Below are 72,089 nucleotides of genomic sequence, written 5' to 3'. Positions count from 1 at the left end.
AGGGGTCTCACTCCCAGAAGGAACAATAGCAGACATAGAGGACAGTTACAAGCACCTAGGTATACCACATTTTGCCCTGATTGGCAGAAAGCCATCAATTACAGCAAACTACATCTGCATGACTTTCTCTTGTATAGTTAAGATTCCTTGTAACCAGAGATTCATTTTCCATCATCAGATTATCTGACTGATCTAATACACTTTGTTGACTAATTTCCCTTGCAAACACAGCACAACACAGAAAATAGAGGGAGCAGTGGCTGCTCAGTTTCTCACTATTCTGCTCCAGGTGACTTCCTGAATTCCTCTAATGAGATCTGTGTGAGTATGTGAGGAAGGTGGAGGAAAGGTCATGTCCCCCTTAAGGCCCGCAGAGTAATCAGACTGTTTCCAACAGATAAGAAGCCAATGGCAGTACAGAGGCAGGAACTGCCAGCCAACATGGACTGAAAACCTGGGAGCTTATCCATGATTGGTGCTTTCAACTGCACAGGTCTGAGCTTCAGTTTGACATTCTTTTAGAAATTGTTTGCTTCCTTCTAACAGTTATATTGTTTTTTTTTTTTTTTATCTAATTCAGAGCAGTTTTCAGAGGAGTTTATGAGACTTCATGGTTGCTAAAAGTTTTTATGTGTGTGCGTGTCTGAGTGTGTTGCCTGCAGGAGGAAAAAGTGATTCGGTTTTATCGTTTAAGGTTAATCATAATAATAAGTCAGATTTTTTTTCTGTCATGTTAATAATTAAATGTGACCAACAATCAGACTTCTGTTTGAAAGGTTTCTGATCCCGTTGTGTCCAACATGGAGGTGAAGAATGTAGACAGCACAAAACAGCGCTCTATTTGTGTAAGTAGTAACGGTCACCACCATCCATGGATACTTATTAAAGTTATTCAGTGGAGTCACTAGTATCATCACAAGGTCGCAACAAGACAAAGGGAGCTGATAAAAAAGGAAGCAGAGCTAACAGCAACAGTCTTTAGTGGAACATTGACTGCAGCTTCTGGAGAGAAGTCAGTATGGATGTGGAGTCAGCTCAGAGTGTTGGAACTGGGATCTGATGTCATTTTAAATGTTTTCTTTAGCTCTTGGCAGAAAATTGTCACAATTAAGTGAAATCAATGTGTTAAAACCTCTTTATATTGTGTTTTACTTGGTGATAAAGTTATTACAATTTACAATATTTTCAATATAACTTATTGAATTGGTCTGTCTTTATATTTGTCAGGAGCTCTAATTTCTTTGTTTTGTTAATTTGCTTGCTAAATCATTATATAAATAAACTCAATTTGACTGCATTGAACAAAAGCCATAAAAATGCATGTGGAAAAACTTGACATCTGATTTTATTGTTTTAATCATTTCAGTGAGCTCGGGGCTGAACTACACATTAGAAATGCTGTTTATGGAATGAATTAACTTATTCAGGAGATTCAGTGAATGCTACTTAATGTTGTCTTTAATGACCTCTGAAGGTGATCTGAGTCAAGCTGTCCTTAGCCCATTTATACTGTCTTCACACACGTATGTTTAATATTAGCAGAAAGCGATCAGATCACCTAGGAGTGATTGTGAGACAATGTAGAGATTAGTCAGTTGTTCCCTTTGGAGTAAATCTGTAGAGATCACCAGCTGTTTGCTTTCAGGACAGTCTGCTGGTACAACAGAACCAAATGGGTGTGGCTTCTACCTCTGTAGGATTCCACTGAGCAACAACAGCACAATGCTGTGTGCTGTCCGATCCATTACAGTCAATATACTGCAATTTAAATCAGAATCTGTCAAGTATTTCTTTGATGAAACAGAAATGGGTGTATAATATTATTATGCTAATAATATTAATATTATTATAAGCATAATAATACTAATAGTAGTATTATTATTCAAATAATACTATTTGAATATTAACGTTTAATGTTTTGTTCCACTTTAGAAATGATAAAAAAAAACCTTTCTGATTCCACAGACTTTTCCATGAAGCATTTAGAATCTCTAGACTTTACTGCTGTTCATCAAAATCACAAAAACACAATGTCAATGTGGAGTTGATGGTAAAATTACTCTCACTGCCACATTGTCATTTTACTTATTTATTTCTTTAAATAAATAAATGAAATGACAATAAAATGATACAAAAACCTCACTCAAATGTAAAGACTAAATTATTTATTAAAGTAACTGTATCGTTTTGTGCACTGAAGCACAGGAAATGCCTGTTATCTGCCGGGTCAGATTAACTCCAGAAAGGTCAGGTTTGCAAATTTTTAATGTGTACAAAAATAGCTGTGGAAATAGTCGAACAATGTCAGCTTTGGGTCTGCTGGAGAACATCGCCATTGGAAGGATTCAGAGGGAGTGTGTGTTCAGAGATCACATTGATCTGCTTGGAGTGATAATCTTGGATCTCTGCTCAGAAAAAGCCCGAGCTTGAAATAAGGAGCTGGCTGTTAAAGGTGCGGCTGGAGATGCTGACAGACGTCCCTCAGTCCAGTCATGCCACTCCAGGTGTGAATGTGTCTTTATGAATAGAGAGTGAATCTGTTGAGTAAATGTGGAACTTATAAAAGTGCTTATTGATGGCATAGTGGCATGTTGGCCAAGTACAACAAGTGATTACTCCATGTGGAATAAATATCCACATTTCCCACTCACCACATGCTGTCTGTCTTTAAATCACATCTCTGCTGTTCAACAAGCATGTCCACTTATTCAACACTCTCTTTCTTATTTTCTTTAAAATGATTGTTTCTTTTTGTTTTGAGGTGACCTTGTAATCCTTGAAGGGCACCTTTTAAATAAGAAATATAAAGTATTACAATAACAAATACTTAAATTACTACAAGCAGGGACCCTTTTCATGGTTATCGGGACGCTTGGTGGTAGCCTTCCAAGTATGCTAATGTAGATATGTATTTATTGGTGCTGACAGAGCGGACCAGCAGTTGTGCTCTATTTCACGCAGATTGGGCTTTATAAAGGAAAGCTGTGCAGCCACACGCCTGCACACGGTTTTATACATCTAAATTTTTAGTAAGATTTTATTTGACAAGGTGTGCATACGACTGACATAAAACCCATCATGAAGATGAAGAAGTTTTTATGAATGTTTATGACTGCTGTCATGAAGTGTCATTTGGTAAATAATGACACTTTCAATGCAACGTTGGATAAAAACTTCTATTAAAAGTCCATTAAAATTGTGAATTTTGCATCATAAGTGTATGAATGATACTTAATCACAACAGTGGCAATCGCTCATAAACACTCCTTCATCTTCATAATAGGTGTTATGTGATGTTTATGACAGTGTCAGGTCAGTCTTATGGACACCCTGACAAATAAAGTGTTACTAATTTTTTTGTGTGTGCCACAACTTTCTAAATTTGTTAGTACACCAACTTTTAGTGTGAAAGAAGACATTGCTTAGCTGTAATTGTGTATAAGCTGAGGGAGCGCTGGGTGGCATGTTGAGCTTCATTGATTGCAAAAACAAACAGAGCTTTTCATAATATCACTCACATTTTCTTAATTATTCTCACTGTTTTAATAACATGTTTGAAATAAATTAGTGTGAGAATTTTTTAGTTTTTCTATGTTTGTGTTAAAATGAAAAGCCAATAAAAACATGTCATACATTTTAAAGGCTTATATTAGCCGAGGCCATAACACAACCAGGCCTTGTTAAGTGCAGTAGCAACCAATCTAATTAGAGTCTTTCACAACTTCACAGTTTTGGCCTTCACTGTATTCAGTGAGACTGTTCATTCATGTTATTATAACTTGTTTGCTTTAATCTTTCAGACACTAAAGAAATTCAGGAATCATTTTGGAGAGTAGAATATGATACCTGACTAAGTCAAGGAAAAATGCTTTCATGTTTCAGGCGAAGGCGTCTGCGCCCCTGTACATATTGAACTGTGACCCCGTCTTTGTAAATGTTAAATAAAAATCCCAGAGTGTGAAAAATAGTCTTTTATCAGTAGAGCTCAGTGCCTCTCTTGGGGTCCCAGCTGTTCCACTTCAGTAAAACTACAGCTGTGTGGAGCTTCTCTGTTTAATCTATGACAAAGTCAGTGTAGTCAGTCATCAAATTTATGCTAAGCCACATGAGAAGGCTGCATTAACCAACTGTCCAGTGTCTGCCAATGAATTAAACACTCACACACACACTAACTCTGCACACTGACACAATCATTTCTGAACTCATCTAAAGCAGTCTCCCTCTTTTGTAGAAAATACCATCAATCTCTGTCTGTGATGGTTTAATAAACAAACTGAATGAGTTTGTGAAGCCATTTATCAGCAAAGAAAAAGATATTGAATATTGCTGAAGTTATTGACAATCAATGTCCAGATGTCAAATTGGACCGAGCTAGCATCTTGCTGCCATTAGTCAGCAAATGTGAATATCAGGTGATAGCATTATTGGGCCATGAACCAACATTAGCAACACTGACATCACCCATTATGAACGATAGATGACCTCTGATGCAGAGTTTAGTAAATTTATGTACAAGAAAATTGACAAGTTTATAGAACTTAATCAAACTCAAGGAATATAATATTGCCTAATTTTGGAATTATTGAAAGACTTTCTCAGCCTCAATCAAATCATAAAGTCCCCATGCAAAAACAGCTGGCAAGAGTGATTTAAGAAGATTGAAAGTAATATTTTACAACTTGATGGAGAGCTTTCATGCTCTACATCATCTGATTTAAGGAATAACTATCTCTTCAGACGGATTTGAAATTATTTACAAAAATGATTGAGAAATTATTGAATACGAGAAAAGCAACAGTTTATGGAAATTTGATTTATTGAATAAATCCACACACAAGACACATGAACATAGTAAAACCAATATGGAAAATCTTGGCCTACCAAGATTTTCCATATTACAACAAATTAGTTCCTCAGAAATTACTGATGGATTTGACCAAAAATAAACTGGACCCCAGTGTATTTTATTTATTTATTTTTTTGGTTTATTTCACAACAAAATCTTTTTGGAACATACATTGGTGTACAGAGTTCTAATGTTTGTTTAGTTCCATGGAAATAGAGAAAAAAAAACTGACCATATGTTGGTCTTTTCTTTTACTTCCTGACTGTATCATCTGAAGCCTTTAGTACCAACGTCTTATTTTATTCTCCCTTTGGATTTTGACAAACGTTATAAGCAGCCCTCCTGTGGACCACCGTCCTCCTACATCACACACTCTATAAAACTTTAACACACATTTTCCCAACTGTGCAACGATCCAACATGTGTGAAAAGATCAAAACATTCAAAACAGACAGAAAAGAAGCCCATCTGATAGTCTGCAGAACTCAATGCAGAGTCCAAAATCTGAAACTACCAAATTTTTTACATATTTATAAATCTGAGCTCTAGCATTATGAAGGTGAAACATAATTTCTGCTTCCTCCTGATTTGGTCCAGTGCAGTAACAATAATTTGTGGTTCACCAATGTAGCATGCACAATAAGAGCTTCAATAATATTATGTGGGACATAGGTACATTGAATCTCTGGCTGGTTAGATAAGAAGTTTGTTTACATGAAGTACTGGTTACAGTAAGAAGTAGAAAAGAAATGGAGAGCTGAAGTTAGAGCAAAAGCCTCAAACAGACATGAAGTGTGACATATATACAGTGTGGCAGTGAGGTAATATAGCCAATAAATCACTTCCTCCCCAAATACATCTTGTGTTTCTGTCTCTCCTTCCTCTCAGCTGATATTTATTGATGTCATGTGCTCCAGACACTTACCGTTAAAATGCATAGAATGAAAAATTCTATTATGCTATCAGGAGTTTTATTGCTTTAGAGAAAATGAAACAATAAATTAACTTAAATTGTCTTTAAATAATCAACAAGTACATTTTAGTATTATTGACACAAATCCATCCATTTCTTTTCTTGATAAAATCTCTTGGCTCCTCACTGAGGAACCCAAAGCATTCCTCACACCCTTGTGCTCTGCTACAAGCACATAATCACTATCAGCCACAGTGCAGCAGCAGGGGATTGATTTTACTTCTTTAAACCATATACTTACGAAGTCTAAAGTTTTTGCTGCCAAACTCAAATAACTGCTCTTGGACATCTTCAGTATATGTGCCTGGATCATTAAGTTGCCAAATGGAAACTCTGACTGTGAACTGTTCAGCAAAGCATTATTCTTATACTGAACACACATAGTGCAATGGAAGTGATAGCATAACGAGGTAATAAGCCCCAGAATTGCATTTAATGGCACAAACATAGAAAGTGACTCAACACGAAACTCAATGGCATTTTAGTGACAGCAGAGATGTGCAAAATTAATCAAGTTCAATAACCAATTAATGAACAATATTATATACATAAACTACATATACCCTTTGATATGCTACCTTTGATATATTCAGAAGATATTTTGAAAAGTGAATGACAATAATCCTAAAATATGAGTAAAAATCCTGTACAGAAAGCAGCACATGTTTTTTTCACAGCCTGGGTCATGGCCATGCTGCTGCCTCTGCTCTAATGTCTCTTTTCCACGTTTCTATTGTTTCTATTGTTGTTCATGTTGTCTTTTAAATATGAGAAAAACAACAGTGTATGAAAATTAGAGAGGACTGACTTTATTCCTGGCATAAAACAATGTCACATAGGTAACAACATTACTCGTCTTATTAACTGCTTTGATATGATATACTGGCATGGATTAACTAGTCATTGTTTAGCTACATTATTTGCATGCAGCAACATTTTTAAGCTTACACGGTTTGTTTGAAAGAAAACGCTACAAAGTTTGTTTATTTTCTTTATTTGCCTTTTGGGTCTGGCTAATTGCTGAATATGACGCTGACCATGCAGCCCGACTTAGCAGCAGCTCATCAAATCCACAGGTGTGATCAGCATCAGTTTGGATGTGGTCATGGACCATTCAGAGACTGCAGGGAAAATCACATTACCGCATCTTAACAACAGAATAAACAGTTGGAATGGCAGCTGTAAGGGTCACAGCTTATGTCCCATGATTACTGTTGTAACTCTAATATTACACCGACAAGACTGAATGTCCATCAGTGTTTGGATACTGCTGCTTCCGCCTCTGTGATAGAGCTGATGATAAAGATGGAGGTGTTCTGATTTGCTGCCCTTAGCTACGCCCGCCATTGTTTGTGTAAACATGCAGGTAGTGTCCCTCACTGGACACAGTTTTATTGGCTTGCACACAGTCCATGTTATTATACCTTGGTTCCAGCTCAAAGAAGACACACACACACACACGCACGCATGCAGTGACACTGACACACACCTCTTCCTCATGCTCATTCAAAACCTGAGAGTTTGTGAAGGAAAACTAATGTGTTTTGTTAATGTGTCTATTGTATGGGTTAGTTTTTCTGCCATAATCAAAGAGCACACATTTTCAGTTTAAACGCAGGATTTCATGTCTTTTGCTCTGAAAACGTTTTATACTTTTGCTTTCATTTTTATTTTGAAAGCAGAATTTTGTCTTTCAACTCAAAACTTTAATGATTCTACTCAAAACTTCTCACACTCATATGAAGGCCCTGTTTACATGACAATGACTCAACAAAAACTGGAATTTCTGTTCCATTTCTGCTAACACATTTAATGAAGATATTCTAATTACAATCTTTGTTTACAGTAATGCAGGGGTGGGCAATCCTGTTCCTCGTGGGCCGGTGTCCTGCAACTCTTGGATGTCTCCCTGGTCCAACACAGCTGAACCAAATAGCTGAGTCACCTACAAAGTGCATTCAAGTTTTCCAGAGTTCTGCTAATGACCTCATTATTTGACTCAGGTATGTTGAAGTAGAAACACATTTAAAAGTTGCAGGAGACCGGCTCTCAAGGCCTGGAGTTGCCCACCCTTGCATTAATGGTACACATCGAAACTAAGTGCACATGTATTCCAATTGAAGGCACATGGATTCGCATTTCCCCATCAGATACTGTTCCGTTCAGATACCATTCCATTACAGTTCCTTTACCGTTTCATTACCGTTCAATGTTTGGACCGTTCCCCCAATATTTTGGGTATCTATGTGTGTCTGACTCGGGGGCATTTGGTGAAATGGCACAGTCGCCTGGCAACCTCTCAGCCAATAGAATGAAAATGTTGTGCGGGGTGCGTTAGTTTCCTTCTAGTGGGTGTTCCTGTGTGGCTACTATTGATTGTAGCAACCTGCGCCACCCTCTGGATGTAGGGAGAAACAATGGTGTCAGCTTCCTTTTCTGTGTCACACTAAACACCTACCAGCTGTGCTACTGATAACTAACAGTAGATTTTGACAAAAGCCATAACAAAAAGGAATCGAGGAAGTAAATGAGGAGTGTACCACACTATGTCATCAGAACCTATATAAACAACACATGTGTGTCCTGTGCGTCCACAAATCAGCTTTTAGAGCAGCATGTTCAAGCCATGTATATATAAATTTATAGACAATTGTATTGTTTTAAATCAGAAAGTCTGCCATGTATGTATCATCAAGCCAAATCGTTCTTAAGAGAATCCACTTCTTTCTAAAGGGGTAAGTATTACATTTGATACATTTTCTAAATAATGCAAATTATCCATTAGAATGTTTTAATGGTAAATCAAATGTTAAAAAAGACAATTGTTTTTAAGTATAAAAAGAATGAAATAAAATGACCAAACATTAATTTAATCTTTTAGATCTGTGTTGTTGTTTTTTTTAACATTTTGAGCCCATCTTGACAGAGTAACTCAGTGAGTCATTCCTGATTAAACTTGTTTTGTTAGATCAGTTCAATTTCTTCCAAAGTACATAAATGAACCTCAGTTATGGCTCCAGTGTGCAGTGGTATTCTCACTGGTGACATTTACGCTGGTCTTTACTGTAATGACTGCAGCCCAGCAGTCAAGATGGTAAAATGTTCACTTATGGAAAGTACAGCTTTGTGGAATATCTTCATCCAGTAAGTTTTTGTTTTACTTGTGTCAGATAAGAATATGTTACATTTTCACAAGACTGGATGTAGTTAATGCTTTCCAGGACTTTGTGAAGCTGCCTGTTGCCTGGCAAAAAAGAGTTTTTTGTACAAAGACCTTCTAACTGGGCTCTCAATTGGCTACATCAGTCCCATAAAGGGACTTCACTGTTGCCATAGTGTTTTTTTTTCTCTCATGCAGACAAGAGAGGATGCAGGGGACACAGAACCTGTGCGAGAAGTAAGAGAGGGATGAACAGAAAGATGGTGAATAAGAGAACAAATTACTTGCTTAGGCAGCGTCAAGCTGTTCATGAAGTCTGACATAAAATTGAGCATCTCAATTTCAGCACTAAGTAAAACGAAGGTGGAGGAATTTTCAGGGATGTGACAAAGGTCAAATTAATGCAAGAGAAATCTCTTAGATACAACCACAGGTAAGAAGATTCAACATAAAGATTATGCTTTTTTTTACTGTAACTAATTAGTAGAAGAATAACACAAAATCAGCCCGCTCTTGATTGGTTTCTAGCATTACAATCATCCTAGAATAAATTCATCTTGATTATTAAAATCATTTTTCTTTCACATCACTTCTTTTAATCACTAAAAAGAAAAACAGAGGAGCTTGTGGTGCCGATCTCCAGAGGTAATTAGAAATTTACCTCTGTCAAAAGACAGGTAAATTCACAAAGTCAAAAGTATAAACAAAAACAATCTAAAACACAATATTAATGCAGTTAAATACCAAAATTTCCAAACTATAAGCAGCTACTTTTTTCACACGGTGCAAACATTGCACGGTGGCTTTTTGCCAACACTTTTCGAAATGTTGGACTGTTAAGCTCAAACAAATTTGAGCTTGCAAACAAGCTCAAACAAATTTGCCTCAAGATGTGACAATGAAAGAAAGTCTGAAAAAGTGTCTGAAGCTTCTTGACACACTTATTCAGTTTTGTGTTGTAAATGCATGATGTGTTTACAACACGAAAGAAGAAACTTTAGTGCTTTTAGCGTGCAGGAAGATCAAGGACTTTTCCTTTTTTTCTCCCCCTCCAGGGAGATTTTGTGGGCTCTAGAGGTCCTTATATGAAAGTAGTTTGACAGAAAGGAGAGAAAGGAGAGGCGGAAGAGATGTGGCAAATGTTGTTTTTCTGGGAGTAGAACCTGTGATGGCCGCATTGAGGACTTGTGGCCTCCAAACACGGGTCACCTTATCCCCTACGCCACTACAGCACGCCCCCTTTCCTTTTTTAAAGCAGTCATGTTACAGACACTGTTAGCAAAAAACAATTATAGCACATATTTTTATGCAACTGATATTTCATTTAAAGTTAAACATCTGTATAAATTTTCTAATGTCACATTGTAGCTCATAGACAAATGTGGCCTATACATGTATTTTTTTTAAGTTGGGGTGAGGCTTATATTCAGGTGCAGTCAGTCATCTGAAACTGACTGACGACAGTGTTTGTTCCTTTTGACCTTGATAGACTCCGGCGGTAATGTTGGTAGGACATGGTTTAAGGTTGGTCATGATAAAATGAATAATTTCAAATCATTTAACCATTTTTAACATAAAATGATTCATTTTTAGTTTATTATAGTTAACTATGATACCTGTTATCATAGGTCATATAGAAACATAGATAACTAGGGTTAATTATAATTGGAAAATATAATCATAATTTTTTTAAAGGTGGAAAACCTCATCCTTTCTGACAAATATAATGTTCAATTGCTGGTATTAGCATCATGTTAAGGAGGTGCTGAGTAATGTTCTGCTGTTTCAGAGGGAAAGCTTTGGCCCTGCCTTTGTTTGAGAAATACATTTGAAAGAACAAAATCAGTTTAATTCAGTTCAAGTAGCAGAGAAAATCAATATTACCTCCTCTAACACATAAAGATTTAGAAATAACTCAGGAAATTATCTGATATCTTTCTTGTACCATAAATGTATGTCACCATGACAACGACAGGTGGAAATATGAGCTAACTGTTGGAGCTGACAGGAGGCAATGCGCCCTGCCTTTCATTCAGAATATTGCGTGGGGAATTTGTGGCATGAATAATGAACGATGTGAGGATGTTTTCTCAGCTAACATCACTTTCACTTTGTGGCCTGTTGCTTGTTCAAAGGGTGATCTGCTGCACCACTACATAACACACCGAGCGATCTAGTTTCATTTGGTTCGATTCCTTTTCGAGACAAATGCACTGCTGGGGAATCATCAGGCGTGTTATAAAGTTTTGATGTGATCCACTGATTTCAATATGCACCAGATGACTTTTGTCGCTTTTCTCTCCTGAACGCCACTGAGCAAAGCAAGCTCTCATCTTAGTTTAATTCCTTCCAAAATTAAAGCACACACAGACAAAAAGATGAGGTTGACAAAGGTTTGAGGAACATTGTTTCTGATCCTGGGTATGTGGCTTTTTCAGACCTTTTTTGCTGGTAAATAAGAAATAAAGAAGCTCCCAGAGTTATGTTTTATTTTTTGAGAAATCTACAAAGGTGCTGATGGGATTTCTTTGAGCCGGAGGACTTTTAATAAATTAACAAAGGAAGAAAAAAACTGCAGTCTTATTTTTGGGGATTCTCCTCCCACTGTTCATTAGATCTGCCATCACAAAACAGCATTATTCTGCCATTTGTGAATAATGAGCACCTTTAATGTTCTCAATGTATATTACACCCATCTCTTATTCTGAATAATGACCTGCAGCACATTTTATGTGCATTATAGTTGAGATCACACACAAGTTTCTGGCACACACCATTCAGTCTCATGGTGCAGCTCAAACATCAGACAAACTGTTGTTTGAACAATGGTTCCCATAAGGCAGCACAAGAGCTGATGAGCCTGAACCGGGAAAAGAAAACACATCATTGTAGCTTTGCTTACCCGAGGCTAGAAGACGATGTCCTGCTGTCCTTAGCCGATAACAGCACCATTCCATTTACGTTGAAAACCAAAGCATGAAAGCCAACGGGTTATAAATGATATTTTCAGGACTACTTTCAAAATGTTCTTTATTCATATTCCCTTTGTGACTTTTCAATGCAGCACAATCAAAATGATGGATGTTAGTATTCTAGTGTCCAGAGCCTGTGATCTTGAAAAGGATTAAGATTTGTCAGGGCAAGGCTGTTATAAACACAGGTGAACTGCGAGAGAACTGTGGGGAAAACTGTCACCTCAAAAGACTTGCTATTGATTTCTAAGTGAAACAGAACAAAAGGTTTCCTTCAACTTTCTGTCTGTGTAGATGCAATGAATTGATGATCCAATTACATGGGAAATAAAACCATAAACCCATTAAACAACCGATGTGTTCAGATGTCTTTAGGTTCCTGCAATTAGGTCAAGTCTCATGTCTCTGAGAGGCAAATCCAAGAGCTCGGTGAAGTTGCCACTCCCCCACTTTTATAAAATCAGACAAAATTGGTATCAGATGTTTGCACCAACCAGCACAAGCGTAGTCGAATAAATTGACACCCTTTTTGTCTGATTTGAAGAAGGTGGGGGGCTAATTGACCTTTGATGACCTCTAGAAAAAATTCTTTATATCTTTAAAATGATAGCGGTGCAAACAAAAAATGTTGCTGCACAAACCACACAAACATTTGAGATCAATTTTGTCTGATTTCATAAAAGTGGGGGGCTGGTTGACCTTTTGACCTTCAACCTTTCATTCATATCTTCAAAGCCAAAGCACCACAAATGAAAACTTTTTCTGCACAAACCAGCACAAATGTAGCACAAATGTTTGACACCAATTTTGACTGATTTGAAGAAGATGGGAGGCCCACCTTCACTCAAGTAATTCCAAGTCCTGACTGATGAATTCCAATGTCTTAAGTTTCTAATAAATACAAATGTTTCCAACAAACCCATGATTCTATTCCTTCTAAATCAGCAATAAAATTAAAATTCAGTTCAGATTCAAAAATATTTTATGGATCCTAAAGGATTCCAAACCTGTCAACAGAAGAATACAATAGAATAAGTTCAAAGTTTAAAATCAGGAGTTTAAAAATAAAACTCCTGATAAGTTTTATTTTTAATTCAAATTAGTTTGTGGTATGTTTTCTTTAAGTTGTTAGTCTCATGAGGCTAAAATTATACAGTGTGAGTTGAAATGCAACTCGCACAATTGACCTTCTGACTTGCAGTAAATTTGAGGAAATAACTTTATTTCATTGTCTGACACATCTGACACCAACCTAGAAGCAACTATAAGATGCACTGATCAAAACTTGGACAAACAATACGAAAGCATAGATCCATCCATCCTGTGTTGTACCAACATTTCAGACCACTAGAGGTGTCATGGTCAGTGTTGTATAAAGTACTGAAATCTTGGAGTCAAGTAAAAGTATAGGTACCTCTCCAAAATATGACTTTGGTAAAAGTCCAAGTCACTGACTGAAATGTTACTTGAGTTAAAGTATTAAAGTACCTGAGAAGTCTTGTACTTAAGTATGGAAATTACTGTAAAAATGGATGTACTCAAGTAATGTAATGAAAAGTACAAGTAAAAAGTAAAACAAGGCAAATGCAGTTTGAATGACATTTTTATATTTTGGTAAACTTGTCAAATACACTTAAAGTAAAGTACACAAGCAAGTGCAGGCAAAATTAAACCTGCTAATAGATATACCTGCAGGCATCATTTAGTTAAGAAAATTAGGTGCTTAACCTAAACCACAAGGTTAACTTAACCTGCTTTAGGTTAACTTAACCTGCTTTACAACTGAACCAGCTTCTTAGTAAACCCTCCAGGACAGAAAATTTCAAGTTTTTGTAAGCCTTAAGTTTTTCCTTTCAGTAAGGTCAGTGCTAAAAATGAGAAAAATAAATAGTGGCCAAAATGCGGCCAACATGAAGTAAAAAAGCCGTTACGATAGGTGCACACAACTGGTCATCATGCAAAAGAAAAAAAGAATTGGGAGGGAAATGCAACTTATTTGGTATCTGAAGAGGGAGAGCTTTTTTGTTAACTTGGTGTTTAATGGGAGCAGCAAAACAGACCTCCGTGAAGCTGACACCCCACCTACTCAAATAATCCAGCAAATAGTCTGATTGGTTTGTGCTCTGTTTGTGCCGTTAAAATGTTCGTTTGTGTAGCTTTGGTTTCCAAGATATTAAAAATTATTTTTTATGCCATCCAAAATATATACTTTTTAAGATTACAATTACTGAAAATATTGAGTATGACTAAAAATTCACTAGAGAACAGTGTGTCTCGTGTAACAGCATGAATTTTGTGTCAGTTGGTCAGAAGGCAAGAAATCTATTTCCATTAGTTTCTCAGGAGAGTTTGGATGTAAAATTTGTTGACTCTCTCTGAGTGAAACTCCGACACCTTGAGGAAGGGGGAGACCTAGAGAACGGCTGGCCGAAATTAGCGTTCATGAATCGGATCAACCTTGAGCTAGACGCCGCTCACAAAGGATATTGGAATAGCCAAAATCCAAATTGAAAACAACTTTCTTTTAATATGAACCAGAGTCTCTCAGGGAAGTTGCTGACATCTTGTCAAATCTGCACCACAAATAAAGGCAAAAAGCTCCCAAACCATAACAGGGCGTGTGAGCAACAATGTGATAAAATAGAATAGAATAGCATTTATTGTCATTGAACAGGATTCAACGAAATGATGTTTCACAAAATGTGCTTAAGTTTTTCACACTTCAATCATTTTAAACACGCTTATATATGTGGCAAATCTCAATTTCTAATGTCTCTCTCGTCCCTAAAACGTCTCTCACAGGCAGCTCAAATGATTCCCCCTCCTGCCGTTCCAGGGAAAATTGGATTTTGGGTGCTGAGTAGTAAACCCTTATTTCTAAAACTACAGAAGAATAAATGTAAGGTTTCCCCTGTGGTAGTAAAATTGGGGCAAAGAAGACTTTATTCTCTTTAGGGAAGATGATTTTCCATCACAGTTTAATTTGGGTACCAGTGAATGTTCTCACTGTCAGCCAAGCAAACCTGTCCCTCCAACCCGCAGTTTTCATCAATACTTTTTTGCATTAATAAAATTCAGGGACACAATACTGTATACACATGCACGCACATCCACACTTGTATGTTTAAATGCCTCCAGAGCTGAGCTGTGGTCAGATTGAATTAGTTACTGTCTCATCAACTATCCTCTCTACCTTACTCCCATTCAGGGTATTACTCACTAAACCTGAGTCACACAAACTCTGTGAGCACTGTGTGTGTGAGTGCGTGTGTGACTGTGTGTGTGTACATACATCAGTCACCTTCTCTGACAGCTATAGCCTCAGGCCACTCAGCCTCCTCTGCAACACATTTACATGCAGGAACAAACAGAATCCGAAGCTCTTCAGAATGCAGCGAGTCCCTGATTTAAAGAAAACAACACAGAGGCACACGCACTCTTGTCATTTCCATTTAGGACAAGAGTAGCCCTGTAGCCAGACGCCTCTTACCTGGGGGAAGTCGGTTCGCTCCCCGCTCCTTACCGGTTACTGGGACAACCGTTTGTCTTCAAGGTCCACCACACACACACACACACACAAATACACACGCACACCATTAGTCACACTTCGCTGCAGGAACACTCCCAAAACACACACACACCCTCCACCCTTTCCCCCCAAACTCAGTTGAGTCATAGTTCCAGTGTAACAAAGGGAAAAATATGTATATGAATACAATAACTCTTTATTCTTAGAACGTCTTTGCTGTTCATAACTTACGGCTGAATAGGAACATTTTGTTTTCCATCAATCAATCAATCAATCAATCAAATTTTATTTGTATAGCACATTTCAGCAAGGCATTTCAAAGTGCTTTACATCATAAACATAAGAACACAAAGTCATGCAACATATAATAGACAATACATTGTTACATATTAGATTTAAAAAACAATTCTAAACAGGTGTGCTTTTAATTGCGATTTAAAAGAAGTCAGGGTTTCCGCTGTTTTACAGTTTTCTGGAAGTTTGTTCCAAATTTTGGGTGCATAGATGCTGAAAGCTGCTTCTCCTCTCTCAGTTCTGGTTCTGGGGATGCAGAGCAGACCAGAACCAGAAGACCTGAGAGGTCGGGAAGGTTGATACAACAGCAGATCTTTGATGTATTGTGGTGCCAAACCGTTCAGTGATTTATAAACTAACAACAGTATTTTAAAATCTATTCTTTGAGCTACAGGGAGCCAGTGGAGGGACTTTAAAACTGCTGTTATGTGCTCTATCTTCCTGGTTCTAGTGAGAACGCGAGCTGCAGCATTCTGGATCAGCTGCAGCTGTTTGATTGATTTGTTGGACAGGCCTGTGAAGACGCTGTTGCAATAATCAATGCGACTACAGATAAACGTATGGATGAGTTTCTCTAGATCTGGCTGAGACATTAGTCCTCTAATCCTGGAGATGTTCTTCAGGTGATAGAAGGCCGACTTTGTAATTGTCTTTATGTGGCTTGCAAGGTTCAAGTCCGAGTCCATCACTACTCCCAGGTTTCGGGCTTGATCGCTAGTTTTTAGTTGTAATAACTGAAGCTGTGCATTGACTTTAGATCGTTCCTCTTTAGGTCCAAAAATAATGACTTCAGTTTTGTTTTTGTTCAGCTGGAGAAAGTTTTGGCACATCCACACATTTATCTGTTCTAAGCATTTATTCAGTGATTGGATGGGTTCAGAGTGACCAGGTGACATCGTAATGTAGAGCTGAGTATCATCTGCATAGTTATGGTAGCTAATATTATTTTCTGTTATAACCATAAATGTTATTCCTATGAAAGGAACTTTTCTGAGACAACCTAAGTAAGTGATTAACAAAAATAAAGTCAAGATGTGGTTTTGTGAAGCGGTAAGTTGGTGTGAGCCAGACTATAAATGCCTCCTGACGAGAGAATGAATACCTTTTACTAATACAATAGAAAACACTCACACATGTAAAGACTAGTTGGATGAAAGACATTGACTGTGATTCAAAATAGAGGAGGTTCAAAAATATTTCCCACAGCACTGAAAACTCCATAGACTCTTCTTGTTGAGGTTTTCATCCATTACTGAACCTTGAGGAGTTCAGTAATGGATGGATTAGTTTTACAGGCACAACAGTCACCAAATGTTTCCTTTAAGTTCAAGCTTACGGCATTGTGTACCAAGTTTCTAACATCATAACTTTATGAAACCAGGTCTCAAAGTGGAAGTTTCTGGAAGTGTCACAGAGGTGTGAAGTACACCATAGGTGTGAAAACACACATGCTAAGAACACACAGCTGAAGGTTGGTTGAAGGCAGATAATAACAAAAACAATGGTGGACAGCATTGTACTGCGTGCTACTTAACCTGCTCAGTTTAACAACCTCTGTTATGGAGCATATGAGTTCCATGAGCACCTGGTTCTTCAGAGACATGTTACTGATTTCTGAATGAGGTGAAGCCAAAGGTCAAAGAGCATTCACGTTTCAATGGTGTTTTAAAATCAGAGTGCCATCTAGTGCCCTGGCATGACAACTACAGCAGAGTAAGATATCTTATCTCAAGCAAACATGAAACGTTTCCTCATCAACACCCGAAAATATCAGCATTTGCCATTTCCATGAGAGTCACCCTCTGCAAGTTACTTTGATCTCTGAGCGGTGCACCTGTTAGAATCTATCTAACTGGTTTTAGATAGATTCTTGGACAGAATTCTCTATGATTTGACACCATGTTTCTTTTGAACATGATGAATTGATAACTATGATTCAAGGGGCGCCATGTGCCGAGAATGTGGTCTTATTTGTGGATGTCTTGGGCTCATTTCCCAGTATCAGACTTTATGTTGCATGTTTATGTTGCATCTCTCGTCAACCTATTTGCTGATCAATAAAAGCCAGTAGTGTTCAAAACTCCTTTAAAATGTCTCTGATTCTATGGGCTGCAGAGTAATTTGACATGCAGCTGGATGTTGAGAACCCACATAACCACTGATGGCTGTAGCAAGACGTTAAGGGCCATTAATGGGGTTTAGTCAAGTGGGAAGGAGGTTTCACAGTCTCTGTGACAATGTGCAATCAGGAGCTGAGAAAATGAAAGCCTCTTACATTGTTATCCTTCCTATGTTATGTGCTTGATATAAGAAGAATCCTTGTGTGTTTCTAGTCTACTGGAAACATGAAAGCACCAGCAACTTCTGACAGATTAAATGCCTGCTCTGCTTAATCTATAATTTACTGGGATGTTGTCTGATGGAGTAAAGTTCCCTGCCAACAGGGCAACATATTTTCAAAGTGTTACGAGTCACTGATTTTCTGCAAGGTAACCTCTCATTGTAAGATGTGTTTTTCATCATTTCTACCTCCCCATTGATCTGTGCAATAAAAGCTGCCTTCAAGTTCTCCCTTTTCCCTTCAAATCATTTAATGTAACTCAATAATGTCTGTGTGATCCTCCATGCATTGTTGGAGTGTTTGTGGCAGTTTCTCTCATTGTTTCTAACTAGCCTGAACTTCAGACCATCGTGAGAGGGGATAAAACACCCAGCATTTAGGAAGCTCAGCAGCATCCCCATGTGTCCGTACTGCAAACTGCACATGAACGGGTCGCCTCATAAAAATGTGAAATACCGTTTGAGCGAGAGTCTTGCTCTGGTCGTTGTTTTCAGATAACACAGTGAAAGGTCAGACATGCCTGGGGATTGAGGTCCATCCTAAGACAACTGCAGGAGAAAATAATAGAATGGATGATGAGAAAGAAGAATAGATGGAGCAGGGAAGGAGGCTGGAATGTAGGATGGAGGTTAGGAAAAGGGAAATGAGAAGAGGTGATGTGGAGAGGAGATATTATGAACCCATCCAAGCTGTCAGAGTAAATTAATAAAGCCACTGTAATCTGGGCTGCTTTGTCAGCCAGTGACTCAGCAGCTTCCAATAGCTGTAGACACAGTTAAGCAATCATTTATTTAATATTTTATTAATCCTGAATGGAAACGGAACATAGATACATGAAAACAACGACAGATTTTACCTTCAGTGTGTTGATCAGTGAGTTTCAAGTCAATAAATCTTGTCTTGATTGTAAGAGAAAAGTATCTCCTATGTTCCTCCAGTCCAGACCCTCAGTCAGGGTAAGATGACAAGCAACATCTTTCATCTGTTCTTTAATTTACAAATCTGTGCAGGAGTCATCAAATCCTTAAAATACAAACTCTTACTGCAAACAAAGTTCAGATATTGAGATAAATATTTAATGGTTTCGTAGGCATTGCATTTTCTGGTGGCTTTCCCTCGCGAGCACACTCTGGTGTCTAGCAGCATGTTGTGCTTTATAACCACAACATGCTGGAAATCAGATGCTTCTTTTTTCTATCCATATATTCTGCCCTACACTTGCAACAGAAAAAATATTCAGACTCAAAAAATAGAATACATAATTAAAAAATACATATATGACTGAGTGTATGACTCCCACACAGCCAAGCTGTTTTGACAATAATGACAGACTTTTCCCTCATTAACTGCCATATACTTGGCTGTTAGTCTTTTCCATGGGTTGGAAACAATCAGATTATGACTTCCAGACTCAGTAAGAGTCCAGATAAGTCCAAAATAGTACCCAAGGCACCGAGAGCAGAGAGATTCTCTGAAGAAGATCCAGAAACTAAAAAAAATATACTGAAAACAGGCAGGAGGGCTGGTTACACCAAAACATGAATCTAACAAATGAACTGTGGGTCCTGATTTTTATATTATCACAAAGCTGACAGGATGTCACTGATGGTACATAAAAAACACTCATGAAGCAAATAAAACCTTAGATTTGAAATCAGTTAACTGATCACTTCATAGTCAATGTTGACACTTTCATATATTAAAGTGAAATGGGGTGGATCTGTGTATATTCCAGAGCAGTTAGCCAGACTGTGAACAGACAGCACATGATGACTGTCCACGCCTGTAACAGTCTAGTCATTCCACTCCTCACATACTTCACATCACAAAAGTCTCCGTTCACATCAGCAGATAATATGTGCAACAATTTCAAAAACAAAATATGTGCAACAATTTCAATTTCCAACAGACATTTTGTACAAGCCCTGTTTGTATGGTTTCAGTTCACTCTGGCTCAGTATCACACAGAACACACAGAACTACATGGAATCACATGACTGTCTACCATATGAAAAGTGTTTTCATGCTCACTGTGAGCCTCCAACTGGCCAGAGCAGAAAACTGGATCCATCTGTGTGTGAGTAAGAAGAGGGACTGGAACATCACCTGTTTGTTCTGAGCCAAGTCCTTGCATTTTCTTTTTATTGTGTTCCAATATATATGAGTATGCATACATGTATGTGTGTGTTTTATCTTTTAGCCACCAGCACACTGTTTCATTTTTTCCTACAATATAAGCTCTTAATAATCTTCTTGATATTACTGCACCAGCTGACACTAATCAGACACACAGCAAATATTGGTGTAATGTACTTCCAGAGGTTCCTTCTTTGTTTTCAGTGTAAGCAGACAAAAGTTACTGTCTTCATAACATAGACCAAGAATTAATCTGAAGCTGAAATATCACTGTGTATATTAATCAGCTTCTTCATTAAGATGTATTTTTGACATTGTACTTTTTTTTCTTCTAATGTCTGGTTTAATACACTGGTACATAATGTACCAGTCGCTATGACAACAGAAGACTACCTAACAAAAGAGTCCCCTTTAAATTTCCCAGAATTTATTGGTATTTGTACACATACAGACAAAGAAAGCATGAGGTGACCTTGGATGTGGATTGATAGTGTTTGGGGAATGCGGACAAATGTTCAAAACAACAAGTGAAGTCTAATCACACAAAGAAGCCTGATAATTGCCTCGGAGAGCAATTCTCCAGCATGACAGGATTTCACAAGCACAAGTTGCACAAACTTGCCACCAAACCACCATCTTCCCCCAAATTTCTGGGAATCCAAGGGACACAACGCCATCCATAGATCTCCAACTGCACCAATACAGACTCAGCTGTGTCAAACATACTGGAGTATGTCTCTCAGTTGGCCTGGGAATGTCTTCAAATTCCCATGGAGCAGGGTGTCAAACTCCAGTCCTCAAGGGCAAATGTCCTCCAGTTTTTAGATAAGCCGGAGGTACAAAACACAGGAATAAAATGGCTCAATTATCTCATTCTTGTGTAGATCAGTTCTCCAGAGCCTTGCTAACAACCTAATTAATCTATTCAGCCGGTGCAGCGGAGGCTCATCTAAAAGTTGCAGGGCAGTGGCCCTCCAGGAGAGTTTGACACCTTTGCCCTGGAGGATCTGAACTAGTGACTGGGAAAATCAGACTAATATTGAACCCAGTTTATCTTCTGAAGGAGCTAAAATCTACTCCATAACAACTCTGTTATATATTTGAACATGTGAATGTCTTCTTAAGAATATCTGGTATTATTTTGTTTTTAATGATGAAATGATCCAGTCCTTTTATAGAAGTCTTTTGAGGTTTTAGTAAAAGTAAAATGCTCCTGTTAGAGCCTGTGTGCATGATTTTAAGACATTATTCTTTCAGGTTATTGTGCTGAAATGTCCTTTTAACGAACATTATATTCAACAAAATTTACTAGCTCAGATCATCTTATAGGATGTTTTAATAAAAGTCTGATGATTTATAGTACTGAAAAATATAAATTAGTCTTCAATGGCTAATTTATAGACACATTTTTGAATGTTGAAGGTTTTATAATTTGTTCAAAAGGGTCTCACTAACTACAACGGAGTATTAGAGCCATGCTAAGAACTCCAAGTTGGAGTTTACTGAAATGTTTTTTTCAGTAACATAGACATCTTTACTTGATTATCTTCTAGTAGCAAATGCCCCATAATCTCATGAGGCCACATGTGACATAATTTGGTTTAACTAAGAAATACATAATTTTATACTTTAATGTTTTATTAATTAAAACACTTCCTGCTCACTCAGCAAATTTTAACACCCAGAAGAATATTCCTCCGGCAACCGGAAGGTTGTGGGGTTTTCTTCCAGTTTCTCCGACCACATTTTAAAGTCTTCTTGGTAAACACCTGGAACTCCAAGTTGCATTGCAATATTGAGCAGTGAAGTGTGGATGTGTGAATGTGATTTGAAGACTAAAAACACTGACTGATTGTTAAGATTAGAAAGTGTCATTTCACATTCAGTCAGACTAATCCAGTAAAAAGGTTGGTGTATGATTCTTAAAAGAGCTGAAATGTCAGCTGCTGTGTTGGACGGTTCCAAATATCTCACTGTGACAAGGTTTGAAACTATTTCTGTGGTAGGTTTGCCCTTCATTATTGAAACTGATTCAACTGACTTTTAGTAAAATGTTACTTTGCCATTTAAAAGTCCAGCACTGGCAGTCCATGAAGCATGGGCGCTCTGGTGAATCTTCATTTGCCTGCAGCGCGTCCAGCAAACTGCATGCTTCCCACCCAAAGCCTGATCCTGGTTGGGTTTACGCCAAATTTTCTGTGGCCCAGCACTCAAGTAAAAGCTCCTGGACATTTTGTCTCCAGCCTGCCACCCTGTCATCAACAGTAAAAGCCCTCCATTTACAGGACACAGAGCAGAGAGGGAATTCAGTGTGCCATGGGGCAGCAGTTACACAGATAGATTACCTGCAAATCCCGCCCAGGGGGAAACTGAGAGCAGAGACATCAACAGACTACACTCACCACACAAGCATCCTACACAAATACACACACATAGTTCTCTGGAGGGAGAGCATACGCACAGCAGAGCACATCGGGCCAAAACGCTTCATTCCTGATTCAGGAAGAGGATGATGGTGCAGATGCAATCTGACTGGCAAATGTGAAATGTGATGGGAGAAAGGGAACATAAGGTCAGGGTGGTGATGGAAAGTCATGATAATGATTGAGTCAAATGGCAAAGGTCCTAATGGTGGAGCTGGACCATCTGCATGCTAACACAGATGAATAACAGACAGAGACATAGCGCCTTTCATATACAAGCTGAACCTGAAAACTTTGAAACTAAGTCAGTGTGATGTGAACATGGTGAAGGAAGTCAGTCCCAGTGATGTGGTTTCAAAATGAAACATTTCTTAAGTTACCATATTTTATGCATTATACATCTCTCCGTAGAATAAGTTGCATCAGTCAAAAAATGCTTCATGAAGAGAATAAACCATAAACATTTATGTGTAACTTGTCCAAGATGAGGTGGACTTTGTTCATGCTGAACATATGATCCAGTGACATGCTGTGTTCAGTCACCTACTTTTTAGCAAACTCACAGAAAATGTCAACTTTGGCTTGGAATCTGTTGGAAGTTTCCAATGGACTGATGTCCGTGGTCTAATAGAAAAGAGTTTGGATTGCAAGAAGTAGGTAACACCAAGAATGCCCACCTTCGAAGTTATTAATTTTCATCTCCTTGGCAACGAGGCAGTTGTGGAGACACAGCTGCCCTGTCTCTCCCAGCAGCATGTTCTTCAAGTACCCATCTAGGACTTGTTCATGCAGCTCTAGCCAACTTAGCTTTCCTTGTGAAAGCAGACAGTAATGTTTCTTCCTTGCTTCATGTCAATCAGTATAAATTCATGTTTCATTCATTAATCAAAAAAGTGCATCATGACATGAAAAAAAATACATATATAATTCACTCCTGACTTTAAGTTGCAGGAGCAGCCAAACTATGAAAGAGTGCAAGGCAAGTGCAAGAATCATGTTAAACAAATATTAACAGTGTCACAGACACACAACTACACATAGACACAAGTTTCAAACTTGTGAACAAAGTTTACAGTAATGACAGAGAAAATTATCCATGTTCATGCAATTTTATTGGGAGTAATGATGACCAATTGCTTGGAGAAAATCATGTTAAGACATTTATTTTCTGATAAATTGTCAATAAAACAAATAAAAATATGAGTATGTGGTTATTTAGACTTCCAATTTGTATTGCTGATTTCTGAGATAAGTCAGTGCTCAATAAGTACAGTAAAAAATAAACCCATAAGCAATTATTGTGTTTCAGTTCATGAAAGGTCTTATAATATCACATGATTACTGACAACTTTCTTACTCTCAACTAAAATATAATACAAAATACAAAATGATAAACGTAAAAACAAACATCTATAGAAAGATCTCAACTCATATCTGACATTAGACGTGTGTTTCATCCTTCCCCTGCTAAAATGAAACTGTCCGTTTTACTGGTCAGCAGGTACTACCTCCAGGATGATCTGCATCATTCTGTTGAAAGAATCTGTTGGTACACAAAAAAAACAGCTTACAAATAACTCATTCCATTTCACGACCAAGCAGTGATGTTCCGTTCACATTCGTAGACAAAACTAATTCGGCAGAACTCATCAAAGCAATCTATACTTTATCTAACATTTTTGCCAGTTGACATTAATGAATTCTATCAATGCATGATGTGGAAATATCTTGGTAGCAAGTGACAAAGAACAAAAATATCAAAGTTTAACAGGGGAGAGATTATTAATGGTGTCTGTAAAGTTTTGAAGGATTGTTGTCCCAAACATTAACATCTCTCAGGTCATACAGCCCTTGCTTTAGTTCTATAAAGACCAGATAGTTAATGAGAGCATTCGTGACCCTACATAGTCCCTCAACTCTCACTGCAAAATGCCTCAAGATCTACAAGATCCAAGAATCAAATGTGAGCCACATAATCAAACTCCCATGATTCCTCAGCCATTCCATGAGGCTAAAGATCTGCTTCACTGTGCAAAATTATCAGAGGATTTATTATTATTATTATTATTATTATTATTATTATTATTATTATTATTATTATTATTTACTACTCTGTCAGCTATTGAGACACTTGTTAAATTAAAAAACTTTAACATTTAAAAATGTGTCTACAAATTACCATTTGAAGACTAATTTATATTTGTCAGAACAATATAAATTGTTTTTACAAAGAAGCCATCATATGAAATGTATGTTTGTGTTGAGTTACCCAAAGCTTTTTGAAGCCACCGTGGTCTGCTGAATTTAATAAAAATGTAGTAGGTAGGGATGCCAGTAAGGGACATGGCGAATCCAATCCCTGTGTTAACCGGGTCTGAGTACAGTGACAGGAAGACCATAAAGAAACATGTCAAACAGAACACCACTGGGATGAAGAGCGGCACCTGTGGACGAGACAAGATGGGACTGAAGTAATATGATGTATGTTTACACTGATGTGTGGTTTCAGAGTTCCCACAATCTGTATTTGCAGATCAGAACATTTCTTAGAAAATGAACAAACCTACCACAGAAGAGGAACTAGATAAAATTTTGGCACTGACCATGGTTTTAAATGACTCAAAAAGAGCCTACAGTTCGAAAATGTTCTAGTTATTTACCATTAGAGTAATACCATTAACCTCTGCTACAAAATCCAAACATTCAAAGGCATATGGACTGATTTCAACTAAGGGATCTTTAAAAATGTAGGACTTGGAGATTTAAACTCTTAGCAGTCACCAAAAGGTATACATAGAAAAATGTATGAAACTTCATCATGTATGAAACTTTGTACAACTGCAGTTGGTTAAATATACTGAGACACTTACCTTAAAGGGTCGGGGTAGATCTGGTTTGGTATATCGGAGGTAGATTAAACCCAGAACCACCACACCAATAAACAGCCACCGCAGAAAGCTCATGAAGTTAAGAAGGCTGTAAATGTCCCCCACAAACAGCTGGAGTATGGTCATGGGATACTGCAAATTCAGATACGTACAACTTGTTATTAAAACATGAGATGACATACAGGAGATAAAGTTGTCAGTATTGTCTGTTGACTGAAAGCGCACTGACCAGTATAAGGACAGCAGCCAGTGGAGTGTGTCTGCGGACATGGATCATAGACAGGACCTCAGGAAGCTGTCCTTCACGTGAAGCTACATAGAACATTCTAGATAGCATAAACACCAACTCATATAAACAGAGAGAAATGGGAACAGTTTGACAGTAAAGTAAAGGGAATACTTCACTCTGCAGAGGTCTGCGTGTACTCAAATGTATTCAAAGAGGACTAAATGCGAACTGAAAGTGGACACATCGTCAGATAACACGTTTACATCGAACTGATAAGTTTGAGAGTCGATGCAATCAATCGAAAGCACCAGCACCACTGTGCCACCACATGATAACACCAACTACTCATCAGGTACGGGGACAGAACAACTCTTCTAAATCTTTGAGGCCTGTTTTGTCTTGTTTGCAGAGTGTCAAGATTGAAATGATAATTTCTTTCTAGTTGTTTATTTATTATTAATATTTCTATGTGTTTGACATTCTTAGAAAGCTTAGAACCCACACTTTAAGAATCTTTATATAACTCAAAGTGGACATTTATTCCCTCTCAGTCACAAATGTTTAGAGATGGTTTTATATTGTAGTTTGAACTCAGATGAGAACCAGGTTGAAATAAATAGAGAGAATTTTACCTTGACAAAGCAAAGTGGCCTCCATTCATGGAACCAAAACAGGACAAGGCCACAAAAACAGGGACAACAACCGAGAAGTTTCCTAATAGCCTCTCTGCAAATGTCTGAAGAATATAAATGAGAAAAGGGTTACAAATAAGACAGTCAAATATGTGCTGCTTCAGAGTTGAGGCAGTGATTAAAGTGTAGATAATAACATTAGGTCAAGTGGTTGATGACTTAATTAAAACATATTTCTTATTGTGCTGAACTATGTTAAAAGGTTGTAAGTGTTAAAGTGAAACTACTAATCCTTCCACCTTGTCATGCTCAGGGTAGAAAAACTGATCATCTAAAAGTTTTTTAGTATAATTCAAAGACTTTTCCAGGTACATAAATGTTGTGCTTTGAGTCCTCAGTCATTTTAGATATATTCAAAACATCAATATATCTAAAATGACTTGATATGTGCTTAACTAAAGAACAATTAAAATACAGTCCTTGGGTTCCAAAGGTCACATCAGATTTGTGTGAATTTATGGTCATTAATGTAAACTGTTACTTTTTTTAGTCTTATCTTATTAAATGTGGTTAATTAGACTGAATTTAGAGGACTGAAAGGACTGCTGGCAGTAATTGTCATAAATGGGTCATGCAAAAGTGGGAGACAAAGCTAATTGTTATTCATGAAGCTATTACATTTATATTAGCCACAGACATTGCTGACATGGGTGAATATAGTCAGTAAAGGGAAAAAATCTGAATTAACTAAATACATGTACAGTTGTCATTTTAAACAAAAGTAATGATTAATTTTAAATGGAAAAAAGAGAAATGTTAAACAGTTTGAACACATGACTGAGAAATCTAAACCAACATGATGTTCATATCTTCAAAAATTGTATCACTTTCCAGTCTTGATCAGTTCCATCTTCATCTTGGTGCCTGTTGCTCTGTCCACCATGTTTTCAGAATCTCTGGTGACTGGTTTATTAAAAGTGACCAGAGACAAATCTAGTTACTTTTCCTGAGGTCAGATTTTTGTGGCTCAAACTCTGGTGATACAGCATAAGCTGCAGCTGACTAATATAATATTTCTAATTGTGAATACTGACATTGGATTAAAACCCCAAATCAACTAAACTTAAAACTAATAAGCTTCCATCATTTTAAATGCAAAAGTTTTTTTCCAGATCCACACAGAATAGGGTTATATTATATTCACTCAGTCATTATTCCTTCCATACCATCTGTTAGACTTCCTTTCATTTACCATGTTTTCTTTTTTTGAAAAAAAGAAATTTACCAATAAACATTTGTGCTAATTATCTGACAATGACAATCAGTGACACCTTGTGACTTATTAAAGTTTTGAAAAATTTTGTTAATAAAACCAGAGAACCACAAAATATAGATCATTCAAGGACAGAAAGTGCTCTGTTTAAATATTATTCCATCTAGTGTAATGTTTTGATTATGAATAGTATAAATATGAAACTTAATTCCTAATGGGTACTTAATGCTTAATTGCGTAAGATGCAAAATTAAAAAAAAACTTTAAATAATCCATGTCCTCTCTCTCTTCATTGCTTTCCACATCATATCATACGAGCATACATCCTGTTAAGGTCATCTAAAATTACTCATTAGGCAATGCTGCAAGCTTCTTTTACATAAGTCTGAGACATGAGTTAAATCTTAAATTAAGTTTTCAATGTAAACTTCTGCCCACTGTCTAATGGAGGAAGAACAGACTGCAATCCTTTTATCATATCAACCTTCTAAGAACACAGAAATGCTTTTAACACCTTTCTTAAGGCGCTCTTAACACTCATTGTGCACAAGGTAATAAAGCTAACCACATTACAAAAGAGCAGGGATCTCTTAGTGGATCTGCAAGCCCTTAAAGCTGAGGAAGACTCAATCACTGATAGCATCCTGCAGCCTAATAAGGAACTGTGGCTGTTATTGGGGAATGTCTGAGATGTGATTAGCATTACCAGGGTTGGGCTGAAGCAATTGCATTAGTGGGGAAGCAAAGTCGTCAGAAATGCTTCATTAATAATGAGATGCTAAGTGCAGGAACTGCAGCATATAGGTTCAGACCTCACTGTCTGCTAGGAGAACAAAGGATTTTCTGCCTACATCTATATCATATTCTATTGTTTTAAAAGACTTCAGTTCATTTCTTGAACTCTTAATATTGTATATTTCATTACAATATTATAGCAAATTGTCCAAACCTACTTTTTTTTGTCAGTATTTGTGATCCCATACCACAAAATCATGTATAACTTTCAGATATATTACCATTCTCTGAGATTCTGGTAAATCTCCACCGGGTTAAATTAGTTTTCATTATTTAAGCCCAAATATCTTCAAATCCTCTTCAGAATCTTCCCAAACAGTTCTCTACAGGAATTATGCTCTGTGCTGACTCCAAAGGTCGAGCTGGCTGCATATGATGTTCATTAATCTATGTTTTATTTTTAGCATACATGTGCAGTTGATTTGAAGTGATATCTTTCCTTTGATCTCCAGGTAGACATTGATTTGGACAGATTTTGATCATAATCTGGCAGGTAAACACTGATTGGATTTAATTAGCTGTTCTGCAGAGATCTTTCATATTCCCACATAGATTGGGTTACCAACAGGGCATCCATCGGCCCTGTCATTGAAGTCTGAGATCTTTGCAGGCTCTGAATCCCTTGGCTAAATTAACATTATTTTTTGGTCAATAATTCAATAATTGCAGATTCTTCAGAAAGATATTCCTCTGACTTTATGCTGAAAACTTTCATCACAAAGCCCTGAATCTCAGCTTAGTCTCCTGGATTACCTTGTTCTTTGGGAAGCTACTTTTTATTTACTTTTATTTACTTTCATTTACTGTTTATTTTAAAAATAGTGAACAGTTTTTACTATTTTTACTTTTATAAAATTTATTTTTCATAAACGTAAATTGCATTTTACTTATATAAAAGTAAAATGCAATATTTTATAGCTGAATATTTAACAGACTTTTTAACTATTATTGTTAATTATGGGATTATCTTATAATTCACATTTCTACAACAACTTTTCTGGGGTCATTTAGTGGCCTTCAAAAATTCTGAAGGAGTTGCATCAGAGTCCTATCTGTGTTTTCACTTCATGTTTCTTTTATTTTGTTTTCTTATCACTACATTGGGTGAGTCCATATTTTCCCCTCCTTAATCTGACAAAAATATGTCAGATAATGTCACAACCTTATTAAATAAAATACTACATGTTTGGTAATCCATAACGGAAATGTTAATTTAACTTCTTAATGTAATGGATGGATGGATGGATGGATGGATGGATGGATGGATGGATGGATGGATGGATGGATGGATGGATGGATGGATGGATGGATGGATGGATGGATGGATGGATGGATGGATGGTCTTACTACAGCAACAGCCTCTGAGGATAGGAGTTCCTCTGCTGACATCACAGTGTAGTAAGCGATGTTGGTCAACACATAGCAGGAGGTCACAATTGCCATGGAGATACAAATGGCCAATGGAACGGTCCTGAAAGCAGAGAGATGATTATGATGAACATCTCTTTGACCTGCTCCTCTCTCCTGTCTCTGTTTTTAGTAATTACCTGGTAACACAAAGTCTAAAGGGGCTTTATCATGTAAATTAGACATTTTCTGTCTAATATTAGAGTTTTACATCTTGTTATTATATCCGCAATTATAAATGCAATCAAGCATTTCCAGTCTATTTTAATTAAGTATGTATAAGTACATTTCAATAAAAAAAATGTGATGGTTCAGGAAGATTTCAGTTGTTTTGGCTCCTGTTTAAGAAATTAGAAAATATACTCAGATCCATTAATTTAACATACGTTTTATTGACTAAAATTGCACAAGTTGCTGTTAACTAATCAGTGAATTCATTAAAAACTTCATTTTTTGAGGCAATGAGTTTGAATTTTTGAAGTAAGGAGAACTAATTTGATGACACTTTTTTAAGTGCCAGTTTAAGAGCTGTGACTCAATGGTTTAGATAAATATGACCAGCTGGGTCAGACTGGACAGGACTTCATCAGATAACGGGTCCTTTTACCGGCCTTTGGCTCCAGTCACCAGCAGGGCACAGATAAGTTTCCTCCCTTTGAGCTGATTGAGGCATACTGACAATGAAGTCAATGGAGTATTTAAAACACCCACCAATTATGTCATATTATGGGTTATGTGTATCTATTAAGTGAAGGAAGTAACTATAGAACTAACGAACCATGCCTATCTTGTTTGACTTCATTCTAAGGTAACTCAGACCTGATTAAAACATTATTTTGTTTGAGCATGTAGTCCAGACAGGACTAGTAAAGGATGGACCATAATATTTTGCAGCACACTAATGTGATTTGTCTTAAATTTGGTTCTATTTTTTTAATCTTTTGCCAAGGCTGTGTTTAGTTGGAAATATAAAACTGATATGTAAAAATGAATTAAACATAAAAATGAACTTTCTTTGTCTACTTTAGACCACAGTGACTGATTTGATCACCTCATTAGTGTAGTTATGTCATCTTTACCATCTACCATGCTTCATTTTATTTTTCCATTCTTCTTATAAAGATAACAGTGGACAGAATGAGAGCAGTGCTTCACAGGGGTGTACAGTATGGAGAACATGCAGGTAGTTCGATGACAGTGCTCACTGTGTCCAGACGTCACTTTTCAGTGAACTTAATGTTTGATGAAAAATACACAGACACAGTTTCACTAAAATGGAAAACACCCTATGCAGTCCCTTCAGTGGTTAACAGTCTGTCTTCAGGTTTTCTGTGTGTTTATTGTATCTCTCTTCTTTCACGTTGCTCTATTGCTGTTGAGTTTGTATTCAGTGGTGAGTCTTTTATCTTTGTTTTTATTCAATGGTGAGTCTTTTATCTTTATTTTCTCTTTGCAAGGTAATGAAGCAGAAGCAAATATGTTCAGCATGTTGTATCTGTCAGTGCTTTCTAACTTCAGTTATTAGTTGATGCACAAAAGTGTTTTGTGGTTTTCTGACTGTTCTGTTTTATTTTCGAGTTTGATAAGATTACATTTGAATTCTTTCACATGACTTTTTCCTTTTCTCATCCCAATGAGGCCTGCACCTCTGTGGTCAGTGGCTTCTCTCTGTCTGTATTTTATTGATCACAGATAGTTTATCTCAGCTCCTTCACTGAGCACAGCCTGCTATAGCAGCTGTTGCAGGAAAATGCAACAGCTGCCTTTAGGTTCATGCAGAAACTGAACTAAAGGTGGCTAAAGTTCGAATGCACCAAATTCTGAGGGCGAAGTGCAGAGAGTATTAGACACTAGTTCTTCACGTTTTATTAATCTGAAATAGCTACATTTATTTCAGCTCTGAGATTTTTAATATTTAGGTGTTTTGATGATAATGTGAATCTTTCAAATGAATTTGAGAAGGTGTTGGTCTTGTTTCACATTTTATTGAGTCATGTTGGTCCTGTTTCGGTCTCAATACACTCTGGTCTTGATCTTGACTTGGTCTTGGTCACTATTATCCCTTTATAGTTCATCACATTAACCTGAGTGTCATCACAGAGCAGCCAGCATATGGAACTTACTTCTCTGGGTTGTCAACCTCCTCTGTCACAAAGTTGAGATAAAACCTGGAAAAACACAGAGAAGAAACAGATTTGAAGGAGAAAACAAGCAGCAACTGACACAAGATCCAAGAACTTCCTGTTCTGATATGTAATAATCAAATAATTCCAATACATGCATTTACAATGGTTTTAGTTCATCAGTCATATTTTTATGTTGATCATTTAAATGAAGCATGAATTATGCCATTTAAAAATGATACATTCCAGGGAAATAATTTAATATCATATCTATACATGACGATTTGATTCTCCGCTACATCTCTGTTTGTAGACCTGATATAAATCTTAAGATAAAATATTTAAACCACATTGATGTAAAGAGTGATAGTTATTTTAATTACATGATATAATTCTACACAAATTGCTGAAAAATGGAAAGAAGCACAAACTAAAGCATGTAAATATGCAAAATTACAAGTGGTCCCTAGCAAAATCTGTGATTCTTAGTCTGACTATTAGAGAGCAAACAGTAAATATGAAGATATTTGTCTAGTTCTTTTAGCAGAAAACAACATGTAGTTCAATCTAACATGTCATTAGAACATGGAAGTGTACAGGCTGTTCCAGTACAACAAGATGCCTTCTGGAAATCATGTTAATGTTTAAACAGTGTTAAAAGCTAATTTATAAAAGCCAAATTGAAACGGTTCAACATGAATTATAATTCTTACGCAGAACTGCCCACACATCACTGCTCTGGCACTTATAACAAGATCGATCCGTCCGACCCTGAACACCATTTAATTATTCTTGCCAATCTTGGCTGTTAATAAAAGTCTATTAGATGTCAACTATCTTTGGCAGAACTGCTAAAGATCTGTAAAACCTTCAAATGAATTCAACATTTATTTGGAGGTTTTAAAGGCCAACTAATCACATGCTGGAAAATTCTGAAAAAATGGAGACATATTTTGTTCTTTAGAAATACATGTTTTTAACAGACTCAAGGGTGGTAAAAATTGAACTTATTTTTATTTTTTTCATTTATTACATTCTTTTCGTTTTTCATGTATTATCAGACTGTTAGGGAGCAATAGTATAGAGAGGTGTTTTGGGTCACCAAGTCTCCATGGCAACCATTAGATACAATCTACAAGTCAATCATGTATAAAAATGAAAAAAACTAATCTTTTTGTCCTACCATTACAAAAGTAAGCAAGTGGAGTTCCCTTGCTGGGACTGCACCTGAAGTGGTGTGTGTTGAGGTGACCAGGTGAAGTTTGAACTGTTCAGCCTCACTTTCAGATGGGCTTAGAATCAAACAGAGGATGGACATGTGCTGTAGATATGACTGGTCCAACCCAGCTGAACCAAATGGCTGAATCGCTCTGTGAACGTGAGCCGACCTCGACCCGACTCAGTGACTTCCTTACCTTAGCAGGTTTTGCATTGCGATGTGACATGTGACTGAGAAACTAAGCTAATAAACAATGCACATTTTTTCCATAAAGCCTCATGCAGCTTTCAAGACATCTCAAAATATTTTTAACACATCTTCACAAGTCGTGCTAAAAATTCTGGCTGTCACTCGAGATGAGTGTTTGTTGAGCATCTGTTCACTGGAGTATCAAGTCGCTCAAGCAGTATTAGTAATTCTTTCATGTTAGGCAAAAATGTAATAATTGCAAATTGTACCTGCTGATTGATAGGTTTTAAAATTGTCATTTGCTATTGATAAAATGCTGATTGTCTATCTTTGTTTTGTGGATTTTTTCAGATTTTTTCAGAATCCACAGCCTCTGTGTTTGTGTGGACCATACATACCAACCAGCATATGCATACATCCCAGAGTAGAAAGCCAGGGGCATTCCAGACAGCTGCACCTTGCTCAAATCAAAGGCATTCTCAAAATTTTTGGTCTCACCTGTAAACACACATTCGAAAAGAACATACATTACCTTCTTTAGGTGTTTTGAAACATCATTGTTTTAAAGTGAAGAGTGAATGCTGCAGTCACATAATGATACATGTAAAAATTTGAAAGCAGAAGTTTACATATATCAAATAAAAAAACACAAACATGTTTTCTCACTGACTGAAGTTAAGTATGTCTAAATTATTTAGTTTTAAGTCAGTTAAAATTACAAAAAATTATGACTATTAACTAAATCCCAGAAAACTGAGAAGATTTTTTTAGAATTGTATGTAACTTTCTTCAAAATCAAAAGTTTACATACATTTAGCTACGTGACACTGGCCAAACCTTTTTGGTTTCCTTCCACAAGCGTCCTCATAATAATTTGTGGAGTTCTGGTCTGTTCATCCTGACAAAACTGGTGGAACTGAGTCAGGTCTGCATGCCGTCTCACTCACACACACATTTCAGATCTACTCACAACTTCTCCATAGGACTGAGGTCAGGGATTTGACCTGACCTCTGATAACACAGAGTGTGTTTTCTATGAGTCACTCTGTAACCACTGCGGTTGAATGCTGAGGGTTATTGTTCATTAAAAAACAATCTATGCCCAAGATTTTATTTGCTAAATGTATGCTACATAATATTCTTTCCCAATGTTACTATCAATTTTATGGAGTGCACCAGTTCCTCCTGCACCAAAACAGTCCCACAACATGATGCTGCCACCACCATATAAGACAGGATGGCACAACCGCCCCAAATGTACTGATGGTCATTATGTCCAAACAGCTCCACTTCATTTTCGTCAAACCACATTACGTTTCCCATAGTCTGATGAAAAATTGCGAACTGTCATGATTCTTCTGAGCCAATGGCTTTTTCCTCACTGAATGGCCTTTCAGTGAGGAAAAGCCATCCTGTCAGTACAGGACAGTTTCACTGGGGATATTGACTGTCTTACCAGCTTCAGATGCATCTTCTCCAGGTCTCTGCCTTTTGTTTTGGACACAAACTAGCTTTAACCAGAACCCGTCTCCTTCCTGAGTGCTATGATAGCTGGGCATTCCTATCATGTATATATTTATGCGTAACTATTTGAACAGATACCTGCAGCACCTTCAAGCATCTTTACATTGTTTCTCATAATGACCCAGACTGGATCTGCTCTATGATTCTCCTTCCTGATGTCTTGGCTGATTTATGCTGACTTTCCCATTATGTCAAACAATGAGGTTGTGTGTTCCTGGTGAGCTTCCAATTAACTCATTTGTGACAGTTAACCTATCAGAGATTTATGGAAGGAAACCCAAATTGTTTTACTCAAGTCACACAATTTAATGACAGTTTTTCCTCATACTAACAAAATTAATATAAACTTCTGAATTAAAAGAAAAAAAAAATTCTCACGACGGTTTCTGGGATTTTACAAATAGAAATCATTTTGGTCATTTTAACTGACCTGAAAAAGAGAGGTTTGTGTCTTTTTATTCAGTGTATGGCTTTCCACATTGACTGACATTAGACCAAACACATGTCCAGCTTTTATTACTTGAGTTCAAACATTCAGAATTATCAAGTTAAAATGGTTCCGTTAAACTGTGTTCATTTCTCTAGTATGTGCACAGTGCCGCAGGTTTAACAGATACACTCTGGTATTTAAAGGAGTAATTAATCAACTTAAAATAATTAATTTATTTTGATTAATAACTTGTTCACAGTTGGATAGTGTGCTGTGATAAATAGCTAAAACTCCAAGGAGGGCTGCTACTCTTTAATTAATTGGAAGGCCAGGAAATCCTAGCTAATGGGGAAAGAAATCAGATGGTTTTGTTTATGAACTCTATAAAATCTAACATGATCATTAGCCAGGTTTAGGTAGATATTAGGTTTTTGTGTCATTATAGTAAAGAAGAACTAAATTCCTGCTGCATATCTGGTCTTACATGTTTTGGAAGGATGTTATTTTTGTGCATTTAACCTTCTAATACATTAAGGCTAGAAGACACTTTCCTCTCAAAGGTACTCCTTGACTCTGGATTTGAGCAGTGCCAGAAATACTTGGTGAAAACACACAGACTCTCCTGTTTTTCCAACCATTAATGCTGGGTAATGGGTGCATCAACCAAAATATGAAGGTTGGTTTTTGTTATGCACTTGCCACTTGCTTAAAAAAGTTTCTTTAAAAACAGAGAGAAACATGAAAAGAGAAAACAGACCTGAATAAAAACATGAATAAAAACAACTAAGATTTGTCAACAGTCGACAACCAAAGCTTCAACACAAATGTCAAACTTTGTTTAACTAAACCTTACAAAATATCTAAGTAAATCAGAACTTTAGAATTTGTCCCACACCATTAATTTAGGGGAAGCTAGAGTGTTCATCAGATTTAGCAAAAAAAAAAAAAAAAAAAAAAAAAAACACATAGTTTATTGTTATCATGTTAATTAGATATAAATTAATATTAATCCTCCAACAGATAGCATTCACAAGTTATTTTACTTGGGAATGTACTTATGTCGCATTTTTGTAGGTTCTTATGTGAAATAGTCAACGTTTCAATCCACTTAACAATTCTTAACAAGTTCAAATAAACTGCAGTTAAAATGTATGCATTCTAGTTTGACATGCAGGAAAACCATAAAAACTGCTGCTAAGCTCTTTATGCACAGAAGATATTTGGCCTGAATGATGCATTACTCCAGGCCAAAAGCAGATTAATGTACTGAGGTTATTTAGTTAAGAGTCAGTCAGTCAGAATTGATGTAAAAGTTATTGTTTTGTTTTCTTTTAATTGTGAAAACAAAGCAACTTTGTGTCATATCCAGTAAATGATTGTATTAATCATCTAAAGTAAATGATAACAATATTTAAAATGGAGATCAGTAGCTTGGAGAGAGCAGCAGCTCCTCTGAACACCTGTTTCCAGGACATTGTGAAATCTTGTGCTTGAAGCTTGATGCTTGCTGTGTACAGCTGTGCATCACAGCCTGCAAGTCTGTAAGCTTATATTTACAGTGCATGCTTGAATGTGAAACTAAGGAAGCTTTGATGATTGTTGTGGCTGAGTGCTCAGTGTGAGCCCCTGGTTTTTCAACAACACTTAATGGAAGCAGATGGAGTACTGCAAGTGTTCTGCACTTAAAAAATAACTCATTCAACTTACTTTAACCATTTATTTCAATAATTTCAATAAAATTGACTTATGTTCAGTATATAAATAGAGCCTAACTGTACTTTGTAAAACCAATCAAAAATACTTAGCAGCTCCTACTTAATGACTCTTAGTTAGAGTGCAATCACTGGATTTTGCTCTACTAAGCTAGTTTTAATTTCCTACAACAGTTTAATTTTAGTTTAGCTTACAAAAAGATAAACAATTTCCACAATAAGTAAACTTTTGTTTTGTTGAACAAACATTCATTGCCAATAAAACATCCATCCATAATCATACATGCTTATCCGTAGTGATGGTGAAAGGTGCTGCTGCCTGTCTCCAGCGGTCAATGGGTGAGAGCCGGGGTCACAGTGGACAGGTCACCACTCCATCATCGGGCAACATGACAGTCATTCACACACATATTCACCTCATGAGAATTTAGGGAGACCAATCAACCTGACAGTTATGTTTTTGGACTGTGGGAGGAGAGAACCCTCCATGCACAGGGAGAACATGCAAACCCCATGCAAAGAGACCTGCAGGATTTGAACCCAGGACCTTCTTGCTCCAAGGCAACAGTGCTACCAACTGCACTACTATGCATGTGCAGTGTCTTCTTCATGCAATTTTTTGCAATATGCTATGTTTGAAATTCCAACTAATTTATATTATTTAATTTGGACATAGTTCAATTTATTTAGTTCAAAAGTTTGCTGAGTTTGTTTTGTGTTTTTCTTTTGAGCGTGGCTTTAGGAAGTCTCTTTGTTTGCAGACATTTATATAACTCATTATGTCTTACCTTTGAAGAGCTGGATCATCCCAGGGACTATGATGGTGGTGATTGCCACTAACTTGCTGATGGTCAGGAGGATCTGGATCCTGGCTGTCCAGGTGACGCTCATACTGTTCAGATAAACAACAGAAGCTGCAGGGAAACAGAGGAGTCAGTGGCCACTTACCTTCTCATACTGACATAGTACTATCATTTATTAAATCATTTACAAAAGCATTATCCTAGGAACATAAGATTGGCCCAAAACATTCAGTCATTACAAACACATAACACAAACACAATATATTTCTCACAGAAGGCTGAGAAATGTGTCATTATAGTAATAATATTTCTGCTGAGAAATATTATATTTGTTAGATATTTTTTAGTATTATCATTTTGTTGTTACTTTAGTTTATATTCAGTCTAAAGTATTATTGTGATTTTAGTATAAACTGACCTGGAGGTTACGACTGTCTTCATGTGAGGTAGTAAAACTTTATGGTTCTCAGACCTTAAAGTCTTCTCTGGTGTTTATCTACCCAGTTTTAGGTGACAGTTTGACCTAGAGCTGAACTGGGCTCAGATTGTAAATTAGATATCACACCTGGAACTGAGTTGTTGGTCTGTTTGTGTTAAATGTTTTACGACCTCTGTTGTTTCCTGACTGCACCATCTTTGACAATAAAGAGGGAGCTCATGTGAAAGCAGATCAGAACTCTCTATGAACAACTTGAAGAAAGTTGTTGGTGGAGACTTCTCCTTCTGCAGAAGCTAGACCATATTTAATTCATATACGTTGTCTGTGGTTATTTTATTGTAGGTTCGAGGAAAAAACCTAACAATATTGAGGCCTTATTTTATGGTTTATACTATATAGGCATATTTCCCACTGGAGTAACAATTACTAATCATTATTTTAGATTATTTTTAAATGTAAAATGGTGGGGTCTTCACACCATAGCATGCTTAAAAACCTTTCTGATATTGTCATGGAAACAATATGTAAATCCTGTTAGATTTTACATGTCTGGACTTAAATATGATCTGGTCTTAATCAGTTGTTCTAACGGTTTCCCTCTAACCCATAAGAGGTCAAAGTCAAGCCACAGATTCTACCATATCATTATTTTATCATCACATTTGGTGTGGTGGCTCTTTGGACAGTTCAGCTTCATAAACCACAAGGATTCATTTCTGTTTCCTGTATTCTAAGTTGACATTTGACAAATCAACACATTATCTCCTCCTAGCTCCCTGCAGTGAAACCTCAGTGCATGTTGAAGAGGTCCATGTGATGGTGATGAAGATGATGGTGATTTGTTTTGTAGGCTAACAGTGTTATTTTCGGCTTCAGTGTGCTGTGGAAAATCAAATCTCTGTATAAAGTGGAGCAGATTGAACCACATTCATCAACAGCACCACGAGGCTGATAAAGTCCAAAGTTATTTCTGATAAATCTGGTTCTACAGTCGTCCAGCACATCATCTCTGTTCCATTATAGGTAACTATAATAAAGTGGAATGCTTTGTGAACTTCAGGTTAGAAATAATTTTAGAACCTGATAAACAACAGATCATTTCTATATCAAGACACTCAAAATATTATGCTTCAAACTGTGCTTTTGATTTGTTTTACATTATGAATGCCTACAAATTTTATACAAATATAATAAAAAGATTCAATATGCAAAATTTTAAACCATTAACTTTTCAAAGTGAATATTATATTTTTTCATCCATTTAAAATCCCCTATAGATATTTAAGAGAATCTTTCAATTAATCATGTTTCCTAGTTTATGTATTAAAAACTAGATTAAAGAATGATGTGAGTGTCTGCTTTAAGCCTGAGGACAACTATGATAACAACCAATGGCTATGTTGTGTTGTAGTAGTAGAAGAACAATCCTTTTCCTGTCATTGCAGTCATCCACAAGGAAATCATTTCTGGCTTCCTCACAGGATGCAGCTGGTGTGTTTGAAATTATGGTTAAACAGGATTAAATGTGGGTACATTTTCCTTAAACACTAACTTTCCAAAGATTCTAAATGTCCAATAGACATTTAACGACATCTATCAGGAGCATGTCTCTTGTCTTCTCTTATGAAGACAAGAGAAATCTGTCCAGATGCATTTGAATTTTGCTTGGCTTTCTGGCCTTCAGGAATGATTTATTGACTATGAGCTTCTCACAAATTTCCTCTGGTCTTAATTGGGTTTACAGATAAGATACTAAAGGCTTAACTATTTTAGCTACTGGCAATCTAAAATTTGATGGAAATATTTACATCCAGTTTAAGTGAAGGCTGCAAGTGGCCTCCAAAGTGGGACTTTGTGCATTGATCAGTGGGATGAAATATGTGAGACTGTACAGTCAATGTTTACAGAGAAGGCCACAACTGGCCAAAAAGATTATGTAATAATCTGACACAGAGTCAGCAAAAGGCAAAAAAGCAATAGCTGTCTTATTTACTAATGCCGATGGCTGTGGCCAGTTTCACAGCCATGGGGGGGATACTGCAGGGCATGAAGAGCGGCTCCAGGATGTATCGCCCAAAGGCCAGAGAAATGACCGCCAGCGCTGCAGGCCTGTAGGACACAACACATCCACATCACATTACACTATGAGACTAAATTCATTTTACAGCTGATAAACCCTCAGACTTTCCACTATCTGTGTTTGGACGTTGATAACCTCTCTGTCTGTTTGGGTTGTTATACAGATCCAACACGTTGACTGACAGTGACATTGACTCAGCTCAGTTTGTACTTTTGGTACCGTCCACATTCACATGCTTTCAGCTTCACATACTTACATCTAAATAGCCACATGTACCGAATAGATTTGATTTTCCCCAAATAGCCTTCCATTCCATTGATTCCAACATATAGATTTGCTATAAATCTGTTGATAAGAATGAGACAAGAACAGAAACATTAACCTTTGTCTGGATTTGAATGATGGTCACTCAGTGACCTCTCTGACAACCTGACATTAAGAGAGTTTGATCCTCAATGGCCTTGTAAAAGGTTATCACACCCAGGAAATGTTCAAATTTTTTTCACTGTGATGTTATGTAACACACACAAATATTTGGACTATTGTAAAGCGCAAGAAAAAATAATGCAGAATTTCTTGGAATTGTTTAAAGATTTTTGTGTAAACACCTCTAAATAAAATACAGCACAATCTAATTCATAAACATGTTGTATTTTAAATCCAGCAGTTCTGTAAAAGCTTCAATAGATTAGAGAACATTAGTGAACAAACAGCATCATGAAGACCAAGGAAGCAGCAGACAGGACGACCTTTTCATCACTGTAGACTAAGAGAAGCTGATCAGAGTAAATGCAAAAGTCATTATGGGATTAAATACTGGAAAAAACTGGAAGAAAACTTGTTAGAGTTTTAAGACTTAGACTTAGACTTAGACTTCCTTTATTGTCATTGTACAAAAAAAAACACAAGGTGAATCTTGACAACGAAATGTCGTTACTTGGCTACCAGTGTAACAGAGCTAAAACCTTATACTACACAATAAATAAATACAATACAAGTGCCATAGAATCCACAGGTTCAGTGTTGTGAACAAAACTAAACTAAAGTGCATGTATTGACCATGTCCATGGGGGGGTAATTTGGTTTGTGAGTGTGTGTGAAGGGGTGTTATGTGGCATTAAGCGGTCTGATGGCCCGGGGGAAGAAACTGTTCAGTAGTCTGGTTGTTCTGCACAAGATGCTGCGGAACCTTCTTCCAGACGCCAGGGGGGAAAACAGTCCATGGTTGGGGTGGGTGGGTTCAGAGAGGATCTGGTGAGCGCGGGATAGGCAGCGCCTCTCTGCGATGTCCTTGATGCAGGGGAGCAGAGCCCCCGTGATCTTCTCCCCTGTCCTCACCACACTCTGTAGAGACTTCCAGTCAGAGGCCCTTCAGCTCCCAGACCAGATGGAGATGTAGCTGGTCAGTAGGCTCTCAATGGTCCCTCTGTAGAAGGTCTGAAGGATGGGGGACGGGAGGGATGCTCTCTTCATCCGACGCAGGAAGTGCATGCGCTGCTGGCCCTTCTTCACCAGTGAGGAGATGTGGGGAGACCAGCTGAGGTTTTTGTTGATGTGCACCCCCAGGAACTTGGTGCTGCTGACGACCTCCACAGCTGAGTCATTGATGAGGAGTGGTGTGAGGGTGGGTCTGGATTTCCTGAAGTCTACAATGATCTCCTTGGTCTTGTTAACATTCAGGATCAGGTTGTTTCCACTGCACCAGTCCACCAGATGTCGCACCTCCTCCCTATAGGCCGTCTCGTTGTTGTCCCGGATGAGGCCCACCACTGTGGTGTCATCCGCGTACTTCAGGATGTGGTTGGATCTGAAGTGTGGACGGCAGTCGTGGGTTATCAGGGTGAACAGCAGGGGGCTCAGGACACAGCCCTGAGGGGTGCCGGTGTCCAGGGTGATGACATCGGAGGTGTTTGTTCTCCATTCTGACAGCCTGGGTTCTGTCAGTGAGGAAGTCCAGTAGCCAGTTGCAGAGGGGGGTGTTAATTCCTAAGGGGCCCAGTTTGCCCACCAGGTCTTGGGGGATGATCGTGTTGAACGCTGAGCTGAAGTCCAGGAACAGCATCCGCACGTGGGTGTTCTTCTCCTCCAGATGCTCCAGGCTCAGGTGGAGAGCAGTGGAGACTGCATCCTCAGCACTGCGCTTGGACTGGTATGCAAACTGGAAAGGGTCGTGTGATGGGGGGAGCGTGGAGATGATGTGGTCCTTAACAAGTCTTTCAAAGCACTTCATGATGGTGGATGTCAGTGCGACGGGGCGGAAGTCGTTAAGGCATGTGATGGTGGTTGACTTCGGGACCGGAACGACAGTGGCAGACTTGAAGCACTGTGGGACGACAGCCTGATCCAGGGACGTGTTGAAGATGTCCGTGAGCACGTGGGCCAGCTGGTCCGAGCATTCCTTGATTAGCAGACCTGGAATGTTGTCCGGACCTGCAGCTTTCCGCACGTTGACCTTCCTCAGAACCTTCCGCACTGCTGATGTTTCTAGTCTGAGCGCCTGTTCATCGGGGTGTGGCGTCGCTTTCCTCGCAGGGTTGTTGTTCAGCTCCTCAAATCTTCCGAAGAAGTTGTTGAGCTCGTTGAGGAAGCCAGTGTCGTTCTGGCAGGATGGGGGTGTGGGTTTGTAGTCTGTGATAGACTGGATGTCCTGCCACAGTTTCCTGGTGTTGTTGGAGTCCTGGAAGAGACCCTGGATTTTCCGGCTGTGGGCTCGCTTAGCGTCTCTGATGGCCCGGTTCAGGTTGACCCTCGCAGATCTGAGAGCCACAGCATCACCAGATCTGAAAGCAGCATTGCGTTCTCTCAGCTTCGTTCCCACCTCCTTGGTCATCCAAGATTTCTGGTTTGCCCGAGTGACTATTGTTTTTGTTACTGTCTCTTTTTCCATGCACCAACTGTTAAAGTCGAATACAGATGCAGCGTACTCCTCCACGTTGGTGCGGTGGTTGTCTGTTGCTGCGTCCTTGAAGATGCCCCATTCAGTGCACTCAAAACAGTCCTGCAGTGCAGACATGGCGCCCCCAGGCCATACTCTCACCTTCTTCACTGCAGGTCTCTCTCTGATGAGCCGGGGCTGGTATGCAGGAATTAGCATGACAGAGAGATGGTCTGAGGAGCCCAGGTGGGGGTGGGGGGGTGCTCTGTAGGCCTTCTTTATGTTGGTGTAGACAAGGTCCAGAGTGTTCTCCCCTCTGATAGCAAAGTCCACATGTTGGTGAAAGTTTGGAAGCTTCATGTTGGCCTGGTTGAAGTCGCCAGCAACAATAAAAACACCTTCCGTTTGTGTGGCTTGCATGTCCGGATCTGACATGCAAGCCACACCTTGAATCTAAAGGACCTTGGATCCGAACAGAAGTTAATCTTCCAGCAGGACAATGACTCTTGACAGCCATACATACAGAGGACACACAACTATGCAAGCATACCGCAAAATAAAGGACACTGGAAAAGGACCATTTAACCTGGAAATCATGTTTTTGGACTGTAAGAGGAAGCCAATGAATCCAGAGAGAATCCCTCCATCAGAGAGACCATATGCAGAGAGATATAAAATCTACCAAACGACCACCATGCAGCCTTATTAAGTCAAACTCCAGACCAAAAGGAAACCTGTGATAACAATGAAGAATCATGTGTGTTTGAGTTTGAGTTGAACTGAAAAGAACTAACAACAAATTCAGTCTACATACGTTCAAGACAGGAAGAAAAATGCCCCAAAGCTTCCAGCACTCTCTCTGGCAGTGCTGGAGAGAGTGGCTGTCCACGGGGAGCAATGGACAGCCAAGCTTTTCTGCTATTTGGGGTGAATAGAACACACAGTGTGTGATACCAGTCAGTGACAGTGTCAAAACTGTAATGTTTTTCAGCTTTGTTTTGTTGCTAACCTGTGTATGCATGTCTGCATGTTTGAGCTCAAAATTTCAATTTTAAGTAAAGCCACCTTTACATACTGAACACCTCAGCAAACAAACCAAATTTTCCAGGGAACTATAGCTGGTGTGAATGCATCTTAAATCACCCATTCATTTAATCAGGTGTGGAATATAAGGGTAACAGCTAAAACATGCAGGACAGAGAGGGCCCAGAGGGGCCAGGACTGGGGGCCTCTGCTATAGAACAATCTATCTTTGTAAAGTCATGTATGTAGCAAAAGGAAAGAGTGATGACCTTTAACTATTAGTTGCCTTATGATCAATATAACATAAAACAAATATAAATGTGATAAAGTGAAGACAGTTTTAACTCCTGGGACCTCTGCTGAGTTAAGCTCAGGGTTTTGTTGGGTTTTATTGGGTCAGTGTGTGACCCAATAAAACTTCCTTTGTTTCCAGAACCCTGGGGTCACAGAGTGAAGCGTGTGCTCAAATTCAGGAGCATGAGTTCCTGAGTTTGGCTGCTTCCACAGACTGATCCGAGGCTCAGCAGAACACCCTGTTCATTCCCCAGAGTAGCCGCTGAGGCGCTGCAGCTGACAAAATCTCCTTTTGTTCTTTCTGTTCTTATTGTGACTCTCTGCCTCTGTCCCTTGTATCTTCCCATGTTTTTTGTGGATTCCCACTTGCCGGGGGGACAGCATTAAACTGGTCAGGCCAGGCTTACCGCTAGACTGTTTTCACAGCTTTGTCGTGGCAGTGTACACATTTAGGGCTTCTCTCTCCTCTCTGCTCTTATCTGGGTATCCCAAAGGTTGCAGGCAGACAGATCCTCAGAGTTCCTCACATTATCTGCTGGGTTCTAGATCTGTATTATTTGATCACTGCTTTGGCCGGGATTTCTGCCATCACTGAAAAGGAGCTCTGTTTTATTGAGTTGGTCAAAAAATAGGTTTGTCAATTCAATGAGATCAAGTTTCTACTGGCCAGTGTGGAGAGCAGACTGCAAAGCTGCATGAAATGATGACACAGAGAAACAGAAGAATATCTGTGTTTAAGAAACAAGATGGAGGATTAACAACACAATGATAGATGTTATACTGGTAGTTCTTCTTGATCCTGACCACCAGCTGCTTCTCTCTCAGAATATTTATGCTTTAATAGTTTAATCTGTGTCCTGTCTGTGTCAGTGTTGGCCTGCGACAGACTGGCGACCTGTCCAGGGTGACCACGCCTCTTTCCCGAGACGTTTGCTGGAGAAATGATCCGGGCGAGCACCTCCTGACCCCACGAGAGACAAAGGTGCACAGAAGATGGGTGGATGGATGGACGGACGGACGGACGGACGGATGGATTTTCTACTGTCGCTATGCATTTGCCCAGGAGTGGATACTGCATCTCAATGACTTGGTGAATCTGTTGGGATTCTTGAAGAAACTTTTTAAACTAATGTAAAGAACAAATTGATAATTTTTATAATCAGTAGCAGAAAATGTTCCATAGCATTAATAAGCTATAGGTATAGATTTGGGCCACTTTTCATTTAAGGTCACACTTCTTCAGAAGTGTGCTTGGGCTTTAGTCCTGTTTCAAAGACCAAAGTCCATTAAACGAAACCAGAAGATGAACCCAGAATTAAAAAGTCAAATTTAGCATGGTTAAATAAAGTAAAAAAATGAAAACTTCCATGTGGCACAAATTTATTGAAATAACTTTTTGAAGAGACGTTAAAATATCAAGGTTAAATTAAAATGCTTATGAAAGGCTGAACATAAATACATTCCAATAGAATGGCATTTTATATGTTCTGAGCAGATAGTTTCAATTTGATCATAGATGCATTTTTTAATTTGCTGAAAATAAGGCTTATAGGGCATATTCTTGTATGAACCGTTGGCTTGAATCCTGTTTTCCATTGTTAGCTCTAAACCTACCAGCAGCTGGGGAAAGCTTAAAGAATAATTCAAAATAAACATTTAGGATGTAAATTACTGAAGGGGCTGTGATGTAGAGACCGACGTGCTGAAACCACACAGCACTGCATGTTGACTGTTTGGCTTTGGGTGAAATGTGTGGGAACTTTGAGCATGAGAGAAGGACCAAGCACCATTTGTCACTTAGTGTTAAACCAATGGTCACTCATTGGGCTGAAAAGATTTGCAATACATCACCTTATTGCAATGAGATCAGCCCAAAGTCTGATAAAAGCCATCTGAGGTCCAAATGCTTCCATTATATATGTGTAATGTCCTCCAGACTTCTTAATGCAAGTCCCCAGCTCAGCATAGCACAGTGCTCCTGCAGTGACAAAGGTAACATAATAGTTTTGTTTGAATATCAAGAAGACAGACACAGAAACCGTCATATTTACAGAATAATACTCTCGAGGCCCAGAAGTCCCCCCAGGATATGAGGCTGAGAGGCTTTCTAGAACCCAGGCAGCTTTAGGAAGGGACTTCTGGAGGGTTGAACCTTAGTTAGAGTTTGGACCAAGAGAAATAAAGAGAGTAAAGAAGAGGCTGAAGTAGAGTTTTTAAGGATGATGTGCTTGGAGTTTTCATTACAGCATGAAAACTGAAGGGTTTAGGGTTTAGGGACAGCACTGGATAGAGTTACTTAAGGACTGAGAGTTGGTGGAGCTCTCAGTCCTTATGTTAGCCCAGGAGCTAACATCGTGTCACCCTGATAACACAAAGTTATCAACTGTCAATCAATTAGTTGTCACGCAAACTCTCAGTTTATAGATGAGAGCACTGTTGACCATGACTGGATTTAATGTTCTGTGTAAATCTGCAAAGGAACACACGCTGGTAAAGGATGGAAGGGCACTTAACAATAATGTGAAGAAGAACAAACAGATTTCTGTTCATACATGTCAGCTTGGGTCATTTATTTCTCTTCTCTGACAGGAAGAATTTATCTCCAGACAAAAGTCTGAGTAAGTCCAAAAGCCCGTTAATAAATTATCATTTAATCTCCAAAGGAATGAAAAGTTAACAAATCTAACTTCATCTAATATGAAAATATGAATTATCTGTGATAATCTATGTGTTCTATTTTACCAGTCAGATCCAGGATTACGGTCAGACCTGTACAATCCTTGAGTCACTAGAACTCGCCTGACAACATGAAGTTCGCAAAAACATTTAAGAAAAAGAAACATCATGATCTGGGCACAGTGTGATGCCTTTTGGACTTATTTGACGGGTTCTGTGTAAGTTATTTCAGACAGTAATTAGGCCTGTGTATAGCTAGAAAAATTAAATCAACAAATGTTGGCTGATCACGTAAATTAATTAACAAGTTAGGTCCATAGTAGACTGAACAGCTTTTTTCAAACTGTCTCTTCAATGTCCTCTGTCTTTCAATTACTAAAAAAAACCCTTATCTTTTCTACCTGCATTTGAGTCCAACTAGAAACCAACCAAGACACTTTTGAATTTCATTATTTGGACAAAAAACAATAGTGTTTTCTCCAAGAGGCAGCAAATTACCTGAAAGCAACTTACTGAGTATTCTGTGAACCTTTCGGTCCTTACGGCGGATCATGACCTTTCACATGAACAACAAAGGTTTTAATGACAGATGACGCTAAGGAGGAATAGATATGGACCATCCTGAGATGCATTGTCTCTTTTAGACTTCAGCTGACTCTACAGAGGAAACAATGGATTCTTTCATCATTGGTATGACGAAGTTAAGTGTGACTATGTTGAATATGGACACAACAGTCTGTTAACGATATGAATGGTCAACTTAGCTTCTTTGGTTCCTGGAGTTCCTGGAGCTGTGTGATCCAAAACGGTGTTAATTAAAAATAAAAACTTACTTTCAGTGTTTCAAACTAATGTTTATGACTGAGCTGCTTAGCCCTGCCTATAGTGTTACCTGTGAAAGTAGGTACAGATAATAAAAATGAGGCTTTGCTAAAGACTGATCCAAGTCAAACAATAAACGTGTCACAACACAGAAACAGGTTTTGTCAATTCTGTTAGCTTTGGACCTGAAAACAGTTGAGCCCATCATGACCCATGCTTTGTATTTGGATAAAATTTGCTATTGAATATGAAGCTTAAAACATCAAGCTTCATATGTCTGTCAAACAGACACTTCATATATTGTAACTTAAATTACAATATTGAGAAACCAGATTTTGGAACAAGAATCTAATGAGAATTGATTTAAGCAACACCTGTGTACCAGCCTAAGGCTAAAAGCATAACACGAGTGTGTTTTCGACATGTTACATCATGCATTTCAATGTGTGAATTTAAAAACAGACCAGATCATGTTTGTTTTTAACTTATGGTACAGTGCTTTATCCAGTCCTCCTGTAGAGCTTCAGCAGAAGGTATTCTGCTCTTGTTCCCCTCTAGCTTTTGTCTCTCCTCTGAGCACGACCAGTTCTTGAACCCATTCCTCTGAAGCCACCCATAAATCAGAAATTTAACTCACCAAAAAGTGATAGGACACCACAGGCAATCCACACAGTCAGGGACATTCCCACGCTGCCAGAGTGCTTCAGGATTCCCCTCGGTGAGATGAAGATTCCAGCTCCGATGATGGTCCCAACAATGATGGAGATTCCTCGCAGCAGGGTCACCTTCTTGCCCAGTTCCACCTTCTTTCCACCACCTTCCTGGAGTTTCCCTCCAGGATCTTTTCCATTTAGGGAAAACGTTTGTCCATTCGAAGCTGTTTCCTCATCTTTTTTAATAGAAGTAGATCTGTTCATCTTCTTGAACACTGCCTAGCGTAGAGTCTCTGTTTCTGTTTGGGTTGGATGTGTCTTTCTGGTAGGGCCTTTGTAGGTACGACTAGTCCAGGGAAGAAAAAATTCCTCACTGTTACAGTCCACACTATTAGTAGTCTTTCATGCTCCTTCCTTAAATCTGCTACTACACATTCAACTCTCTGACATCACCCAACTTTTTTGTCTCTGTTCATCTGTCTCCCTGACTTCTGTCTTTTTGTCTTGCCCCATGATGTTGCTGCTTGTACTCCCTCCCCTTTCTGAGTCATGCCTCCTCTCTAAATCCAGCAGTGGCTCCACGGAGGGGACGTGTTGAGCTGACTTAGTGAAAGGTAATCATGACATAGCAACTTGTTTAGAGGGAGTGCTTATCTCCTACATGTCCTCTCCTCAGCTTTCTAGATTCTCCCGCTATTTAATCCTGCTCACTGCATTTGCTTTTAACTCAGTCTATTCCAAGATCCAATTTCTATAACTTGGTGAGAAACTATAATGTTCTAGAATATCAAGAAGAACGTACTTTTTCAATGACAGGACATTGAAAATCAGTCTTAGCTGTCTTATCTGATCAATCAGGTTTAGGGTTAATCTTAGGTAAGAAACCGTACATTTATATTTTGTACCTAGCCTGAAACCCCTAACTACAGTTGGACTCCACAAAAAGTCTTATCACCTTTCATTTTTTGTCAAACAGTGACATCATCTTTTCTTTGTTTATTTAACAACTTGACCACCATGTACAGAGATCTATATTTCTACCTTTAAAAATATGATTTTAATTTGTAAATTTGGAAGCAGGAATTATCCATTAGTCATTAGTTCTAAACTTTGTGAATTCTAATAATTCCATGTAAAATCTAACCTCAACTATAAATACTGGAAGTCTGACTTCACAAAAAAACATGATATACTAATGATGGGGCTCAATCAAAACTTAATTCCAAGATTAGTAATTGCTTGAAATGAATCATATTTCAATCGAAATTTTTTTTTTGACATTTACATGTAGGGCTGCACAGTAGCACAGTTGGTAGCACTGTTGCCTTGCAGCAAGAAGTGCTGGGTTCGATTCCCAGCCCGGGGTCTTTCTGCATGGAGTTTGCATGTTCTCCCTGTGCATGGTGGGTTCTCTCTGGGTTCTCCAGCTTCCTCCCACAGTCCAAAAACATGACTGTTAGGCTAATTGGTCTTTTCAAATTCTTTCATCTCCCTACGTGTGAGTTTGTGTGTGCATGGTTGTTTGTCCTGTTTGTTTCTGTGTTGCCCTGAGACAGACTGGCAACCTGTCCAGGGTGACCCCGCCTCTCGCCCGAAACGCAGCTGGAAAGAGCCCAGCAACTCCTGACCCCAATAGGGACAAGGGTGAACAGATAGTGGATGGCCATTTACATTTTTAGTTCTCCTAAATTATTTAAGAAACAGACACACAAGCTCAACAACAAAGATATTATTTTTATACTGTTATTTAGGTTTTTCAAATCAGGTTGGTGGAAAGTATTTTAGAAACTGCAGATCATTCATGAAACTTTATTAGAAATGTGGACTGTGGATGTTAACGTTAGCATTGGGGACATCTGTCCTGCTGCTACATGGTTAACATTGAGATGCTATTTTAGGCTTGAACAGCTTTGCTGATAGGTTAACTCCTTTCAGAACATTTTGCATCAGATGGTTTACTAGGAGCAAATGTCAGCCCTCTGGGCCAAGAGAAGCAGCTTTTTAATTGATTGCTATTGTTTGGCAATCAATGGAAAAGCCAAACAATAGCATGTATGCCTGTCTGGCACACAGACATGTATGAATACAAGGGACACACTGACAGATATTAATAGTGACTTCAGGATCTGTCTTTACCATAAACATATAACACAACATCACACAGTCTGACATTTGCAGTAAAACAAAACAATTTTATGACTTTATCTGTCTTAAAGTGCTATAAAATGTTGAAAATATAGAAATATACATTTTTCTCATGTCTCCTTTGATGATACTGACCTGATTGTCTCATTTTTTATAATAATTCATAGGAACCCCTGAGTACATGCATCCTATGTTAATAACTTTCAGAAAGGAAATAATGGATTTTAATGTATTTAGCAACATCATCAGTAAAAGGATTGTAATGAAAGACACAAAAATCTATGGTGAGGTGGACAGATATCAGCAAGGATATTAGAAAGGCAAAAATTGTCTGAAGAATATTATTATGACATTTATAGTTTCTTTATTGCCATTGTCACCAAAAGTCTACTCAGAGGATGAAAACATTTAAGACAGCAACCAGTCATCTCCATGGTGACCCAGTGAATTCACCTCAGATAAGACCTTACAGTGCTCAAGAAAACTGCAAAAAATAATTTATGGGTGCACAAGTTCACATGTTAAAAGTTAAAGCTCATCACTTGATAAGGACGTAGTAAATGTAAGCAAAGCTGAGTATTTTTTTTCCAGTCTAATAATGAACCTATAGACCCAAAGGCATATTTGCTCCATAGAGCGAACAGACTCCCAAGTTTCAAACAACTCATAGGCATTTAGGGGAAAGTTTTTGCAATATCTGTTTATTCATACACTTTTGAATCAGTGAATGTGAAGAAAAGAGATAGTGAGAGAGTTTACAATTTACTCTTCCTTTTAATTCTGATTAAAACTCTTCTATTAAAAAAGGTCCAAAACCACTCAGAATTTCTCATGATGGTAGGTTATCCAAGGCAAAAGTGTTTAAAGTCAAGTTTAACTTTAAGTTTGACTATGTAGTTGTGTTGAGGTTATATATTGTATATGTCAGAGAGAGAGTGACAATAACTGTGGGTAATGAGAAGGGATGAGTCTCATCTTTACCAACCTGTGAAATCCTTTCATTCAATCAAAGAGGTACAAAGCACTTACGTTAATCAGAAAAGGTTGCCTCATTTGAGGCACATACACACGCACTCAGACATATAAACACCATTTCTTATGTTCACATGGTGACCTGGTTTCCAGGGCGCTGTGGGAAACTCGCTTACCTTTGATTAGAGAAACATAATTGGCTCAGCATGTATGTAGCTGTAGGGCAAGCACACACACACCTTCCATATTCCTTTCCCCTGAAGTACCAGAAGTCCTCCAAAAAAGCCCAGTGAACTGTTTGGTGGGGCACTGGGTACTGAGGGAATTCAAGGCCAAATGTTCACTGTTGCGTAAAGTGGAGAATTTGGACACCCAAACAGTGATTAAGGTTCAGATCGTTTCCAAGACAATCCCAGCAACTTCTCAGAAATAACACTGCAACACTGGAGTTGCACACATATGGAGATGCAGTCTCTTCCTCCACTGTGGTGAGTAAAGGCCACAATAATAAATTTGATTTTGTCAGGTTCACTTTGACACGCTGGAGCTTGCCTCTTTTGCACAATCATTTCAAAAAAATGACTCACAGTAACAAACATACTGCAGTGGAAGAGCAGTTGGTAGTAACTAACTAATACACATTTTGTTTTCTAGTTAATTCATAGCATTAAAAGAAATGGAGTGGAATCACCAGGAGGGTATTTTCCTCTGCATGACGAGGCCAAAACATTTTCTAAAAACCTTTATTATTCAGGTTTAAAGTCCAAAATATATTGGCATACAACACTAGATGGTCTTTGATAGTTTTAAATGTCCCTGTATGTCTGATGCATCTGATGCCATCTGACCAAGATGGAAGAGCAAAGTCACTACATGAGGTTGTGCCTCAGATTATCTCATAATCTCTCTGACTTGGCAGTTTATCATCATGCAAATCTTCATGATCTAAGAGTCACTTTTGGTTCTTCTGATAGAAATCTGGCTCTGTTTACTAGAGACAGAGCAAGATAACATGTAAAACATGTTCTGGACAGATTTAGCTTATTTAATAATTAACATAGTTACAGAGTATTTGAACTGAACGAGCTGTTCTATTTGCACATATGTTTCTCGGCCTGGCAGCTCCCTGTGTTCTTAAAGGGGGATGAGTAGAGAGAGGTGTGTATGTTCCAGGCACATAGTGCCATTTTATATCACAATACAGTCGCTATGTTTCCTTCACTTGTTATGAAAATGCTATATCTCATAACGTGAAATTAGTCTCTCCAACACTTCTCCTTCAGCACATCATCACAACAATGCTTCTCCATGATGCCATCTATTGATTTAAAGTCTCTCTTAAAGCTCAACAGATTCTTTAAGAGCATACCAGATCCACTGGGTGTTTGTTACTGCTGCCACTAGTCTGGAGGAATTGAGTAGTGTTCAGTGGGCAGGATCTCACCTGGGGTTGAGCTTTGGGTTAAGTGATGGTGCATTATATAAACAGGATTTAAAACAGCAGTGGATGGTTGCCAAGGGAGATTCAAGGATTTCTCAAACATGCATGAAAGATTCAAAGCATTAACTCACAAGGCATGTTTTAGATAAGAGAATAACATTACGATATGATATGCAAAATATAATTTTTTGAGTTCTTTAATACCCCTTCTTTAAGAGAAAGATGTTCATAAGAGAAGACAGCTCTCTCCTCCATGGCAATGCATTCCCTATCACCCAGGCATGTAGCTGTATAGATTATTCTGACTCACAACAATCTGCCAACGCTGTTTACATTTCTTTGTCCGGTTATTAAAATATGGTAACTAAAGTGAAATTTTCTGCCAGTAGATCATCGCCAAAATATATTACCATGGCATCATCTCTTGTTTAGAATATTAAAGTATTAGTTGGCTCAGACAAGCAGTGCCTCACCACAAACCTTCCTGTACATGACTGGACTTATTAAGTTTATTCTGCAAGGGCGTCTAGCTTTACTGGCTACCTTCCACTTCACATTAGAGCAAAAACTGTTCTAGTTTTGGTAAAATGTGGACCCATATTCTAATGTTAAAAATATAAAATCCACACTGATGGCTTTAGCATCAAACTATTCTCTCTAATGTTTATTTTGAACTGAAATGGTAATGATTGTGGGGGTGGATAGATGTTGGAATTAGGCTTTTTAAAAATTTAAATTGTATGGAAACATGTCAATGGGAAAGAAGTCCTAAGATATTTTTTCTATTCAAATAAGTGCTGAGCCTTTGTTGTGTGTATCTGTTTATGTGTCACTAACAGATCTTCTCAGAGGAGCCATCAGAGAACAACTGCCTCTGGAGACAAACAGCATAAAGGAAGGTTGGAGGAATAAAAAGCCTTTTTGTCTTCTGTACTCTTTGTGTGGGATGAAAAATATCCTCTGCGCATGCAGATAAATAAAGTTGAGAGGACAAGTGTTTATATGGGAAAACAAAAGATACAAAAAAAAGAACAAACAGAAACTGAGAAAGAACAGCCTCCACATTTACCCAGGCTGAATGAGATGAAAGAACAAGACAAGGACAAGCAGCTAAGTTCTTAAGAAAAAACATTTGGTAAGCAGGTCACGTCTTTCTTGAACTATTGAACACAAGAATACCTTTTTAACCTTGGCCTTTACATAATCTATTAATGAATCTTATTGGGAGCTCAGGCAGAGGGCCTGCACATATCTGGATCTCTGCATCCACTGAGGTTTTTGCAGAAGGGCAGTTGTACTAAACAAAGATTTCACAGAATTTAAGACGATTCTTAAGTTTTAAGATGGTATATCATGAGCAGGCGTTCAGTGACACTTAGTAGCACTTGTTTTGGTTCTCAGGAACAGTGGTTACCTTTCTCAGGTTCACTCCATGGGTCAAAAGCTGCCTTTGAAATTATTTTGTCTGGTCTTCATAATTCAAGAGTCATAGAAATCAGAAGAACAAGTACAGCATAAACTGCACCTGCAACAAACAATTATATCTACCACACAATAACTTGGCTCGGAACAAACCAGACATTACTAGGCTGGAGTGAGACTGGACAATGGAGAAAGAGCTTGTAATGATTTTTTTTGTGTGTGTAAGTTCCTAGTCAATTAAGTTTCTGTGTTGTGGATTTTTTTTGCCCTTAATTGTCTCCTGCTGTCCCTCTCTATCTTCATTACTCCACTGTGTATTTAATCCCACCTGTGTCTGTGTTTCTCCATCGGATCCTTGTCTTATGTCATTTGTCGTTGCAGCCTTATGTTGTGTCATTACTGTTCAGTTGTTTGAGTTTTCCAGTTGGGATCACTGTCAGCGTTACTTCATCTGTGCTGCCTGGACTTCTGTTCACTTTGTTACCATTATTAAACCCTTATTTTCACCATAATCTGGGTCTACAGCATCATCCCCACCAACACCAGACCACCAAATCACAACTCATGACAGGGCTATAGTCAGAGACTCAGACTCCATCAAACAAGCTCCCCATCCATGCACGTATCTCAAAGTAACCAAGTATTTTCATTTAATAGTGCTTCGAGGATATCTGTGCAGGTTATTTAAGTACTTTACATGGCTTACACACACACACCCACACCCACACACCCACACACACACACACACACACACACATACACACATACATATATATATATATATATATATATATATATATATATATATATATATATATATATATATATATATATATATATATATATATATATATATATATATATATATATATACTCAGCAAAAAACATTTTTATAGTTTTGCTGCAAAGAGCTCACCCCCATCTAACCTCAGTGTGCAAACTTAGAGCTCTTGTTGTTAGAGCATATGTTTGACTGGAATGTGGAGGAAATAAGTGGAAATGAAAACAACGTCATGATCAGTTAGCTAGAGAACCGACACACAAGCAGAGGCTTTTGTTATGCTCCTATACTTCCCCCACACCACCACACTGTGTTGATGTTACAAGGTTATCACAGAGAAAACATTCCTAATCTACTTCTTCTGACAAAACCTTTACATGTCATCATTGCTTCCTATGAAATGTGAGGCCAATACCTACATAGACTGCTCTACACCAGTAAAGACTAGAAAAAGAATGCAAAAGTAAAAAGTGTGGAAATATACAGAATGATTGTTTGAGTTTCAACACTTGACCAAGCAGGTTAGGACCACATTGTCATGAGAGGTCATGTTTGAGTTGATGAGTCACAAATAATAATAATGATGAGTTCACTCTACCACATAAAAAATTGTTAAAAAATAAGCAGATGTAATTTACTATGATGGACTCGTAATCTGTCCTCTCATGTTTTGACAAATTGTCTCAGGTGATGAGTTTCAAGTCTAATGTTCTGAAGGCCACCTGGCCATCAAGTCAATGTTTACTTGATAGAGCTGTTAGAGCTGAGCTCTGGCTGGACCAGTTGGAAACATTATACTTCCAGACAAAACAAATATGATAGTAAAACGAACAGACCATGTTACACCTTATTCTCCCAGATCTATGAGTAATGTTGGTTTCACCTGTAAATTCTGATAGATTTTAAGATTATTTGTTTAACAATTAAACCCAGTAATAGTGGCCCAAGCTCCACCTCATATCAAAGATGTGGAGTTGTCATGTAGAGTTTCAAAGAATGGTGATAAGAATAAAGACCATCCAAACTTTGGGGCCCAGGGTCAGTAGTGGTAGAGGGGCCCATCACAGGGCTCTTCAACCATCACATCAAGATCAAGAATGGTGTTATCAAAATAGGACAATCAAAACATATCTTTAAGTTTAACTTCCTCTAAACTTCTTAAATGTTAGCTTTTCTAATTGTTCTTGACTGATGGTCCAAAACTCACCCATCACAACTCATCTACAAAGGTTCTGAATAATGTTGTCAACTCAGGTGAGCTCAACTTTTATTTTTTTATTTTTAATTACTACTGCTTTATTTGTTCCACTGTTCCACAATTAAGTCTAAACTATGAAGTCTGATTTGTGTCTTTGTGAACTCTGATACTGTGTAGTGAACAAGGAGGGTCGTTAGACTGAGACTGAAGGTCATTTTGGATTTTTTCCTCATCCTAACAACACACCTGAACACATCACCTCTTCAGCATGTGGCTTTGAGCTCATTCAAACTGTGACTGTATACTGTCTCATTTACCTCTACAGTAATGTACCATGACATTCTATGCTAATGGAGAAGGTGAAAGGGAGGAAATTGATTAAGTGGAGACATTTTTCAAACATATCAAGTTTATATGAGAAAAATCTGTATTGGTTAATGGGTAATGTGTGTTACATGGACACACATAACCAATCAGTGAGCCATAGTTATTTAAATTCTCTTTTAGATGTCAAGTTGGAATCAGCAGTCCAACATTTGTTGCAATGACAGATGTGGGTTATGCTGTGCTATGTCAAAAACAAAACTCTTTAAAAAATAAATAAAAAAATCCTATAAATCACAGGCTCCTGACAGCAGCTTCTTCTTCTCATAGTGGATTTCTTCTGAATCCAACAGTGGCTTCATGACTCACTGAAGCAAACCATTTCAATAAACCAAAACAGGCTTCTCTGAAAATATCAGGATAATGAGAAATTCAAATAAACACAGTGAGGAAAAAGTCAATACTCTGAGGGTGTGAGGGAGTGGGAGAGAGTCACACATGCATTAACTCCGAGGTCATTTTCCCTCTGAATGCTGTGCAACAGCATTCAGAGGGAAACTGCAAATCTAATTTTCTACACATCTCATAAGTGGCGGAACAGCCACACTCACTTATCATTCTTTGTTGTGCTTTCTTCCTGTTTTCATTCTTTCCCATCTCGTTTCAGTAATTCCCAAAGCCTCTCTACCCTGGAGGGTATTAGGGCATGAACTGGAGCTCTAGGGGTTCTTTGTGTGATTTTGTGCTTTTGACAGGGTTTGTGTCTTGCTACCAGAAACTGGTATGTGTGCAAAGACAGGAGGGTGCTGGGGGTCAGTTATGATTATTAATCAGTACTTTAAGCCAAAATCCAATAACGGAGCAATTCTAAGTGTCAAACTGATCAGAAATAATCATTTTGGAAATGCCTTTGATGTCAATGTGACCAGATACTTCAAAGTTCTTTGTGGTCTCAGTAGAAAATAGCAGTTCATATGTACATTCAGCAAAATTACAAATATACATTTATATTTTCTCCTATTTTAACTTTTGATAACAGTTATTGATGCTTCACAACATGAAGATCCTGGGACCTTTCTGTGTGGCATTTACATGCTGTCCCTGTGCCTGTAAGGTTCCCCAGTCTTCACACAGTTCAAATACTTATGTTAGTTTAAGTGAGAGAGGCAACTCAGTCCACCAGCCCATAGCAAACTAAATGTCCACACAGAAAAAAAAAGCTAGAGAGCAAAGCGGAGCTCTTCTGCTCTGAAAAAGCTGAAACACATTCATCTAGTATTACATTCTTGATGAACTGACTGCTTGGAAGAAGCTTTAAAGTCTACTTGTTCATCTTCAAATCTTAAAGGTTTGATCCATGTCATACATTTTAAAAGCGCAAGGAAAGTTACAAAAATTTTCAAAAATAATTTTATTTTTACATTTGTATTTAGCAATTAGAAATAACTGTGTCAATTATAACCAAAGTAAAACAAAAAAAAATTTATAGAACATGTGAGAAAACTTGTGAGAAATGTTTTATCTCATGTTTTTTTGAGTGAGAAAAAAATGTCTTTAAAATCTTTTTAGTCAGTGTATATGAATATCTGGTTTTAGAAAAACCTGGAATATGAATGACTAAATATTGTTTATTATTATTATTATTATTATTATTATTATTATTATTATTATATTTCAGAAGGAAAAACAATATTCTTTTTAGATTATATGTCTATTAGTTACTGCCTCAATTATCCCAATGAACAATTGTATTTAGTTGAAGGTAATAACAAAATGATCCTATGTCCATGCTGCTATTTTGCTATCTATAGTAGTTGATAAAAAGAAATCCTTTTCATAATTATAATCAATTAACTATTGTCAAATTACTAAATTATTTATTATAATATGATAATGACTTCTTTTAAAATAACTTTTGGGATCTGTCTTTCTATCGACAATTCTGCCCTGTATTTATTTGGGATTGGATCAGCACCAAACTCATACAGTGGAAAATGACGAAGTTTCACATTAACATGGATGGATCCCATGAACTCCCTGTTTGGGACATTTCAGCTTTACGGCATTTATTTTTCAGCTGAAATCAGACAGAAGTAGAATCTTCATACCTAATTTAAATTATATTTATCTTTTACACCAGACAAAATAAAGAAAAAAAAGCTGGACTTTAAAATGAAGAGAGATAAGACTTTCATCACTGTTCCATAATCTGTTTTCCTCTGTGTTATTTGGTTTCCGTCTGCAACAGAAAGGATATTGTTTTGATGAGATTAGTTTTAATTATTTTTTGTGGATTAAAAAATATAATCCCTTTATCTTGGTTTGAAAGTACCTGATGTATTCAGCAAAATTAATCACACTTTTAAAGGTGTTTGCACTTTTTGGCATGTGTTGTATTATCTGTTGCTCTCAAACCATCTCACACATACTGAGGAATACCACTATTTCACTTTGTGTCTGGTCAGTTGGTAGAAGACTTGTCATTTTAACCTTCCCACAGCCTGAAGAGAAGGGTTCATTTAGACCTCACAAGTTTCTTACACTCTATGCAGTCTGGCAGGGTCGCACTGACCCTGTGTGCGCTTTTATGAGATTTTTTTGTTTTTGTACATGTGGTTTCTGAAACTGACGGTCTCATAAGATAAACTTCCATTGTCCACTGTCCGACCATGAGTTTTCTTTCTGAGCGTCGCACTAAGACTGGAGTATGGTTAAAATAATATACGAAATTCAGTTTAAGTTAGTTTATTTGTTCAGCACTAATTCATGGCAAACAACTCCAATTAAAGTTGAATAATAACAGAAACAAACTTTTAACTACTGTTGTGGACTCACAGTAATAGATTTCCTACCTTGGAGAAATAGACTCTATTTCTCTCCTTCATGGACAGATGATGTTTTGTAAATGGCTCCTTTCCACTGCCTGACAGCTTTCTCAGTCCAGGTCTGCTGTTCCTCACCTAAACCAAACATGGTAAGTCCGAGATGGGTCCTGCATTCCCTTTCCTTTCTGAGCCATTAAATAATTTACCAAAACATTTTAAAAGCTAGCCAGAAGTCTTATTCCAGTCTTTCCTAAATCCTCTCCCATCCCTCTTAACTGTGACCCATTCACTTTACACTTCCCTTACCGTCCTGATAGATGACAGAAACTATCTTGGAGGGATGAGTTTAAGGACTCCTGCTCAGTCTCCATGAGAAATTCAAGGACTCTTTGGGGTGTAGTAGGTTTTTCCAGAAGCTTCCCCTGGATCCAACCATTTATCAGGTGGAGATCAGTTGGCATCTTGATGGTGGAGTTATAATTAGTAGATTTGCTGATACAAAACCTGTCATCTACCTTTTGTCCAAAGTGACCTGGCACATTGGTTCTCATCAGTCCACAATGCCTTGTACTGAACTCAAACAAGACAACACAGCTGGGACTCAGATCAGGAAGGCCATTCCTTTCACTCACAGCCCTTTATGTAAGTTAATCATTGACCACATTGGGCAATGATCATCTCAGGAGCATAATGAAGGCATTCTTTTAGAATACCGTACCATGACTCCCAGAATGCCAGGTAATGTGAACCACCAACAGCAGACATTCCATCTTATTACTTGAAGCAGCATTAAAGTTACGTCTTTCTCTTTCTTTTCTGAAAACTCAGAAAACAAGATGATGTTTTGTTTTCTGTAATCAAGTAAGTGTGTGAACATCACACTTACTTGATACCTTTCTCTTGCTGGGCATTTAAAAGAGAGTCTTTAAAAAAGAGTTCAGCCACATTTCTAGAGCCAGACTGTGAAGGCAGGTTTTGCAAGCTCACAACCCTGCTTTGCAATCCAGCTCCCACAGAACCCAACCTTGACATTCTTCCTCACAGTAGCTGAACCCACGTGAAAGGGACTTCCTGTCGCTATTCAGGCTGGGATCAGCAAAGCCACGGGAACCAATGCTCAACCAAGCCCAATTAAGGAAGTCTCCCCAATTCCGGGTCCACTGGGTGCCTGGTCTCCTTCACCTGGGAAAGATTTTATTTCCCTGGATAAAAGTGGCACTGAAACCTCTCGGCCTTGTTGAGGTGAAGATTATGTAGGGAAGACAATGTTGTTCCATATCATTTGTGTTGTTTGGGTAATTCTTTTCAACCCTTGCTCAGTCTTAGGAAGAGTTCAGCAGATGTCAACATCGGACAACAGGAAAGTAAAACAATAAAATTAAACTTCACAAGGGGAAATAAGTAGATAGCGACATCCCAATAATTAGGATGGTAACTAATCACGTCCAGATTTCTTGTTTTGTCTGAGTGTTTCAAATCATGTGACAATAGCTCTTAACTCATAAGTATTTCATGCAGCAGCAGTTGAAGCTATAAAGTTGATTGAAGTTGATGAAACATTAGTCAAAGCAAGGTAGAGAAATGAGCTGCAGTCACCACTTACCACTTTTCTTTTGTTAATTCATGGTTCAGCAGTAAAAAGAACACTGTCACTACATTTTATTTCTTGTACATATGTGCAAATAACCTCTCCATTAATTTGGTCTTTAATTTCAGTCAATTTAATGTCATATAACTTAATTGGAAGTCTAGCACTGAAATAGTCTGTTGCTGTCTTAAATGAAGATTTCTTGGAATCAACTAATCTTTACTTTGTAACCAAGAAGGTTTTAATTGAAACAGTCACCATTCAAGCACAGTTTTACCTCCTTTGTTCTTTTGACTCAAGTTTATAGAACATAATGATAAAAAATAGCAAAAACAATACACATTCTCCTGAAGTCATCCAATCTGTGACCATAATACTTTGACAGCTGTGATATCTTATTTTTTAGTTATCTTTTAAATGCTTGCTGATGTCATGGTTAAGTTCACAACTGTCACCTTTTACATTTGCACTCTTTAAAAATCTAGTAAAACCTTACACAGGATGGGAAGTTTTAGTATTGAACTTTTTCATATTTTTTCAAACTACAAGCTGAAGCTCCAACTTGTTTTATTGGTGGGTTTCAAACTTTAAGTTTGAGGTGTGCATACCTGAAGGAGTGTGCATTTGAATGCTTGTGCTTTTGAATAAACAACAAAGGTAAGGCTGCCTTATTAAGACTCTGTCCTACCTCTTTGATAAATTAAATTCCACTATGCAGAGTAGATTTCAACAATAACACACTCTATTGTATCTGTTAAGTATTGTGCTCTCATTAGCTTTTTTTAGTTATAAGCTAGTTTTAGCCTTTACATTTCTTTTCACTCGGCATGGACTTTGTTACTGCAGGTCAACATGCTAATGCTAGTCTAGATGTTATTTTTAGCTGCTCTTAGCTGTCAGCAAATATTTGCCTTTTCAAAGGTTTTTCACACTGCATGGGGTATTTTACCTGATTCAACAATAAAATACATTCTATCAATAGCAAGTTGACCTACAACTTGCTAGGTCAACTTGATATTGATACACTACATGCTATATTTGGAATTTCAGCCAGCTTTAGATTTTAGCACATTTAGCTGCAGTGACCTTACAGTATGGATTTGTAGTGTTTTGCAGTGATTTCTAATAGTCTTTTGGTGGGATTTGTTTGCATTGACTGAAAGTTTTCACTCCTCTTAAAAAGTTTTTCCATATGAAATTTTCCCTTTTTTTACTGCAAGTTTTATGCAATTGATTCCATATTCTTCTGCAATTTTCACTAAAAACCTTTGGTTCAGACCAATCACACTGGAATTTAGCAGAAAATGCAATATTTTATAGTTATGTATTCTGACTTTGAAATTTGACTTTTAACTATAAAATTTAAAAATGTGCAACAACTGAAAGCACATGGTCAATGCTCAATGAAAAGTCTGACACATAATTTACAGAGGAAATGCTAAGATATTAAGCAACTGAAGAAGATTCACTAACTGGTGTCACATCACTATTCTAGAGCTTTTTGGAATAAAACCGAAAGAGCCTGTCTGCTGGAAAAAGATAGTGCATCGATTGATGATATAATTGAGAATCTGTCCAGATTTGCACAAAAAAATACTGAACCAATAATCAGACCTGAATGAAACTGAAATTGTAAAAATTATGGGCTCATCAGTCTCAGCTGACCCCTGGTTTACTGACCTTCAGAACAGACATACTCACGGACACAAGCACAGGAGTTATGGAGGAAACAGACGCGCTGACAAAGCAGAGGTAATATTCGCCTGCACAAATGGTAGGCAGAAAGAGCACAGCTATATGAGATGATGGAACAATAAAGAGCTGTGTGATTCCAGCACAGACATCACAGGTACATGCCACCATATCCTTGCACACAAATAACCAGAGGATCAAGTTTGTTTTGCTGAGTTTCTTTATTAAAGCCAGCCAGGGAGCAGGGTGATATCCTGGTATCTCTGTCTTTATAGAGGAATGCTTCTTCTCTCTGCTACAGATGATAAGAGAGCTGCAGACTGCTCTTTCTAACCTATCCCTATGGTTCTTGCTTGACTCTTGTGTGATGCAGACGTCACCACATCTGCTAGAATCTTTTAACAGCAATGGATATATATATATATATAAAATCCATGTATATTGCTTAGGGATGGGTTAGCCTCTGAAACAAACGCGAAGCTTGGGTAGCATGAAACAAGGCTGTACGATGCAACACAGGGCTGAAACCTCACAAGCTTTTATGAATGCACCTTTGAAACTCAATATTTCTATGTACAGCAAAGTTGGTCTATATGACTGTTGCAGTGTTGTATAGTAATGAAGTAAAAATACTTCACTACTTTACTTAAGTATATTTTGAAGTACTTCATACTTTCCTCGAGTAAGAATTTTTGATAACTTTCACTTTTACTTCACTACATTTCCGAACTTAATTGCATACTTTTACTCCGATACATTTTCAACGTGTGGTTTAGTTACTCGTTACAAAAAAGCGAGAGAGAAACGCAAGTGTTTTGATCCAAACTACTGCAATAAAGCTTGCTTGCCTGGGCTTGTTCATCACCACCAATAGGATGCACAGGTTTCGTACCTCCCCACCTACGTCAAAAAGTTCAACAAATAGTCTGATTGGTCAGTGCTACGATTGTGTGGGTTTGTGCCGTTAAATTTTTCGTTTGTGCAGCTTTGGTTTCCGAGATATTAAAAATTATTTTTTTAGGTCATCCAGAGTTACCGTCCCCCCATTTTGCTCCAAAACAAACCAAAGTGGGCTGGTTCGTTAGTGCTCCGTTTGTGCAGGTTTGTGCTGTTAAAACAAACGCAGCAAAGTTGTTTTCAATTTGGATTTTGGCTATTCCAATATCCTTTGTGAGCGGCGTCTAGCTCAAGGTTGATCCGATTCATGAACGCTAATTTCGGTCAGCCGTTCTCTAGGTCTCCCCCTTCCTCAAGGTGTCGGAGTTTCACTCAGGGAGGGTCAACAAATTTAACATCCAAACTCTCCTGAGAAACTAATGGAAATAGATTTCTTGCCTTGTGACCAACTGACACAAAATTCATGCAGTTACTGTTCTCTACTGAATTTTTAGTCATACTCAATATTTTCAGTAATTGTAATCTTAAAAAGTATATATTTTGGATGGCCTAAAAAACCATTTTTAATATCTCGGAAACCAAAGCTGCACAAACGAACATTTTAATGGCACAAACGGAGCACAAACCAATCAGAGTATTTGATTGGTTAGTTTTTGACGTAGGTGGGGAGATCTGTTTCGCTTCTCCCATTAAACACCAAGTTAACAAAAAAGCTCTTCCTCTTCAGATGCCAAATAAGCTTCATTTCCCTCCCAATTCTTTTTTTTTTTTTTTTTTTGAATAATGACCAGTTGTGTGCACCTATAGTTTGTGAAGTAGAGTAATCGTAATGGCTTTTTTTCTTCATGTTGGACGCATTTTGGCCACTATTTATTTTTCTCATTTTCAACACTGACCTTACTTAAAGGAAAAACTTAAGGCTTACAAAAACTTTGTATTTTCTGTCCTGGAGAGTCCTAAGAAGCTGGTTCAGTTGTAAAGCAGGTTAAGTTAACCTTGTGGTTTAGGTAAAGCACCTAATTTTCTTAACTAAATGATGCCTGCAGGTTTATCTATTAGCAGGTTTGATTTTGCCTGCACTTGCTTGTGTACATTATTTTAAGTGTATTTGACAAGTTTACCAAAATATAAAAATGTCATTCAAACTGCATTTGCCTTGTTTTACTTTTTACTTGTACTTTTCATTACATTACTTGAGTACATCCATTTTTACAGTAATTTCCATACTTAAGTACAAGACGTTTCAGGTACTTTAATACTTTAACTCAAGTAACATTTCAGTCAGTGACTTGGACTTTTACCAAAGTCAGATTTTGGAGAGGTACCTATACTTTTACTTGACTCCAAGATTTCAGTACTTTATGCAACACTGGTTATAGCAATTATGTAGCGGGTAAGGTTGCGTGATAATGAAGTAATCCTGAACATACAAAGAGCAAATTTATCTATGGGGGTTCTATACATCGAACAAGTGTGACACATTCAAACCTGCAGATTCAGGAACAACCAATCTGAAGAGAAATGAAATGAAATAGTGCAAGAAAAAGCAGTTTTATCCCCTCAGATTTAACCTAAAAAAAAAAATGTTTTGTTCATCTATTCATCAAAATATACTGGGACCAATCTATTTTATACCACAATTTAAAACTATTTATTCTGCTGTGACATATTTACCTTTTCTCTGAGCTCTTATTCACAGTGCACATGATGTATTGAGGAGATTCCTCTGAGGAAGCAAGCAGTTTGACTACAGGCCTAGTAATTATTTATGTATACAAATGCACCTATCAGTTTGTGTGAGGCAGCCAGCTCTGACATGGGAGTAAATGAATGTGCTAGGAGCTTTAATAGAAGGCTCTAATAGGAAGACAGCCATGCAAGGAAGATTAAGTGTTCAGCTTCCTCACTCTGAGAAACATTTTCTGTCTCGCCTGATAGTGAACCTGCTCAGGGATTTTACCATGTGTTATCTTACTAGGAAAAATGTCTCTTCAGTGTGTCCGTACATTTATACTTCGTTCCAGATTTAACTGATGCATATTCTTCTGTTTTTTTAGTCCTAGTTTTATGCTTTGCTGCTATACCTTTTATTAAACACTTTGTACAGAAAAAGCATTTTACACAGGAAAACAATTTATACCAAGTAACACATTCAGTATTATGGAATGTCAGGATAATATTGCCTGTACATTAAGTAAGAGAGGGAATTTAACTGAACACCAGCTGAAGTTTGTCCCCCACGCCTTCAGACTGTACATCTCTCACTGCCTGGGGGTTGGTTGGTGACACAGGAAAGAGGGAAGAAGGAGTAGTTTTCTACAAATGTGAACTCCATATTTATCAGGTCTAACCATACAGTGCAATACCATATCACTGGTCAATCTATCCACCAAATTGCTATATTTTCCTTTTGTGTTGTATTTATATTCTTTGTTTTGTATTTATATTATTATTACATTTACTGTGTACCTTGTATTTAATTTGTATTTTTTTGTATTCTTTTGCGTATGCTTACTGTGTGCCACTTTTTTGCCTGTGAGCTGCTGGTAACTTTAATTTCCTTAGGGAGTCTTCCCAAGGGATCAATAAAGTACAAGTCTAAGTCTAAGTCTAAGTTAATAGAGAAAAAGGAGCTTCCTCACCATCTAATATCTCAAAATCCAATATGGCTGACAATAGGAAAATGTACACTGCCTGTTCAAAAAAAGTCTCCACCAAAAGGAATGGTCACACACTCTAGTATTTGGTGCAAACTAAAATATGTAAGAACAAACAAGCAATAACTCATAGAATGAGTTATTACTACAGTGCGCAGTAATTTTATACTGCGCACTGAATATGTTTACCTAAAGACTAAGATTAATATTTATGAAATTTGTTACCGAGGCCAGTTTATAACATTAATTAAAATTAAACTAAGAACAATTTGATATGTATTCAAACAAGCGCTTCAAAATGCAAAGCAAGAGTGAAGATGAAAACATTATTTTGATAAGTTCATATCATGAGAAACTGAAATTACAGTTAATCTTAATTGTAGAATTCTTGCTGATGTTGTTTGAAATCATCTCTTATTTTCTTAGCAGTGGTTAACTTGAGATCTGTCATCAACGTCATCTGAAGGAGGAAAAGCCTTGCTGAACTGCACTTTGGCAATTATCAGTTAAAACTCTTCACGAGCCAGTAAACCCAGGATGCTTCTCACTCACCATGGAGTTGGGCTTAGACATGGGAGAAGGACGTGCAGCAGAGCCCCAAATCATGTTCCGACACATCCACACCAGACTGCTTGGAAACTAGAGGAAGAACCCGCTTTATCAAGCTACAGATTGATGGCAGTGTGTACCTTTGTCAGAGAAAATCCCCAGCATTACAGTGGAGGATTAAGCTGTGCTTATGAGACTGATTAGAAAGTACTGTGACAGCCTGTTGGTGTGGTGAGGATAGCCACAGAGAGGCTTGTAAAAATACCACCAGCTTTCGGGTGTTGCTATAACCAGCACACAGTAATCACTGCACAATTATCAACACATTTTGACTGTGTGTAAGGCTGTTTTCACACCTGGTCGTCCAGCAGACTCTGTTCAACAGACCCACAGTGCAACATTGGTTACATTTTCATCTGGTACAGTTCTTTTTCACTCTGCACAATGCCAAATGAACCAAACCCTTTGAAACACCTGTTCATCTCATCACCTGCTGCACCAAGATCCACTGAAGGAAACTGCACAAAAACCTCTGAATAATACTCTGACCACAACTTCTTTCTTCTTTAGATGTTAATAAAAAGAGCGAATCTTGAACCAATATTGCTGGCTCAGCACTGTAACTCTTAATAGAGATGACCAAAGCGTGACTGCAGAGGACTTCATTGTGATCCTACGTGGAAACTCCTGGTGTCTGTGAGCTGCAGCAGAACGAAGACACTATAAGTCTCACATGAATCTAACTGTTGCTGCTATTAGGAAGTAAATATTATTTAAGAAGCTATTTTCTAAAATTCTGTTAATACCCTTTACAAAACAGCCAAAGATATGGTGAAAATGTTTACAAATCACCAACACAAAACAGAGGGAATAAATAAAAGTTAGAAATCTGGAATAAAATATCACAGAGCAACTGAGTGACAAAAGTCTTCTTATACAAAAAAGATTTTTGGAAGATCCAGGTGAGTAATGCGGTCCAGATCCAGAGGCACCTGGTCCCAGTCAAAAAGAAACAGTCATCCGAAAGTTTATATTTAGTTCTTGGATCATTAAAAAGAACTGAGATGATGACCTAAATGGATTTAGGTCAGCCAGATCTAGAGATCACACTTGATTGTGTGGTGCTCTTCTAAGGGAACGGTCTTGGAGGTTTCTAACTCCTTCTTCTGCAACTAAACCTCTTGCCATGAGGTTCTTGATTATCCAGAAACTATTTTTGGACAGTCGATTTCTGCTGAAGTTCTTAGCAACTTCTTCTGTGCTTATGATGGGAATTTAATGACATAAAGTTATTTCATGCCAAGGAAAATTCTGAAAAGGGTTTTTGAAATGCAACTGTAGGCAAATCGCTTGCAAAACACACATTTGTGTCACTGCCAAAACACTTTAGCACCATTGTAGACCCAATCAAATCAAATTTTATTTGTATTGCATATTTCAGAAGCAAGGTATTTCAAAGTGCTTTACATCATAAACACAAAAACACAAAGTCATGCATCATGGAATAAACAATACATTGTTACATATTACGTGTCAAATACAATTCTAAACAGGTGTGCTTTTAGTTGAAATTTAAAGAAAGTCAGGGTTTCCGCTGTTTTACAGTTTTCTGGAATTTTGTTCCAAATTTTTAGTGCATAGATACTGAAAGCTGCTTCTCCTCTCTTAGTTCTGGTTCTGGGGATGCAAAGCAGACCAGAACCAGAAGACCTGAGAGGTCGGGAAGGTTGATACAACAACAGCAGATCTTTGATGTATTGTGGTGCTAAACCGTTCAGTGATTTGTAAACTAACAACAGTATTTTAAAATCTATTCTTTGAGCTACAGGGAGCCAGTGGAGGGACTTTAAAACTGGTGTTATGTCTCTATTTTCCTGGTTTTAGTGAGAATAGGAGCAGCAGAGTTCTGGATCAGCTGCAGCTGGAGGATTGATTTGTTGGACAGGACTGTGAAGACGCTGTTGCAGTAATCAACGAGTTTCTCTAGATCTGGCTGAGACATTAGTCCTCTAATCCTGGAGATGTTATTCAGGTGATAAGAGCCTGACTTTGCAACTGTCTTTATGTGGCTCGCAAGGTTCAAGTCCGACTCCATCACTACTCCCAGGTTTCGGGCCTGATCGCTAGTTTTTAGTTGTAATAACCAATGTGTGCTGCTTCTCTGTGCTTGGGAGCCTTTTGAGTCCTGAAGGATTCAAAGGTTAGAGTTGGACGGCTTAACAAATAAGCAACATATTTCTAAAAATGTAATGCAAAAATAAATAAATAGAATAAGAGCAGTGAAGAAGCAAGTGCAGCTCCCCAAATAAACATTTTAAAGACCTTCAGAAAGCTTGAAAAAATAATTGCTTGAGAGCCTTTAAAAAGATTACAAATAGCTTTGATTCTTGCAAGTAAACACCAGAAAAAATGTATTTGATTGTATTAAAAAAAAAGTAACAAAGTATTTGTATTCATCCTTGGGAGGATATCTGGTTCCTGTGCGAACCCAAGATTACAGTGATGTGGCTCAGCCCAGGTCCCTGCTGACTGTCACACTGCTAGCACTTCCAATATTCATCACTGACACCCTGGATTACTGTTGACAGCTGGAGAAGTGGACTGAACTTCCCACATAAAATATATATTTTAGTGTGTGTGTGGGGGGGGAAGGGGGGAAGGGGGTGTGCGTGTGTGTGGGGGGGGGGGGGGGGGGGGGGGCGTGTGTGTGTTGGGGTGGGGTGTTGGGCGTGAGTGTGTGTGGATTTGCCCATCACAGTGAAGGTATTGATTTTAGTGCGGGTGCTGGCTGGTTAAAAGCACTGGTCTTTACATCTCAATCCTCGGTGCGTACCCCTAGCTGACAGCGCCTTTTTATTTGTTTATGCCAGAAGCATCGCAGCTCTTATCCCTCTGCAGCCTTTTCCACACAAATCAATGGGAGCATGTCAACTTGGATTTTAGTTTGCTCTGACAACACTTACACTTAGACAAACTCACAGACACAGTGCTGCTCACATGTGAAAGTCCATGCAAACTTGAGGACAGAGCAATGCTTGGTGTTTTTCTGGAAAGCTCTCGGGTATCTTACACAGCAACATGAAGTACTGTCTGCTGAAGGCAAGCAAGTCAGCCTTTCATTTCAATGCATAAGTATTGTCTTGAATGACCATGCTGTCAATCAATACCCGGATATTGATTCTATAACCATGGTGAAATGTTTTACTTATCATTATTTGAGAAATTAAATCATCATTTGAAATATCGTTTTTTATATATTTGCTGAAGTCATCTTTCTCTAATGTTGACATTGGTTTAAAGATTAGAAAGATTACATTTTTAAAAGAAAAAAACTGAAGAAATTTATGAATTATTTACTGTATGTACAGTATTGATGTGGTGGCTCTCAATATTTTATATTCAACTTGCTGTTGTCTATTTGCCAGGCTTACCACATAGTGAGCTGTCAACATGTGTTTTACCTGTGGAGTCAAACTTCATATTGCTTATCTGTGAAATACAAGACAACATTGTTTTTATGTTGTAATAATCAGCATGTTTCCTTTTTTCTTACTATTTTGATTGTCTCAGCCAGCAAGTCCAGATGTTCGAGCATCATGTCCACATGTATCAGAGTTCTAAAGTGAATTATCCACATCACTGTCATGACACTGACTCAGACATTCTGTCTAGTCCGTTTGGTTTCCTATTGAAAGACAAGCAGACTTGTTGAGGTCTCAGATGGGTTCTGGGTCCAGAAGGCCGGACTGACTCCTGTTTGTTCCACGTCATCCCGTCATGTTCATAGCAGTCAGTTTTAGATGGTGACTATGGCCATCTTGGTTTAGTCCTCACTATCAGAGGGCATATCTCTTATTGACATGCTTATAAATTATGGACAAAAATAACCTAAAAGTCTAAAAATTAACAAAAGAATGACCATAAAGTGAAGCTTAAAGTAGAAGGTAAGTAATGCTACACATGTTGAGTTCCTTCTCTATTTATAGCCCATATGTTAACATTTTGCTATGTGTTGTTTTGTACCATTATAATATTTTACATTTAACATACGTAAAATATTACGTATGACTGATTTTAAGCTCTTAATTAATGATTTTAAGCATTTAAGAACAATCCTACCGAATGGGACTAATTTTCCCTTCCACACCCAGGCTGTTGCAAAAAATATATGTTCTTTACTCCACCCTGCAGGGCTTTGCTGCTGCTCCTGTTATGTGGTAAGTTAAAATCTGAAAACTATGAGCTCAGACCTTCAAACTGCAAAAGATCCTGTCAAAACATATTAAAGACTGATGCTGGAGGAGCAGAGTGCATGAGAAAGACAGTGAGCTCTCCAAAGTGTTTTTATTGTTATGTTGGAATGAACATAACCATAGGGCAATATTCTTCATATTTCTGTTCTCTGTAACTTCAGCTGACTCCGTACAGACTAACAGAAGAAAGTCAGCCAACATCATGGCCACAAAGAGAAGGATGGAGAAGAAGGTGGATGATATGATGTCTTCATCACAACATAATATGTTTTCTTTGATTCTTTAAACATGCAGAATGTAATATTTATTTGAAAAAATGTTTTCTACATGTTTGTTAAAACAAACACATGTAATAAAAGATCTGTGAAAAGAATTGAGCTCTTCTACCTTCTCTCAGAATTTTCTGTGCTCACTGCAGAAATACACAGCTTTATCAGAAAAAACCAATCAGAGCCAGGAGGAAGGTCTCAGTGTTTTTCATCATCCTTGTGTACACGCCACTCACAGACTCCTCATTTCTCTCTGTTATACTACAGCTGGTTCACCACAAAGCAGACCATGGAAGCTAAGGCTAGATCACGTGGC

The 72,089-nt window shown here is 37.9% G+C and overlaps 1 protein-coding gene across 1 annotated transcript; it reads right to left on the bottom strand.

The window, feature by feature from the left end:
* Window positions 1-23,787: 23,787 nt before the first annotated feature.
* slc7a11 (solute carrier family 7 member 11) lies at window positions 23,788-49,427 on the bottom strand. The gene is made up of 12 exons (XM_055023328.1): window positions 48,745-49,427; window positions 46,461-46,587; window positions 40,331-40,446; window positions 37,884-38,009; window positions 33,828-33,927; window positions 32,022-32,066; window positions 29,839-29,962; window positions 26,424-26,527; window positions 25,792-25,888; window positions 25,545-25,694; window positions 24,944-25,118; window positions 23,788-24,217 (listed from the first exon to the last, which is right to left on the bottom strand). The coding sequence occupies exons 1-12, from the start codon at window positions 49,022-49,024 to the stop codon at window positions 24,162-24,164; spliced, it is 1,500 nt and encodes a 499-aa protein (XP_054879303.1). The 5' UTR covers window positions 49,025-49,427; the 3' UTR covers window positions 23,788-24,161.
* Window positions 49,428-72,089: the final 22,662 nt, after the last annotated feature.

This window comes from Poeciliopsis prolifica, unplaced genomic scaffold (genome assembly GCF_027474105.1).
Source record: "Poeciliopsis prolifica strain line A6 unplaced genomic scaffold, Auburn_PproV2 SCAFFOLD098, whole genome shotgun sequence".
NCBI classification, from domain to species: Eukaryota; Metazoa; Chordata; class Actinopteri; order Cyprinodontiformes; family Poeciliidae; genus Poeciliopsis; species Poeciliopsis prolifica.
This window is presented reverse-complemented; position numbering and strand designations above follow the sequence as displayed.

Coding starts and splice junctions, on each gene's coding strand:
- slc7a11 (XM_055023328.1), bottom strand. CDS start 49,024: ATGAACAGATCTACTTCTATTAAAAAAGATGAGGAAACAGCTTCGAAT. Junction 26,528..29,838: donor CCTCAGAGGCTGTTGCTGTA/GTAAGACCATCC, acceptor TATATTCTTCAG/ACATTTGCAGAGAGGCTATT. Junction 25,119..25,544: donor ATCTACCCCGACCCTTTAAG/GTAAGTGTCTCA, acceptor TCTCGTCCACAG/GTGCCGCTCTTCATCCCAGT.